We start from the raw sequence: 72,089 nt of genomic DNA, 5'->3' as shown, positions 1-72,089 counted from the left end.
GAATTTTGACAGATTTGTTTTTTAATTTTTTTATGCCAGATTTGTTTTTTAAAATTTTTTAAGAGAAAGTTGGATTAAAAAAGCGTTCTTAGTTTTCTCCATCAGGGGAGAAAAAGAGAGAAAAATAGCTTTTGTTCTCCCCCAGAAAAGAAGTTGGCATAACATTGGTGGTGTTTCAAAAGTGACTCCAGGGGCCAGCTTGTTCAGTGTTAGAAAATGGGCTGCCACCTCCCCCTCCAGTACTGTGGAGTGGTAGAGAGCTTACAGAAATGTGGGAGAGTTGCAGTAAAATGGGGTCTGAGATCTGAGTCTTTGCTGAGGGTTGAGGGAGGAGGACTTCTGGCTTCTGTCCTGGAGGAAGTGGGAGTTAGAATTGAGGAACATGCTGGGGGACACTGGTACAGTTACACAGAAACTGAGCTCCTGCTGTTTCTACTCATTCTATAACAAGGACATCAAAAAGCTTGATCCACTGTCCCATGAAGATTTTTTATCCTCGCCTAACTATATTTTTCACTGTTTCTAGAGAGAGAGGAAGGGAGAAAGAAAAGGAGAGAAAAAGGGAGAGAAAGAAACATTGGTATAAGTCAGAAGCATCAGTTGGTTGACTCCCATATGTACCAGGACCTGTGATCGAACCTGAAACCTAGGTATGTGCCCTGACTGGGAATCAAACCCACAATGCTTTGGTTGTGACATGATGCTGCATCCAAACCACTCTAGCCAGAGTGATTTTTTTTTTAACTTTAACATAGAAGACTTTTCTGAATTGTAGAGGAGGAGACTAGAATGGACACCAGGTAAGAGCTGGGCAGATTGGGTCAGAAGGGAGTGCTGTACTTTCTCACCCAATCTGTCCAACTTGGGTTCCAGTTGTAGCTCAAGATTATAAAAAGTAGCCACAATTCTTCACTCTCCCCTGAGTCCCCATCCCTTGCAATTTGACATTGCAGCTCTTCTCATTAAGAAGTGGAGTCTATTTCTGCCCTTCTTGAATGTGAGCTCTCCTATGACTTGCTTAGGCCAGTAGAATGTGGCAGAAGTGATGATGTGTCAGTTCCAAGCCTAGTCTTCAAGATGCTTGCCTGCTCTCTGTTCATGGTCTTGGCACTCCACTGCCACCCAGACCAGCTGGATGAGAGGGTAAGAGTCACATGCCCAGTTGTCTCCACTGCCCAGTTGACAGTCGAGCCCCAGAAGCAGAGCCAACTAGGTGATCTGCCAGTGGCCCCAGATTGCATGAGGGATCCCAGGTGAATCCAGCCTAACTTTTCAGAATTAAGAGCTAAATAAATGGCTGTTGCTTTTAGGTATTGGTTTTGGGGGTGTTTTGTTAAGCAGCAATAACTGATACAATCATTAATCAGTTGTGTGTCATTGAAAAATTTCTCTTCATGTTTGTATTAACCTCCTAAAACTGTAAAGCCAGTTGGGATTGAAGGATCCCTAAATTTCCTTGTAGCTTTATAAACTCTCAGATATCCTATTGCTGCATCTAAGACAACCTAACATTTCACCAGAAGGGACTCCAGTAAAGGTATTCTAGTCTATTATCTAGCACTAGCACATGAGGGGAAATTAGTTTATTGGCACCTTTCCAGATGAGAAGAGGATGTAATACATGTAAAGAGGAAAAAGAGCATTGTCTATCTTGGGACAAAGAACAGGGAACACTGTTGGGGCTCTGGAATGTGACATGGTGACAAGGTAGAGTGTATATGTATGCGAAGTTTTTGAAGATGAAGTTACTGAACCCCCAGAGGTCAGCATGGTTTTAATAACTACCAGTTATGCAGCCTGTTCTGGGCTTGGAAACTCATCAAGACAGAGCACCCAGCCATCGACTCCAGAGGACCATGGCCAAGGGGCAATGTGGGTTGGTGCAGAAAGTACCAGCTACCCTATAGAACTGGGTTTCTCAGCTTTGTTTCACTATCACACATGCAGATGCCTGGTGTACACAGGACCCTTTTGTGGCATGCCCGAGTTGTGCACAGTTTCTGTGGTGTTCTCCATCGTTTCTTTGACCATTCTAGAACACACTTAGTCGTGCAATAATTAAAAATGGGAGGTTCAGTGTTTAGCTTATATAATCAAGGCCTAGTATTTGTGAAATGAATGAATGGCCAATGAATAAACAAATAAATATTCTGTAAGTAAACTTGACTCCACTCAAGTTAAGTCATATAATTTATTTACAATTTTTAATTTTTTATTATTTGGAATGTACTACTTCTGAAATATCTCTCAACTCTCTCAACTGATGGAGATCTGTGGGCTGCGATTCTTCTTTAGAACAATCCCCATTACAGGTAATTCCACCTACTGAGCTGGGCCCCCAGATGTCAGTGCAGGCTCCAGATAGCCCTGAGTTTTCCCCGGTCTCTTCCTTTACTGAGATCCAACCAACCCCATGAGTTTCCATTATCCTGGTCACACATGTGCTCAGGCTCTTCTCCTTTCCCACCAACCTTTACTGTCAAACTCCCAGCATTCATTGTGTTCAGTCAAGCAAGACTGACTGATGGCAGAATCTGATACCTTCTCTCTGAGTTTCCCTGATGCCAAGGCAGAGAGGACACTCGACTGAGCACAGCCAATATGGTCAAATTCTTGAGCTGGCAGGGTAAGGCACTGAGTCTTGATACCAGAAGCCGAGGCATGTTCAAGTAGGGAGTAACTAGAACAGGGTCTTGGGTGGTAGAAAGTGAGGATGCAGGGGAGAAAGTCAAATTTTGTTTTAGTGCCTCTCACCTTTCCTTTCAGCACTGCTCACTTACTGTATGGTCCTTTCCCCTCTCCTCACTCCCTAAGGCTGCCATCATTCTATGGCATCTTTGTGCCTATACCACTGGCTTATGACATAATTATTGTGTCTGTTTCCTCTAAGTGACTACATTAATAGAGGGGAAGGGCCATGCTTACTCATCTTTGTATCCACCCAGTACCAAACAGACTGCCTTGTACATAGAATTTAACATATTTAAAAAGCGAGTGAGCCATTTTTGAACAGAGAGGGCTTAACATCACAGAGGTTGTCCCTTCTCTGTGCAAATGCACAGCTGTCCTTAGAGGGTAGAGACTTCATGTAAGGGGCAAATTCTGGAACCAGGCAAGGAGCATACATGTGTGAACAGATCAGTGCAACACAGCAGGGTTAGAAATGATGTGGGCAACTGGAACACATGCTCTCTGCTCAAGACATCCAGACCCACTTCTTCCAAAACTCTTCCAGCTGAAAAAGCATCTTGGAGGTCTCCCATGTGTGTGACTGAAGCTGCAAGGTCAAACCTTAACTCATCAGCTCCTGGGGAACAGTGATGTTGGCTGCAGTTTTTCTAGCAGTTGCAAGGTGGTACACCTTGGACTTGGCGTCAGAAGATAAGAGGATTAGTCTTGACTCTATCATTATTAGCTGTATGATACCTGGGCCAGGCATTTCAAGTCACTGTGCCTCAGTTTCCACAGGTACAAAAATGGGCATGGGAATGATAAAATAATGTATGTGGATGCACTTTATAAGATGTAAAAATTGCTATACAAAGGCAAAGTAACACTATTGGGGTTCTTAGTAGCACTCTGCAGCTTCTCCTCTCAGGAACTGCCTGTGCCCTGATCTTGTAATCAGTCCAGGACCAGTCAGGGTTGGATATGTTGCCTCCCAGGCCATGGGCTCCGCCCCTTGTCCCCTCGATGATCCAGCAACAAAGTAGAAAATGGCATTTCTGAATGAGGCTGACAGTTCACCAGGCACAAACCCCACCCAGTTGTGACTCAGAGTTTTGGAGGCACAGATAGAATTAAGGAAATGTTAATGTATTCACATTGCTTTGCCTCCTGCCTACACAGGCATAAGCAGTAAAGAGGAGGATGGGATGGGAGGGGGTACAGGGAGATGAGTTGTGCTGATGGGCTCTGGGGGTGGGGGCTGGTGGGGACTGCAGGGTCCCCAGACTGCCTGGCTGCTGCAGCTGGGCCTGAGATCCCAGAGGGACAGGGAGGGATGTGCTGGCATCTGGTCTCTGCCAAGCGAGTCTGCCTCCCAGAATGCAGTATCAGCTTGGGCACAAGGCTAGAGCAGAGGCGCCCTGGAGTGCATCTGCATGCCTACATAGGAGATGGGGGCCACTTGAGGCAAGCTGGATAACCCAGTGCTCTCTGCCTTGGAGCTGTGGCTTGTCCATGGCAAACAGCCATTTAGAATCAATAGCTTTTCCAAATGAGGCCCATGAATGTTGTATGCTTAATAAGATCTATCTGTCTATCTGTGCATTTATGCAGGGAGCTGATTTCCCTAGGGTATAGCAGCCAGTATGCCACCTCAGCGTGGAACAATCCCCTGGGAAACTGCCACTTTTTCTTCCCCTCCTGTGGCGGTCTCCAGGACCAAGCCCTGAGGGGATGGGGTGTGTGGCTGCCAGACTGATGGGTGTATGTAGAGGAACCTTGTATCACTGGCTCTGTCACTTCACTTTTCATTCCCAAATGCAAGTGTCTGTTGCAGCATTTGCCAAAGCATCAACTGGGTGCCAGTGAGGGTGCCAGAAAGGTAAAAGGCATACAGTCCCATCTCCTAGGCTTACAGGCTACCTTTCATCCAGGCTGGGGACCCCACAAAATCTTTCTCCTTCACTGCCAAGCCCTGGCTGTGAGAAGTGCCCAGTAAATGTTATTGTCAGAAAAGATGCTCACCTCAGTCCTGACTGGTGTGGAGCAGTTGGTTGGTCATTATTCTGCAAAACAAAAGGTGGTCAGTTTGATTCTAGTCAGGGCACTAAACCAGGGTTGGGTTGTGGGTTTGGTCCCTGGGTTGTGGGTTTGGTCCCTGGTTGGGGTATATGTGAGAGGCAACAGATCAATGTTTCTCCATCACATCGAAGTTTTCCCTCTTCCTCTCTCCCTTCCCCTCTCTCTATAAATAATAAGTAAATAAATAAATAAATAAATAAATATCTTAAAAAAGAAAGAAAGAGAGAAAAGGAAAGATCCTCATCTTAATAATCCAGCTAGACTCAGGCAAGTGTGCTCTCTGTTCAGTTCAATTGTGGGACCGCCAGGGGGACCCCTAAGCACTGCTGGGAGTCTGCTGGACCTTTGGGGTCCTAAGAATGAAGGATGCTTTGCAATTGGTACAGGGTTGGCCCCCTCATAGAGAAGAATGGACCAGGAAATTATGTAACACATTTGTCCCAGGTAGATTTTATCTTGTTCTTCCTTCTGTCTGACAATCTCAGTATCATCTAAGTGAACCCTCACAGGAAGGACCCAGTACAGGGACAATGGCCCAAGGAAAGAAAGACCCTGAGAAGATGAGAAGCTGAGGAAGAGGAGTCCTGGCCAGAAGCATCAGCCATAAGCTTTGTGCAATCCCATGTGGGACTCCTCCCTACTTGGGGTGGCTGGCACACCTTGCAGGCATCACTGGCCAGGAAAAAGCACTGATTTTCCCTTGCTTTCTCTGCCCTCTCCTCCCCTTCTCAGGCCTTGCATGTTTTAAATGCCGGTTTTCATGGTTTGATGGAGAATTTTACACTAATGCAGAGTATTACCTAGTTAATTTGACTAGAATAGACAGTGATTTTACACGGTGAGGCTGTTGCCTCCTGAGCTAATAGTTCCATTACCATGGGCTGGGCAGCCTGTTCTCCCGGAAACTGATGAGCTAAGGGGAAGCAAATGAGCTTCCTGGGAGCTCCCTGGGAGGCTGGAGAACAGGATAGGTAGGCAGTAAAGTGCTGGGTTTGTTCATTCAGTCTTCCACTCACTTGCCAGTTTCTTCCTTTAGTAAATAATGGACTCATTCATGACTTTTAGTTAAGTGAATTAATTTTATTACCTTCTTCAACAGACTTTTACTGTGGGCCTGTGAATTGCCTGACCCAGTGGTAGGTCTGAGGGTACAGAGATACCTAAGTCCATTCTCTGTCTCTTGTGCACTCACAGCAAGCCAACAAAATGTTGCAAACTGCTAAGAACAATGGGCCAAAACTTAATCTAAAGCACTGTGGGAGCCCAGAGCAGAGACTAGCTGCTTAGGGGTTAGGGCAGACTCCAAAGAGGGATGAACCCCAACTGACCCTCACGGTCTTCCACTGGGCAAGTATATCAGGAGATTGAATTGGCAATGGGATCAATAGTTGGGTACAAAGAAGTGGTAAAAGAATCACATTCTAAAGAGAAACACCAACAACTGGGCTTCTTCAGGGCTTATCGAGAGGCCACCTGACCCTTTCATAGTGCTCTCATCACATCTAGTTTCCATTGTCCAAGTCTTTGGAAAAAGAAAGAGGGGGAGCTACTGGTTTGGTGGCAATCACTGTGACATGCTCTCTCCGTCCCCAAAGCTGGTAAGGGAGGTGCTGAGAGACGTTGAGAGTGCTTGTAGAAAGAGAGATTGCCATCTCACTCCCAGGCCAAAAGAGACTCTCCAGTGAGGGGGTTCTTGGAAAGGTTTGACTGGTGTCCTCTGCTTGCTTTTTTCCTAGATGTTTCTGAAATGGGGGTAGGCAAGAAGGAAAATGAGGAGCAGAGTGGCTATTGGAACAGCTGGAGCCCAGGTCAGAAAGCTCCGTGGTACTGAAAATCTGGGAAAGAGATGGGGGAGTCTACCTCTACAATAATTCTCTTCAGCTCGCTCACAGATGTGAAAGAGTAAGGTATAAAGGGGGGCAGTTGCTGTGGAGCTGTCTATCACAAGAAGAGATAGCCCTCCCAAGGAGGGGTTAGAGGGTATAGCAACTGCAGGGTCACAGGTAGCCTTGGCTGTCTCTTCCTGACATGATCCTCTAACCAAGGGGGCATTGGTAGCCAACATTAATCTAAGACAACCGTGTGTACTTGCATATGGGCAGAGCTACCACTGAGCTGTTGGAGACAGGCGCCTTCCCCTGCAGTGAGGCTGCCAGTTCCCAGGAATGACTCCAGCAGGTTCTCTTAACCCATGTTCCTGTTCCCAGAGCCAGAGGATCCAGACCCAATGGAAAATCACCAGAAAATTAGGGTGACTGGCAATGAGAAATTCCAGGAAACATGTTGGAAGGTGTAGCTAGAAAAAATATGTTGTACATATACCCTTCTGAGTACAAATGTTAATAACCCAGTTAAAGAAAGATATGAGGAGAAAGATGTTCTGAGCAGAGCAAAGTTATAGAGGGGTGCAAGCACATGCCAGGGAAGTGTGAGCATCTGGTAGGTGGCGGGTAAAGTGATGGGACAGGAGCCCAGGAGGCTATCACACACTTTCAGAAACAATCTGGAAATGATTTGAGAGCTTCTTGCCCCTAGACAGGATCAGATGGCCTGACAGCCTCATCCATTCATCTCACAGTTTTCAGTAACACTCTCCTCTGGGCAAGGGGAGGACTTCACTTGGTCCTGCACTTTAGAAGGCTCCAGCTGTGCTGTTAAACCACCCACACTAACAAATGTATTAAAGAACACATGAAAGACTCTGTTACTGGGCTCCAGGGCTCAGTGCTCACCTGGGTGATCCGTAACTCTAAACACCCATTCTCATGACTGACCCACCCTGCCCTCCAGGAAATGCTTTTCCTCTCTTGCCCTGTGCTCTTGAGACAAAAGGCCACTGAGTGAGAATGCCATGAAGGGTATGGATTGTGCAGTTACCCAGGTCAACCTCCGTGCTTTGGAGTGGGGGGGGGGGAACTGAGATTTAACCAGTGGAAGTGCTTAGGTATAAAACCAATTAATTAACTTGTCAAATCCTTCTTCTCAGCACAGTGCAATAGATTGTTTCATAATGAAGTATCCATGGTGCTGAGCATCCATTTTCTTGTTTTTTTTTGTGTTCAAATTCAAATTTTGGAGGTATTAACTAATTTGTGTGGTATTTGAAATAGTTGCATGTAAAAACTTGGCAATATTTTGCAATATTAAGCTTCTTTCTCTCTCAAAATTACATATATAATATATATAGATATATAGATATATATATCTATGCTTAGATATAACATGCATAAAGTGTGATATAGATTCTCTACATTACTGTATGGATCTAGAGATTGCCACAAGAAACACTGCTGAAAATAAACTATTTTATAATGCTTTCTGAAATAATAATTTGTCATATATGACCATATTATAATCTTTGAAGAGATATAAAATTTAATGCTCATTTCTGAATACATAGATGTGTGGCTTTAAGAATTTTATTGTCATTTTCAATATCTCCTATCTCAACAGAGAATTTTCCCCAAATTGAAATTAATGAAAAAAACATCTAAGAACTAAAATGACTCAAGGAATGTCTCCACTGGCATTGATTGCAACAGAACACAAATTATGTAAACATCTCGACTATAACAACATAATTAGAGATTCTGTTTAAATAATGACAAGAAAAACTATTTTAGAATAAATGTACAATAGTTTTTGAGCTATTTTATCTTGTTTTGTTACTCATCCAAACATTGTCAGCACCCAAACATGTGCAATAATAACTAAACTCATCTTTAACATTTGCCAACTTCCAGTCATATTAAAAAAATTATGAAAACACTAACTGGAAAATATACCTGCACTCCATGTTCATCACAGCATTATTTATAATAGCCAAGATATGGAAACAGCCTAAGTGTCTACCAATGGATGAACAGATAAAAAAATGTGCTAAATATTTGGCCATAAAAAGAAAACCCTGCCATTTATGACAACATGGATGGATCTTGAGGGTATTATGCTAAATGAAACAAGTCAGATAGAGAAAGACCAATACTGTATGATGTCACTTATGTGTGAAATTAAAAAAAAATCACCAAACACACAGATACAGAGAACATATTGTTGGTTTCCAGAAGCTAGGTGAGGTGGGGTGGGGTGGGGTAGGCTGAGTAGGTCAACAGAGGAGTCAAAATGTATATATTTCCAGTTATAAAATAAATGTGTCATGGATGTAATATATGGCATTGTGACTATAGTTAATAATACTATAATGCATACCTGAAAGTTGCCAAGAGAGTAAATCTTAAAAAGTTCTCATCATAAGAAAAAAAGGTATTAACTATGTATGGTAATGGATGTTAACTAGACTTATAGTGATCATTTCACAATATATACGGATAAAAATTATTATGTTGTAAATCTGAAACTGCTATAATGTTATAATTTAATTTATATTTCAGTTTTTTAAAGTCTGTGGTCTTACACTTATATTTTGGCTTTGTCATCATGAAGATGTCATCATCAAGGTAAGAGGGTAAACATATTTTATCAGTCTGTTATTTTAATTTGTTCCTTTTAAATATTTAGATCTATGGTTTATGGGCTTTTGTTGCCCTGGAGCCCTTCTCCTCAATTCAGGAGGGGGTCAGCTCACCCCTTGTGGCAATTTTGGTGGACTTATCCCAACTTCAGCCTTTGTACTGACATTGTAGCCTTTGAAGGCACCAGAGAGAATGTTTGGGAAATAGTCTAGCACCTCGATATTTTTAAAAACATTTTCTTCCCCTACTCCATCATTTTACACATGAGGAAATTGAGTTACAGAGAGGCAAAGTGTCTTGGCAGGGTCACATAGCTAATGAAACCCTTGGAGACCCTGGAATAAGGGCTGTCTACTGCACCACAGCAGCCTCCCTGCTTTCCCACAAAGGCTCTAGCACCTCCTACTTGGTAGCACTCTGCAGAGCTGGTGCAGAGGGAGGGAGGGAGAAGGTGTGCCTGCCACCTACACGATTTCTCTGACTTGGTGGTGGTAGAGGGGAATTTGGGATGTGGTCCTTGCCCTTCTACTCACCTACTCTGTCCAGGTCTCAGTCTCCCTCATTTCAGATGAATCTGGATGGAATGATCTCTCAGATACCTTTCAACCCCAACATCCTATGTCTGAGTAATTCCCCAAGGACTGCAGATTTGTAGAACCCTAAGGACTGGATTTGGCCTCAATCCACGTTTCTCCTTCATTTCTAAAACCACAAGCACTTGCTGGAACACTAACTCCATCTGGGCTTAATTTGCTTCCACCTGATTTCACTCCCTGCTGGAAAGTGCTGCCTCCCGCCAGAAGCACCTTGGGGAGCTGCTCTCACCAACTCCCTGGTTTTTCTCTCCTGAGGCTTAGCAACTCAAGTGTTGCCAAGATCGCTCTTCCTTTTGCCCCAGCAGGGAGGAGCAGCCACTGTCTGGTGAACAAGCTTCTACCTTCTCGCTTCAGGAAGGCTGACAAGCCAGGATCACCAGACTCCCTCCCAACACTACCTCCTTGGCCTATGCCCTCTCTCCAGAAAGTCCACCTTTGGAAGCTTTGCTCTCTCTTTGCAATTGCATATCCTGCTTGCCCACTCCCATCTCATGCTTTTATTCAGTTCTGTCCTTTTGCTCTTCTTCTATTTCTTTCAGGAAGGAGATGTTGTAGTGATTTAGAAGGTGGCTGAATTTGAATCCAATTCCATTACAGAACTGTTTCTGGGTTAGGAGACTTTCTCTCAGGTGATGTTCTTATCTGTCAATTTGGCACTACATTTCCTACCCAGCTGGGGCTGTTGTGCAGCCTAGTACCTAGTAGGGAGTGATAAATTCTAGGTTTTGATCTACTGAATATTTGTAAAGCTCTTTGTGATATGTCCTTCATTAGTTGTCCTGGGTTCCCTCCAGATTTTATTAACAGCCCTTACCTTTTTCTTAATTTCTAAACAAAATAATCAAAGCCTCCATTCTGCATACCTCTCCAAAGTCACTCTCCCCAGTAGTTTTGAGGGCTTTCTGTGTGGCCTGTCTTCTGCTGGTTATTTATGGTTCTGAATTCCTGTCCCTGACTCAACTCTAACATCCCCTCTTGATTGCTACCTTCTCAGATCTGTTCACAAGTAATCAAAGGCCTACTCCCTTCCTAAGATGCCACTCATCCAAGTTGTGTCACTAATGGCAATTTTTATAGGGCTTATGAGAGCAGAGGGGAATCATATCTGCAAGAAGAGAAAAATATTAAAATTAAGTATTGTATGCCATTGGTCAGAAAGTCATACAGACTTTGCTGCATAGAAAAAAGGAAAAGTGGGCCAGGTGAGGGCCATGCAGAGGGAACATGGTAGGCAAAGATTCTCAGTAGCCCACAATGACAGTTTGTTAGCTCTTCACCAAATCCATGGCCTCCTGGGTGCTTCACTCTTCCCTTGGAATTTGGTGTGGCATGTGACTGAGGTCCAGTCATTAGAAGGTGGGCAGAAGTGATGGTGGATATTCCCAAGCCTGGCCCATGAAAAACTTCCAGCATACCTCCTACTTGCTCTTTACCCACTGGCTGTGATGGTGACCCCCAGGGGGAACTCTGAGGATGCATGTTGAAGATGGCAGAGCTGCTATTAGCCTGTCTCTGAAGGAAGTGAAGAGGAGAGCTGCTTGCACAAACCAGGAACATTATTTTCGTCCTGTCACGTGAGTGAGGAATAAACTTCTTGAGTTTGAGCCAAACTTTTTGAGTTCGGGGTCTATTTGTTTTAGCAGTAAGCATTACCCTGACTATTAGACACCCCTAACTTTTCTGTTTTGAACTCATTGTACTTGCAATTATTTCCTTGGGTAATATCAGCCTTCCTTGGTAGACTGTGAGCTACACAAGGGCAGGGACCATGCTTTTTTTTTATCACCATTATCCCATCCCTGGCACATTGCAGGTGCCTCATAAAGATGTCTCATTGGGAGGAGAAGAATGAACGTTTTGGTGAAACACTGCGTTGTGCCATCCAGAAAATGAATGGAGTAGCAGTGCCGTGCATCGAGGCTTCATTGTCTTTGCCATAGTGCTCCCATTCCTACTCGCAGACTGCTGCTTTGTTCTGACTTTTAAATTTAGCATATGCTCTTAGTCCTGCTGCTTACATGAGTGGAGCCCAAACCTTTGTCTTAGTCTCCAATTTCCTATGATGCTGGATGGTGCATGAACCTGCTTCCTTCTGCTCTCTTCTGAGCACAGCCAGTTCTGGGTAGCTGTCTCATATGCGTATCACAATAACTGATAACTCTTGTATAGCTGACAGAATTAAAACTCCAGGGTTTGAGTTCTGGATTCATCCACTTACTAGTTAGTGCAACTTTTTGAAATTTAAGTAATATCTCTGTAGCTTCATGTCCTCATCTGAATAATGAGGCTATTAATAGGGCCTGTATCATAAAATTCTTGTGAGTACTGAATGTGATAATGCATGTAAATAACTTAGAATAGTGCTAGGTATGTAATAAATATTCAATAAATGTTGTATTGTTAATACTATTATTGTGCTTTCCAGTTCACAAAGCAGTTTCACAGATTTCAATTAATACCTTTCTCACAGTCCTAGAAGAAATTCATTATAAGTAAAATGGACACTCAACACATCCTAATTCAAATGTTATTACTGATCAGTTCAGAACATCTACGCCACTTTTTCGTAGGCTGAACCAGATGGAGAAACTAGATCCAGAAGGTCACAAGAGTTGCTCGTGAGTAGTAGGATGGGACTCAAAGCAGGGCCCTGGGTACTAAATCTCAAGCTGTGATTAGCTTGCTTGATATTCTTCTGCTCAAGATGGCAGTGCCAAAGGCCTAGCATTGAAGGACTTTTATGTCCTAGGCAGAGAGTCCTCAGCATGCACCCGTGCATGCATACGCACACAAGACAGTGGTCTCAGGGGTCCTTCTGAACCTGACCAGTCAGTGTCCAGCTCACCTCATTTTAGTACTCTGCCAGTCTGTGGGTTGTTTTTCTTCCGCACAGTGCCTGTTCCATTATTTCAGTTTTTTTGCCCTATACCCAGCACCATCTACTGCTCTCTGCTGGTATGTTTTTCCCAGTTAAAGCCCCCACCTCTGTACTTTCCTGTCTTGGAAGAGGTCCCAGTTCCTTCTCCTATAGATCCTGCTAGGTGACAGCTATACTGACACATGGGTTTCTGAAATTTGCCAGGACAGATTTAAGGAGGCAGAAGTGAATTATCCTACTCATTGTATTGGTATGTAGTGCAGGTAGGGGTTTCAGGCATAGTTCCGAGTAGCAGGACTAAGCAAGACGACTTTAGCAGAGAAGGCTTTCAAAGAGCCTGCCTCAGCACATGCAACCACAGACTGGCCTAGCCCCGCCCACCACTCACCTCTAAACTCATGTCTCACCTCTCTCACTGGGGTGCCGAGAGCAGACATCTCTTGGCTAAAGATTCAGATCTTTCAATAGCCTCTCACCTGTGCCCTTGCCAGATTCTTGCTGGCTCCCTAGTTTAGCCCGTGGGGCTGGCTCACAGTCTCCTTGAAAAGACTTCTGGGGAGATTGTGTTCCAGTAGCAAACAGCTGCCGACACTAATTCATTTTCTTCTGTGCATTTGCAAGACACATAATTAAGAGTTCTGCTGAGGGAGGAAATAAAGCACACCATTATATTTGCTTAGCATATTGTGCCAGATCTAGTGCATGCCTGGGTCCCCAAGCCACATAAGAAATTAAGGTAAGATGCTAGAAACAGCCCCATGTTTGCCTGATAGAAACTGCTCTGTGTTAATGCCAAGTAAATATTTGCCATTGAAACTTTTTTATGCTCCAGCACTGGCAGGAATTATGAAAGGTGTGCTCCCTCACCAAACACTTTTCATTTAACTATCAGACCACTTAAACACAGAATTCTTAAAGTTCTCCCCATTCACACTTCTACTTTGCCTTGCATTTTGCTTCCATCCTTTTTCTCTCCTGATCTGGCCTTCCTTCTCGTTGCCCTCTCCTGCCCTTGTTTGTGTCCTCAGTGTGCAGAGCAAGAAGGTAATTCTCTGGTGGGATGGAATGAGCAAGATGTGGACACCAAGAATCCTGGATTAAGGGAGAGGCAGAACTTGGACATTCTCCTTTGAATCCTAGCTAGAAGGGATCAGGAATGACCCTGCTGACTCCACCTGAGGACCTGGAGAGGAGAGAGGAAACCTTAAAGGAGGAATGGAAAGTGTGGCACTTGGGAGGAGAGAGAGGTGGAAGGAGACTGAGGTCCAATGTGAAAGGGGGAGGAAGAGGTTCTCACAGGGTCTCCCTAGAAGCCATCTCATAAGGAAACTTACTTTCAGGGCAAATAGGACTTAATGTATGAACTTATAATGACCAGAGGACTGGTGGACACTCTCATAGCACACTGTGAAAGAAGTTGTTCATGGCCCACCCACAGGCCAGGTCAGGTGAGGTTGTCCCTTATATCTACCACAGGGGAGCAGAGGATACTGGGAAGGAGGGAGGGAACATTGGCAAAACTTAGCTGGCTCCATCTTAAGAAGCTATGGTGAACCTCACTCTTGGACTCAGAAGTCATGTAAGCCAATCCCAAGCACCAAGCCCTTCTATCCATCCTTAATACTAATGTTCCTTCCTTAATAATATGGAGTACACAAAATCTTATGACACAGAGTCCATTGTAGAGCAGGGTTGAGGGTTAAAATCTCCTCTTCTCATTGAGAAAGACTCTTCCTGCAAATTCTGAGCTGTCCTGGTTGAGGACCCACCTGAGGGTATCCAGAGAGATTGTTTAACCCTCTACCATGCCATTTTCTCACATGTTTGCATTCACATGTCAAAGTACTTCTGTCTTTTTCTGGCTTCAACAATCCTCATTATATTCTTTCTCAATATTTATCACACTTTTCACTATGGAGTCCTTGTATAAATTGTGATATAATGTCCCCCAGTAGGCTGTGTTCTTCAGAAGGGCAAAAGCTATGTTCCATCACTGCTATAACACATCACCCAGCTGAGTGCTGGCAAATAGGAAGCTCTCAATACATATCTGTTGGATGAATTTAAAACATTGTTTGGATTTCTCTTCTTTTCTTTCCTTTTCTTTTCTTATCTCTTGTCTTGTCTCCTTCTCCTGAGCACCCTACAATTTCTCCACTTACCTGTTAAAGTGTTTGTATCCTGTTGATCTGACCAGAGAATACCAGTCAGAGTAGGACTACCACCTCCATGTTTTATGCCAGATTAGCAAACTTTTCTATAAAAGACCATATAGTAAATATTTTAGATTTAACAAGCCATATAATCTTAGTTGGAACTATTGAGCTCTGCCATTAGAGCATGAAACATCCATAGAAAATACTTAAACAGATTGGTGTAACTATGTTCCAACAAAACTTTATTTACAGAAGCAGGTGGTAGGCCAGATTTGGCTTATAAGGCATAGTTGCTGACCTCTCTTCTAAACACTAAAATTCTAAGAATTTAGACTGGAATTGAATTAGGTTTTTAAAATAATCCCATCAGAGAACTACTAGTGTCAGCCACCCAAGCAAGGAGCAATGAGCAGAAAAGAACCCTGGGTCCTTCAGGGCAACAGCAGCCTCTGTTAGAGGTAAAGAGGAACAGGTTAATTGCAGGGCCTGTGGCTTGTCTGAGGTCAGGCTGAGAATGAGCTGGACAACTGTTGGGGGACTATGCCCTGTAACTGAGGCCTTGCTCTTCTTTCTGGACTAGGACTCAGTGAGCAGCTCAAGAGAGGAGACCAGTCTGAGCACTGACAGTGCTCTGGGATAGCATCCTGGCCTGCAGCAGCTCTAGCATGAGGGAGGCACCTGAAGGGGACACTTGGAGCCACCATCACCGTTGAAACTGTGGGTTTGGGGCACAGTGTGGGGATAGGTGAGAATGTGAGTTAAACTCTGTGAGATACACATTCATGCATCTGAGATGTGCATGTAGAATATTCCCATAATTTGGACCTAGTGAGAATGTGTGCTTGTGTGTGCACATATTTCTGTACTAACCACCCTTTGTCATGACTATGTTCTGTCTATTGCTCTCCCTAAACAGGGAGCTTCCTGAGGGTAAAGGCTGCTCTTCTTTACCATTTGCATATTTTCAGAAATTAGCACCGAGCCTGAAATGGGCTCAATAGTTCCATGTAGTTTCAATGAAATGGAATTGATGGTGGGCATTTGCTATAGCCGCGGGATATTAATGGGAATTGTACATGGTTGCCTTTGCATGTGGAGGTGGCAGGCTTAGGTGCATGTCTGTTAGAGTGTGTATGAACAGACATGGAATTATTTCATGACAGATATGCATGCCCATGGGGAAGGGGACGTTTGGGTGTATACATTTGAAATGTGCATGCAGACAGGAAGATATTGTAGTTAAATATGGATAGAATTGGAGTCTTATATGGGCATATATTTGTGAACATACAGACAATAAAATATTATGGAATGTTTATGTGGAACATACATAAAAATGGAGTTAAGAGTACATGTATAAATATAAGTGTGTATAATGGGATATAGTGTGCATGCGTATATGAGGTATGTACAAATATATCTGAAATATACATGAAAGACCTGCTTGCAGATAATCTGGTGGGAGTGTTGGTTCATATGAGTATTCAGCTGACATGGGGATTTGGGGATCTACCCAGGGAGTAGATACATGCAGATATGAGCTCTGTAAAATGTCTGTATACAGGCATGTACATTGCAGATATGGGTTGTGATTGAGTGTATCTGGGATTTGTGCAAGCAGTTATGGCGTGTTACAGTTGCATGTACATTGAAAGTGTGTGAGTGGCCTTCAGCTATTGGTAATGTATGTAAATGATGGGGAGTGTGTGGAAATTGGTGGGAGGGGACTTGTAGGATGGTAATGATTAACACCAGTACTGAAGATGCACATACATGGGGATGTACAGGAGCACAGTGGTCCCCCCCTTATTCATAGGAAATATGTTTCAAGACCCCCAGTGGATGTCTGAAACTATATATATTGTTTTTTCCTCTATAAACCTACCTATAATAAAGTTTAATTTATAAATTAGGCACAATATGAGATTACCAATGACTAATAATAAAATTGAACAATTGTAACAATACGCTGTAATAAAAGTTATGTGAATGTGTTCTCTCTCCTTCTCTCTCTTCCTCCTCCCCAAAATATCTGATAACTGACCTGATGGACAGATGGCTACTAAGTGACTAATGGATGGGTAGCATCCACAGTGTGGATATGCAGGACAAAGAGATAATTCACATCCCTAGTGGGACAGAGCAGGATAGCATGAAATGTCATTGTGCTACTCAGAATGGCATGCAATTTAAAGAGATTGCTTGTTTTTGGAGTTTTGCATTTCATGTTTTCAGACCATAGTTGACCATAGGAGACTGAAAAGAAACCATGCAAGGTGAAACCACAGATAAGGTGGGACTACGGTAATGGTCTTTCGATGATGTGGTATCTGAAGGAAGTGAATACAGAATGGACTGCTCAGGGTATGTAGTCTTGTGGGTGGCACAAAGAGCTGTTCTGTTGGGAGTGTGTGTGTGCATGAGGAGTGTGTGTAAGCTTGATAATGCTCCTTGGGGAGAATCAGAGAATGAGGTACATTGCAGGGTACACATGAAGCTATGGGCTCTTTCTAGTGCAAATATTGAAGTATCCATCTAGACTGTGGGTTTTTTGAGGTTGTTTGTAGATTGGGGTCTGTACATGCAGATGTGGACCGCTGAGTGTGTGCATGTGGGCATGGGGTTTTGGGGGTGTGGACAGGTGGAGGTATGTGTAATCACGGGTGGCTGGGGGTGGCACTGTCAGTGTGCCTGCCAACAAGGGCAGTTGAGCACCTGTGTACAGCTGATGAGGTGCCCATGCAGTCATTGGGGTCAGGCATCTTGCAAGTGCTCACAAGTGCTGTGCCTCCTCCTTTGTGCCAAAGCTCTCTGGGGGATGCCATTCACTCTGAACCTCAGTTTCCTGGGAAAGTACAGAGGACACAGCATTAACTTGGCAAAGCATTTGAAACTCTACGGCTAAGTCTTCTTTGGAATTAGCTTCCCAGGAAGATGATTAAAAATAAATAAATAAAAATGTTTCCGGGACCTTTTTAGCTCAGTGGTCCCCAGCCTTTTTGGCACCAGGGACTAGTTTCATGGAAGACAACGTTTCCATAGGCTGGGATTGGGGGGATGGTTTCAAGATGATTCAAGCATGTTACATTCACATCCTGCTGCGTGGCTCAGTTCCTAACAGACCATGGACTGTCCAGGTCCACAGCCCAGATGTTGGAGATCCCTGCTTTTAACTATTCAGGGCAGGAGGGAGGTATGGATTGAGGAGAGAGACTCAGAGGAAAAAAAGAAAAAAAAACACGGGGAGGGAGAGGGAGGAAGAGAGCAAGCCGTTGAGCAATTTAGTTGAGCCTGAGGCAGGAGAGCTCCATGGTGATGGCGGCAGCTAACGGACTGACAAGTTGTGTATACTTTACATGCCCATTAACTCACTTACTGAATGAAAAATGCACAGTTAGCACTACCTGGACGTGACACTGCTGTAGGAGGCCTGCCTAAGCTGCCTGCCTCCCATCTGTGGTCCAAGGACAGCCGCTGTCAGGGAGAAATCAGGCAGGGCCCGGAGGAAATCCGGCATCAGCATTGCAAAACGCTCAATCAGCTCTGCCTCCCTTGATTCTTTTGTACAATATTAGTTTCTTAAGGGACACTCTCTTGAGTTGGAAATGTGCTGTCTTCCTCATTGCGGGTAGTGGGGAGGAAAAGAGAGGGTGGGCTTGACAGGGTCCAGGGGTTGTGACTGGCTAGTGGAAACTTGGCTTTCCAGAATTAGGGTGTTAGGCCAGGCTCTTCTTTATAATCATGCTTCCACTCATGCATGAGTGACCCAAAACAAGTTATCAACTAAGATTGGATCTGCATTTCAGTAAGGGCTGCTATCTTACAAAAAGTTAAAACCAATTTGCTATCAGGGATTGAGTTAGCACCTGCTGTATGTCCAGGGCTGTGTTGGGTACTGTGCAGGGATTACCAGGGAAATGTCAGACTTGGCCTCTAGAAGGAGACAGAAGATGAGCAGGATTTATTAGAAAAACATGAGATTCAGAGTCTGGGGTTCTGGTTCTATCTCCATGACTTTCTAGCCGTGTCGTCTATATTTTCAGTTTCTCTTTCTCATTTGTCTTTTTTTTTCTTTTTAATGTTGCAGGTATGAGATGCACCCAGCTTACATGAACAAAACAAACACTCTCATCAGCAGCATTCAAGTTAACACGGGAATCAGGTTTCCCTGGGAAGCATAGCTGTAGAAAACTCCAAGGTCCATAGTGCTGCTTTTGTAGAGTGGAAGGCAGTCTCTCTGTAGTTAAATTTCAGCTACCTGGTGACAGATGTAACAGGACATCAATCCTGGGCAGATGATTCACTCTCTTTGAGCCACAGCTGCATCTGTAAAATGGAGATCATGCTAATTCCTAGCTCATAGTCTTGTTGTGAGTTTAAATCAGACAATTTATGTAAAGCATTTAGCAAGGAGCTTCATGCATAATAAGTGCTGAATAAATAGTATCTGTGGTGATGACTTATTAGAGGATCTCTAGTGTTTTTCTCTGTGTGTGAACTTCTGATATTCTGATAGTCTAAGACAGAAAGTGTGAAGACTGTATGAGGGATAAGAGGGCTGTCAAATCGGCACCCTTCAGTCAGCCTGCCCTGTCCTATTCGAGTGCTAGAAACACTGGACTGCAGCGCTAGAAACAATCCACTGGGCTGGGCTTGGTGGGAACGAGTGAGGTGTCGGGAGAGTGACCTGGATGGGCCAAAAAGAACGAGGAGTAGCTGCTTGCCCCTTCAGTACCAGCACGGAACTACATAGGCGATAAGAACTCAATTGAGGGGTGGCAGCCACCTCCCTTCCCTTTCCACTTGTGCAGACAGAGCCTTTTCTTTATGACATTGAGCTTTCTGTCCTCCCAGAGTGACATCCACTCTCTGGGGCCCCTCCCTGCTCACTTGTTTCCCAACTGAATGCTTGAACTTCCCCCGGGGGAAGAAGCCACAGCTGCTGAGGGTGGAGTGTGAGAGTCAGGAAATGGACAGGCCTGATCCCTACTCCTCACTCCTACAGGAAAGGTAGTGATAATAATGATAATGATAATGATAATAATAATGCTATCAATGATACCACCACATTTATTTTAGGCTTACTATACATTAGACCCTATTCTAAGTACTTTGCATGTATAAAAACATTTAATCCTTACGACTATCCTATGAGGTCAGGACTGCTAGTGTCTCCTTTTATAACTGAGACGTGGAGGCACAGACTTAGTAAATCATGACCTAGAGGCTGTTCCTCTCCCACACAAGGGGTTTCTTGCAGGTGAAGGACCATGTACAGGTCTCTGGTACCAGTCAGAGGGCTAACACTAATTCAGCACTTTTAAGGAAATAAAAGTGTTGGAAGGTGATGTTTTTGGATGTTACCAGTGGTTGATATAGGTTAGGGGCTTCCCCTTCTATTTTTTTTATGTTGTTCCTATTTTAAGTTTAGTAAAATATGTTTGTTTATAAAGTGAAAAAATTAAACCAAGTTCTACTGAAACAGTGAAGGCCTCTCTGTGTTTCCCAAGCTTCATATCTCTCTCTAGGGCCTCAGAGCTACGGAAGGCCCATCAGGGAGTTTTGGGGGCCCTGCTGAGCAATGAGTTGGCTGCATTAAGCATCTCAGGCCAGTTTGGATTGTTTTCTGACGTCAGAGTCCAAACTCCAGGCTCTGGATCACTGTCATCTGAGGGCATTTGCTGGGAGGTCCAGGCCAAGGCTATTAGGCAGCTTACACTGATGCTTCCTAAACAGGTTGGCATGTGAGACAGGAGCCCTCCGAACTGTTCTGAGCCAGTGCCAGGCCCCTACTTAGCTTAGATAAACACTGTGCAGCCTTAAACACTCAGAGGTAGATATAGAAGCAGGAGGACTAAGATTTTTGTGGAGTAAGACCTCCTCATCCATTCACACATATCCTCACCCTAGAACCCAGACTCCAGTTCCTATGCCACATTTCCGCCCCTCTCCTCACCCCCTCCTTTTATTCCCCTGCCCCTTAACTCTGGTCTCAGGCCCACCCCCTATCTGGGGCCTCTAGGGGCTTGGAGATTTCAGGGAAGGGTCCAGGGATGGGATGTGGAAACAAGAAAGGGATATCGAAGAGTGGGAGGGTGCAGATCTAGGCAGACTGGGTTTGGGGTTACTGGGAGGGCTGGGCATGGAGGCCAAGCCCCAGGCTCCTCTGCTTCTTTTGCAGGCTGTCAGGGCCCTTCATCCAGGTCCAACTTTCCTCTGAGAAAAAGGAGCACAGAGGAGGCCAGAGAAGAAGGAGGTAGAGGCAGAATAGCAGAGGCAGGGCTGCTGGGAACAATCAGTATCAGGGGCTGCAGGGGTGTCTTTTGGATGGGCCTGCACCCCTCTCTCCACCAGCCTGAGCTGGCTGACTGTCCCTCTGGGATTGCTCTCCTCCACAGCAGGAGGAGAGGCGGTGCCTCCAAGAGACTGTTGTGAGGGGTGGGGGCTCCCAGAGCATGGGCATTCTATTTGGATGTGTAGTGTTTATTATGCCTGGTTAAAGATCATTAGAGCCTTTGTTGTGGGAGCTGACTGACAAGGAGAGTGGATTAATATTAGAACACCCTGTCACAACTGGTGAAAAGGCGGGATTGATTTTATAGGGAGTTTAGTCAGAGCTGCGTGGAAAACCCCTGGGGGTTGCTCTGGAGTATATCCATCTCCTCCATTAGGAGGTCCCCATGGGAATATTCAGCTGCAGTGTTTATTACAACCAAAGCTGCATATCATAGATACAGTATTAGCTGCTTTTATTCAGCTCACTTGCTCCTGACGGCCCTGTCTCCTAATGATTCAGCTCTGTGTGCCCAGGCAGATGCCAACAGGACCAGGACTGTGCATATAGCAGTGTGCGTGTGTTCATGCACACATGCAGGCTGGGGTGGTTGCCAGGGGTGCAGCTCCAGAGATCCCCCTTCTGAGGGGTGTGGTGAGAGACTTGTGTTGAACCTGCTGTAGTACTACTGTCCAGCAGGACTCATAGATCTCCTTACACCCCAGCCTAGTGGCTGAGGATTGAACCAGAAAAGTAGGTCTGTCCTCTTTGGAAAAAACGTAACTTAGAAAACTAGCGTTCCCAAGAGGCTGTTTGCCTAGGAATTCACTGAGTGCTCCTTTGAGAGATGGAGAAAAATGGTTCAGACTGAGTGCCAGGTCAGGAGCCAGTTTTGCAATCACTAGCTGTGTGACCTGGGGCAAGTCAGATAAGTCCCTGGGGTTGGTTTCTTCATTAGTTATATGGAAATAAGGGAACTGGTTCCCACCTTACAGAGGTGTTTTAATAATTAAATAGATATTACCAACAATATAACTGCCACACAGTAAGCATTCAATGCTGGGTAATGCTGTTGTATTTTTAGCTGATTTTTCTAATATATTCTAAATGGGCTCACTCTACAAACATTTAGCTTAAACAAAGCTTTTCTAGAACATCTTTATTGCAGAAAATATGACCATGGAGGACTATTCATAGTCCTTCCCCAACTGGAAGTCTCATGGGGCTTTGGGTAGAAGCCCAGAAGCAAGTATGAGTTCTGGGACCAGCCATCTCTGTGCACTTGGCCTACTGGCTCTGGCATGATGTGGAGCAGGGTGTGGTCTTGCAAACCCAGCTCAGGTGGACATAGGGCTGGAGGCCAGCCCAGCAGGTGTTGGTCACTCAGGATGAATGCTGAGTCTAAGTTACGGATGAGATATCACAGAGTAGGTGTCACACCAGGGCAGAGATCAAAGCAGAAAGTTGGTTAGGTGAACAGCAAAGGAAGCTGGTTACCTCCCTGGAGCTCATGCAAGCCATGAGTCTGGGAGCCAAAAGAACTCATGGCTGATGCTCACTGAACTCCCAAAGTTCTTCCTGTAGATGTCTATCACAATGTTCAGTAGGTGGCCTCCATGTTTTCCCTAGAGCATGGTGTTTAAGACGGGTGTCTCTGGAGCCAGATCATCCAGGTTTAAATCCTAATCTGCCACTCAATTATCTGTGACGTTGGGAAGGATACAGTCTATGCCTCAGTTTCTTCCTCTTTAAACTGAATATAATGATAGTACTTACTTCATAGGGTTATTGTGAGAGTTAAATGGGATAATACACGCAAAGCATGTAGAACAAAGCATGTAGAACAGTGCCTGGCAGTGTCAGTTACCATTGTGGCATTGCTGAAGCTATTCTTCAGCTGCACTGACATACTAGGTACCCCACAGGACCCACCGTGTCCACAAGAACTGGCCCAGGGGCCGAGCATATAATAGACATTTATTTTTAACTGTTTAATCAAGCGAGATAGAGTATTGTGATACCTAGTGTGATACAGGTGACTTGAAACTGTTAGGGAGTAGCAAAGTCAAAGATGAGAGACAGAAGAGGTCAGATGCCAGGTTGAATACCATCAGAATAAAAAGAGCTGACATTAGGAGCAGAGTTGGTGGGATTTCTGCATCTGATGAGAGCCCAGTGGTTGAACTGGAGTCCAAGGGACAAATCAGAGAAAATAGTGGAGGAGGAAGATGAGGGGACAAAGATCAAGATTTAGAAGTGCCCCTGGCCAGCTGGTACAGAAGTGCTTGACCATCATCCTTCTGATGATAGTGAGGAGATGGGCTTAGAGAGTGCAATGTAGGTAGGCTCTGAGCACACCCACAGATATGCATCTGCCAAGGTCTCCTGAACCCAGTGAGAGATGACTGAGGTTCTCAGAGGAAGGGAACAGCAAGGTGGGGGGTGGTAGTTAATCCCACTGTAGTCTTTGACAGGCAGGACACAGACACCCAGGCTCTAAATACTGCAAAACAAAGAAATAAACTGGCACCTGTGGGGCTTTAGTAATAGCAAATATTACACAATATTTTTGTAAAATATTTAAATAATGCTAAAGATTCAAAGAAGAACTTAAAACATCCAAAATTCCACCTCCAAGAGATAATCACTATTTGTTGTAGACTGCTCTGCCTGGTTTCAGGAATTGTAACTCTCAGCACCTTGTGGCTAAGGATGAGTCAGTGACCTCTGGAATGCCAGCCGCAGGAGACAAAGCTCATCTCTGGTAGCAAATGCTGCCCCAGTTTCCTCCCTGCCCCCAAAGCATGGTGGGAAGTCCATGGCAAGTAAGACCCGTGAGAGGAGGGTCAACCTAGGCCAGACACGATCACTTGGGAGGCCTTCATGGAAGGACTTGGGGGGCTGCGACAAAGAGGGAGTGATGGACTCTCACCCCCCAGCTTTGACACAGCCAGAGTCCCCATGTCCTCTGGGAGAAGTGCTTCCTGGTTCTAATCCCCTTAAGCCTGAATACCTGATGGGGAGTGCAGCTCCTTGCCTTGCTAGAGCATGTCCTGGGGAAAAATCTGGCATCACAAAGACTTCCTGGTAAACCTGTGGAATCTGCTCTGCTAAGAGTGCTTTCATTCATATGTTAAGGGTTTGAGCAGGAAACCCTAAAACTCTGTTCCTGACAGACTCTGACTCATAACTAACCCTCAGATTTCTTTGAAATGTTATCTATTGTTTGATCCTTGCTGCCCTGTACTCCTGTGTATTACAACCCAATAAAAGCCCTTAGAGAAAGGGACTCAATGCCTTTTTCTCCTGGGAAACTGGCCATCTCTCCTCCCCAAGCAGATCACACCATGTCTCAGTCATGTTTACTCTCAATTGTGGCACACGGGGGGACTTGCGAGGAAAGTTTCCTCCACAACTATTAATATTTGGGTCAATGCCTGTTGGCAGATGGAGGTGTTTATAATCTTTCTCTGTGTTCCTCCCTGCCATTCCACATGAACATACAATCTAAGAAATGCACACATACACACAGGATGGTTGGTTAGCAAATGCAGTTTCAAAATGAGTCCCCAGTCTCCTTTCCACCCCCATCCCCTGTGCCAACCAGACTGCAACCTTTCAGCCCCTCTTATATGAACTAACAGTGCTTCTGGCATAGAGAAGACACACCTGCAGATTTGTGCATATAACTTACATAAATGGGCTCAGACTTTGCATGCTGTTCGCTGTTTGACTTTTTTCATTCTGTGAAACTTCAAAAACATCTTTCCAAGTTATTTTTAATGATTGCCTATTGTTTTGCTGTTTTGTATGTCATGTTTATCTTAACCATTCCCATATTGATTGACATTTAGGTAGTCACTAACATTTTGCTGTTATAAATAACGCTTCAACAAAAGTCCTTGTATAGATAATTTTTTATATTTAGGTACTTTCATAGGATAAATTCCTAGAAATAGAACTAGTAAATGAACCACCATACACATTTTTATATCTTAATACATAAAACTGTCTTTCAGGTAGATAGATTCTCACCCTTCCAGGCATGTAAAAAATGGTCCATTTTTTTCATCCAGGTAACAAGCTAGGTTTTGTCAGATTTTAAAAAAATGTATGCTAATCTGATACATAGAAAATATCTCATTCCTTTTCTTTGACTAATGTTGAGGCAAAATTTTTTTCATATATATGTGGGACATTTGTGTGTCTCCATTTGTAATTTGCTTGTATATTAAAACCACGAGAAAAAAGTATAAATATAATAAAATGCCATGTTGTAGAAGAATATCAATATAAGAAAATATTTATTATGCATTCCAAAATGATTGAAGTGCACACTGTAGAACATTATTATAGTATAATATTTTTATTTAATACTGTATGAAAATGCAAATAGTAAAGGATAAAATAACACATCCCAAAGGTTGATAGAGATTATAACTGGTTTGTACTTGGGAAACAAGTGTTCTTCAAAAATGCACACTTTTGGTTTTCAAGTTTTCTGTAATTAGAGTAATTACTTTTATCATTTGAAAAAATTCCAGTGAGCATTAATAAAGTCACTAAATACCCTTTATATAATCATTACTATCCCACTATTCCATATGTGTAAATAGCCATAAAATAGCCAAAAGATTTTTGAACTAAAAGGAAACTTAAGTAGCATATACTTCCTGCTCTCCTGTGTTAGAAATGAGAAAACTGTAGTCTAGAAAAGGTAAATGACCCAGCCAAGACCCGCGAGGAGGTGGAGACAGGGGAGAAGTAAGGGCATTCTATGAGACACCAACCCAGAAGGTGAAGGACACCCCATCGCCACTACTACCCCCTCTCTGTGGGGGTCTTGCCTCAGTGGAGGACCAGGGCTATGTTTAAATGCAGCAGGAAGTTTGAGTTAGACTTTAGATGTGGCCCTGGAATTGGTGCTAGAATGGGTCACAGAAATCTAAAATCTTGATACCTTAAAGATGAGGAGGGCAAGGATCTGTCCAGGCTAGGAGGAAATTTTGCCTAAGGCAAGAGGCACGACAAGTGAATTCTGTAGTCCAGGGATCTCAGGTGAGAGCTAGTAGGGAGATCTCAGCGCACACCAAACAACCTTACACATTCCTCCATTCAGGCTGTGCACACCTTCCTCAGAAAGCCTGGCCTGGGGCCACAGAACGAAATCCTGGAGGGTGACCCAGAACTAGGTTCAAGAAGCCCCAACTCAGCATCCTTCTCAGGGACTCCAGACCTTCTTCAACCCCCTTCCCCACCCTCCTTCAGAGACCTCAGAATCAGAGTTTTGTTTTGCCATTTGCTACAGGGATTTTCCTTCCCCTTTCTTTTCTTTCAGAAGGCTGTCTGGGGTTTTGCTCCACGTGGAGGTTGGAAAGAGGAATGCAGCTGCCTCTGGAAATCGTGTTCCCCTGCCACATGACATCAGTGGGTCACATTGCAACTTTCCACATGGCTGCCCAGACACAGACAGTTGTGTTTATAAAAACCCTCCTGATACCAGCTTGGGGCCACCCTGGCACTCAAGGTCCCTTCTCAGGCTGCAGTGTGTTCTGCTTAGACGAGCAGCTGACAAAGGGCATTTGGAAGGCCAGCTTCTCTGCCAGGTGCTTGGTGGTAGTGGGTTGGGAACAGTTCTGAGCAGAAGCATGTTTGTTTGTAAGGTGCTCAGCTCCAAGAGGCTTCAGATGCATACGATCAGGGCTTTCCTGACACCGGAGCCCAGTTGGAGTTGTAGGGGGAGGGAAGTAGCTAATCTTTTGGGGATAAGCCTTTCTTGGGGTTGGAGTCCCTGGTTTAGCTAGTTCGGTTGCGGACCTGTCCTGTGGCTTTGGATAAACCATTTCATCAATCTGGGTCTCCACTCTTCCTATCAGTTCCTTAGAACTGGAAGAATGACTTCTGTTCTTTCCTACCAACGGTGGGGATAGGGAATCAGTGACAGTAATAAAGGAACATATTTGGGAGAGAAGCTCAGTAGACTTGGGAAAGTCATTTCTGCTCCTCAGGCTTTAGTTTTTCCTTGCATAAGGTAATGTGGTAAACCTAGTTAATTAGGCTTTTCCTAAAGCCCTTTGATTAATGTTTAGGGAACCAAAGTCACCTAGGAACTCTTAACTATGAGTCTGAACTTGGGAGTCTTAATTTAGGGTAAATTCAGTGAACTGTGGTACCTTACTGCTTCTCATAGCAAACTCTTAGACATCAGGCCCATCAGTGTTCCCAACAGTGCTGTGACATTTGGGGGTGTCTGGGCTCTCTCTCTCTGTTACTCCCTCTCAGGACTCCTAGGGCTGATTGCCACCTGGGATCCAGGGTCTAAGTTCCTGCTGCCCAACAAATAAATTGCAAACACTGTGGTGTAAAGATCATGCTTTGGAGTCCTTGCATTGCCTACACTCTTATGCTCAGTGATATTCATTCATTCATTCATTCATTCATTCATTCATTCATTCATTCCTAGGCTTTGGACACATACAAAAGACAAGGTCCAGTGGAAAGTGAAAATTCAGCACACTTACTGAGCCCCTCTGGGGAATACTAACAAACAACAAGGAGACCAACTAAGTTTTGAACCAGGTTCTACACTGAGACTGTGTATGAATAATTCTCACAGTGATCCTAAGAGGTATGCAATCTCATTCTCTTACACTTTTTGTTAAAGAAACAAAGGCACCGGGAAGCTAGGTCCACGGTCACAGAATAAGTGGCAGAATCTGGGTTCAGATCTCTAACTTCTGAGCTCAGGCCCTCAGCCACTGCACTAAACTGTCATCTGATCCAAATTCTAAGAGAAAAGAGAGGAGAAGGGAATCAGTTTTCCCAAGGAAGACTGGAAAAAGTTTCCTAGAGAAAGGGATATTATACAAAGAAAAAGAGTTCCTGGACTAGGACAACACTCTGCACTCTGAAAATAGATGTGACCTGGACCCTCACCTCCGGCAACAGTGCTACAGCCCAATCTTCTGGGAGAGAGACCTGGCAGTAGTTCTACTTTTCCATCTTTCTTCAGTGACCCCTTCAGAGAAAAAGGTGCAGTTACAGAGGAGCATTCACATGACACTTACTTTCTCCTTTAAAGACTTTTTACCTTCACAACCATGGGGTTTTCATCCCCCACAACATATTGCCTTTTGGGAACCAATTTCTTGAAGGCCTACAGAGGGAGGGAAGAACTGTTGGACCAGGCTGAGAAAGATAGTGTCCAAGGCACAGCAGCCACTAGCAGGCCCAAGAAGAATGCTGAAGGCCCTGTGTGTGACGGCGACCTAGGCCAGACTGAGGGCTTCCCCACACTTCTGCCCTCCCCGCCACTCTCTCTGCCTGATAGCTGGAGGCCTTCTCTGGACTCTGCAGGCATAATTGAGAAAGGGGTATGCTGAGCAGTTATCCCTTCCTAAGGCACTGGGGTCATACTTCTCAGCACCCATCCTCCTCTCCCTGACTTCCATCGTTCCCTGTGGCTATTGATCTGAAGCACCTGGGGACAGATTTAAGATCAAAATCAAATCGGATTCATCAAACAAGGTGTCAGGTCAGGCAGAAGGGGTTGGGGTCCTGGAGTTATAGCCTGGAAGGCCTGGCAGTTCTTTGGAGACTATTAAGTGAGTGTATGTTCTGGCCAGAAAAAATGCTGAGAATACCATCCATAAACCAATCACAGGAAGCTTCCCTGCATGTCTTGAGGAATGCTTTAACATGGTTAGTGGCTGATGAGTGATGAAACATTTGTATCCATCAGGCATTTTTGAAGGTCCCACTTATTGGTGGCACACCGACTGGCCCCATCCTTAGGAGCCAGGTGCCATTGAGGGTAGAATTATTTCCATGAAAGGATCTGTAATTGTGCTCTTCATTTAGAAGCAGAGAATTTTCATGATGGGTGGGGCCCATCTTACCAGTGGAAAAATGGAAAGTCAGAGACAGGAAGAGTCCTCTTGCCCACTGAGACTTAGCTCCTCGGAACAAGAAAGAGGTCTCTGGACTCTAAGAATAGGGCTTTCCAAGTCAATCAGTGCTGCTATGGAAAGAAGAAGAAAGCAGACTCTCTCACAGGTACTACCTGTCACACAGATTTGGAGGTAATTTTGGGGACTCTTGCAGACCTCAGGGCCAGGTTAGGTCCAGTGTGCACTGGGGTGGAGATCACAGCTTTCACTTGGGCTTCCATTTCCTGAGCTATGCCCTCACCTGGAATCCCCTGCAAACCTTGTATGCAAGTCTTGGGCCATGGATCTGAAGATTGTTCCATCCTCCCTGATAGATAGCTTATCTATTCAAACTGTATTTATTCATCTTTATATCACTTAAAATGGCACCCATCACAAGAGATGTATTCAGTGCATATTTGCTAAATAAACAAGTGCACCTATACTATCACCATCACCATCACTTTCAGAGGAGGACATCGAAGTCTACAGACATACACTTTCTTGGCCAAGGTCAGCCACTGAGAGTGACAGAATGGGACTAGGACCAAGACCTTTATATGCCCTATGCTCTGCCTTCTACAACTTGATGCTTCCTCTCAGATTCTGCCACACAGGGCTTTGGGGGCTGATTTTATTGCTCTAAAGTGAATTCTCTGCTCCCTTCCCACTGGAAAAATTCAGTTGTACCACCCATTCTGGCTATTAAGGTCCACTCTACAGTGGGTGGTGTTTAGAAGAGGATCAAATTTCCTCCTGTGAAGCCCTGGGAAGGTGCAGTGGTCCCCTCCCTCCCTTGGAGCCTTCAGCCCTACATCAGAATCCCCTCCTTTCTCTCCAGGTCCACAGAAGCATCAGTGCTGAGCTCCTGCTGGACATCTCTGAGGACTAGAAGAAGCTCAGGGGAGGCAAAACCCAGGGGACCCAGCTGCTACCCTGTCAAGTCCAGCTGCACTGAGCACTGAGGGCTTGACAAGTGGCATTAGCATAAAAACCTCCTCAGTGGAAGCTGCAGGCTCTGTGCCAGAGCCCTGGGCTGCCTGCTTATGCCATTCATGGTCACCAGGGGCAGGTGCCTGTCAGAGAGGGATGCATGGGCTGTCTCTCATGTCAGACTCCCAGACTGGGTATCTCCTGCTCTCTGGGCTCCTGTGGAAGTTCTCTCAGTGCTTGTCAGCCCACCCAGGCACCTATGAGCCCCTTCCCCGGGGGAAAACAACTTCCTTGCTTATTCCCAGCCTTTCCTTGTCCCTGGGAGGGCTTCAAATGTCCCCAATCCCCTCCACTTTCCTGATCAGAATATTTTGCTCTTCCTGTGTGATTCGGTCTGATTTCTCCAATGTTTCCCCACACTTCTCTTTTCTAATGCCTTTTCCATCTGACTAGGATATCACATCTCCACCCTCAACTTTTTATCTGGGGTGAGAGAGGAAACCATTGAAGTTCTGCTGTGGATGAGGACCTGGGTCTTGTTTAAAAACATGGGGACACTTTCCTGGATTCTGTGCTTGATGCCCATGTGCAGAATGAGTCTTGGCAATGTGGGTGGAAATATTTGGGGCAACAGTAGCCCTTGTTAGCAACAAACTACAGGACCTTCAAGGTGAAACAAGGAGGAGACCTGAGGGCAGAAATGGGGGAGGCTGGGGCCAGATAAACTGACCTTCCCCTGGAAGCCCCCTCTCCCAAGTTCCATGACCAAGGAAGGTCTCATTGAGCCCTCTCTAATCTTTGTAACTCTGACTCACAGATATGGGTCTGAAAAGCTTCCCTGGGTTTCTAAGGCACAGGCATTATAAAAATAGAGCAAAATTAGTGGAAGAGATAAGAGCAGCAATTTGCATTAAGCAAATGGCTTCTGAGCTCTGTTCTGTCCCAGGTTCTGCTGGTAATTGGGAACTTTCTACCTGGAGTGTAGAAATGTGGAGGTGTACCATTTGCCTCTTCCTTCTTCTCCCTTCCTCCTCCCTTTCCCCACGTCATTACCCCTTCCCCTCCCTCCTGTTCTTCCTTCCTTTTCTTCCCCTTCCCTTCATCCTTGTCCCTACTTCCTTCTTTCCCTTGTTTCTTTCTCTTACCACTTTTAAAACAATTTTTTAAATCCTCACTTGAAGATATGTTTTGATTGATTTGAGAGAAAGAGGAGAGAGAGAGACAGAGAGAAACATTGATGGGAGAGAGAAACATCACTCTGCTGCCTTCCATATGTGTCCCAGTGGGGCATCGAACTGGTAACCTAGGTTTATGCCCTGACCCAAGATCAAACTACCACCTTTTGGTGTATGGGAGGGATGATGCTCCGATCAATTGAGCCAATGAGCCAGGGCTCTGACTCTATCATTCTTGCCCTTGCCTCTCCTTTACTTTACACAGGCCTTCCTTCAGGTCCTGCCCTGGGCCTTTGTGACCCACCTCCTCCATGCTCAGAGAGGCTTTTCCCAACTCATAGACCAGAGGAACACCCCATTCCTCTCTCATGGCCCTGGCATCTTGTTCTTGCTTTCACAACACCTACTAAGTTATGGAACTGTATATTATTGTGCAAATACTTTTCATGTTTTAAAATACTAATAAATATGTCCTCCTTTCATTTTTAAAGTATGTTTTAACCAAAGTAATATTACACAGAATTTAAAATCAAATACTGTGAAGAGGTGTTTCATGAGAGGCATCAGGCCCTAATCATATCTCTTTCTGCCCTTTGGAGATAAACACTTTCCACTCTCGGCTGTTTCTCTGTCTGTTTAGATCCTTTCACTGAATAACATACTTCTACATTTTCCCTAACATTTTACTATAAAAAATTTCAAGGGTACAGAGAAGATGGTGGCAAGATAGGTGGGAGTGGAGTCCATTTCTCCCATGCATGGGTGAAACATGTAGCTGATCTTCTGAGGAACAGAGCAAACAGCCAACAGTATCCCAGCATATATGAAGATTGGAGGCCAAAATTGTAGAGGACATTGAAAAATCCAGATGGTAAGGAGAGTGCTTAAGGACAGCAAGGTCCCTGGGACCAGTGCAGGGACCAAGGCAGCTGCAGCCCCAGGCCCAGCACCCACTGGGTCTGCTGCAGGATACTTGGGAGAGAGCCAGGCTGGGTTTTGTGAGAGGCCAGGTGCTTATTTGGACCAGCAGGCTTGAATAGGAGAAATTTTTCAAAAAAAAGAGGCACTCAGTGGCTGTTTGGGGAATTCTCCATAGCAGCCTCCTGCTTCCTGTGCCCCTACCCCTGCAGCCCCCAGAAGGTATGCACCAGATCCGTGGCCCGGCTGCCACAGGCATCAACACCCAAAGCACCGGGATGGAGCACCTCCCACCTGGCCCCTGTGCCCAAAGCCCTGCAGGGCCAACTGGCTCTCTAGGAGGAAGATTGAGACTCCATGCTGAGGGGAGCTACAGGGCTGGGGGAGTCAGCAGTCCTGGAAAGACTTGACTCAGTGCGGGGGGGGCTGCACTATCCTGAAGGGGCACTGAGAGTCCCTAGCATCTAGGACAGCAAAGAGCAAGAAGGTGGTGTGTGAGGTGCCCCAATTGGTACATGTCAAGGACAGCACAACTGGTGGACTAAAGGCCTAGGCTGGGCACAAAAGGGCACCAAGGAACTGGGCTGGAGTCTGGACTGCAGCGAAGAGCGCAGCTCAGAAAGGAAGAAAAGTGAAACCAAACCCTCCTTTGCCTGTTACTGCCGGGGAACCAGAAGAATCAGCTTGACTGGTTTAAAGCCAGCAGAAGACTTTCTTTCTCTCTTTTTAAAAATTCCTTCTTCCTTTTCTTTAATTTTAATTTTTAAAAATTCCTTCTTCCTTTCTTTCCTTCTCTCTCTTTTTTTATTTTTTAACTCCTTTTTCCTTCCTCCCTTCCTTTACTTTTTTATTCCTTCTTCCTTCCTTTTTCCCTTTTTTCTTCTTTTCCCACAGATGAGACAATAAAACCTGGAGTTGTGAAAAGACCAGAGTTAGACCCAAAGAGTGGTTATCCCAACAACTGAGACAGTGAGACAAACTTCACTTTGCTACTCCAGAGAACTTGCAAGATTGGAGTTGTGAACACCAATACATCTGCTGGGAGAGGAAACTCATGAACAAAGGAACCACTCATAGATAACAACGAAAGAAGTTGAAGGAGGGAGTGGAAGCCACACTAACCTCAATCCAGGACCTATGTGGAAATACAACTAAATGGTGGAAAAATTACCCACAACAAATAACTGAACAAGAGTGAGAGAGAAGCCTCAAAACCTTGTACACACAGAAGAATCAGCTTCAACACAACCTGTCCACACATGCACAACAGAATACAAGATGTAGTGGGTGGAGTGACCCTCAGTTAACCAGCTAGAAAGATGAACCCACCAAAGAAAGACCCAACAACAATCAAAACCCAAAGACATACAGAGAGCCAACATAAATGACAGCCCAAGACCAGCAAGGTCAGGAGATCAAGGAGAATCTCATAGGTTTTCTAACGTAGAAGTTCACACCATAAATCCAAGGAGTCAGAACAGATCAATTTAAGAAGCAGAGGCTAACAAGAATCTCACAAACAATGGGAAGACAAACAAACAATACCCAAATGAAACAAAAAGAGGAAGCCTCAGAAAGAATGCTAAATGAAATAGAGGCAAGTCAACTATCAGATGTTGAGTTCAAAGCAATGGTTATCAGGAAGCTCAATGAGCTCACAGAGAATTACCAGAAACTACAGGGAACCTACAGTAAATTCACTGTAAACTGTATCAACATGAAAAAGGAAACAGAAACTATCAACAAGGGCCAAGAGGAAATGAAGAATACCATTTCTGAACTGAGGAACACAGTAGGAGGAATCAAAAGCAGGCTCAGTGAAACAGAGGATTGGGTCAATGAGCATGAGGGCAAGGTAGAAACAAACACCAGGAAATTGAAAAGAGGCTCAGAATGAGCTCTTTTCCTTTTTCCAAAAGGAAAGAATGAAAAGGGATTAAGAGAAATGCAGGACAACATGAAACATAATAACATCCATGTAATAGGGATACCAGAAGGAGAAAAAGAAGAGCAAAGGATAGAAAACCTGTTTGAAAAAGTAATGATGGAAAACTTCCCTAATTTGATGAGAGAAAAAGTCACACAAATCCAGGAAACACAGAGAGTCCCAATCAAGAGGAACCCAAATAGGCCCACTTCAAGACACATCATAATTAAAATGAAAAAATTCCAAGACAAAGAGAGAATCTTAAAGGCAGCAAAAAAGAAACAGGAAGTAACATACAAGGGAGCCCCAATAAGGTTAGCTGCTGACTTGTCACTGGAAACACTCCAAGCAAGAAGAGAATGGCAAGAAATATTCCAAGTAATGAAAACCAGAGGCCTGCAAGCAAGGCTACTTTACCCAGCAAGGCTCTCAGTGAAGACAGATGGCCAAATAAGTAGCTTTCCTGACAAAAAAAGTTTAAAAGAATACACCTCTACTAAACCAGCTCTGCAAGAGGGCTAAAGAGACTGCTTTAAGAACAGGAAAAGAGAAATTTTTCAAAAAGAAAAAGGAAAAAAAAAGAGGCACTCGGTGGCTGTTTGGGGAATTCTCCATAGCAGCCTCCTGCTTCCTGTGCCCCTACCCCTGCAGCCCCCAGAAGGTATGCACCAGATCCGTGGCCCGGCTGCCACAGGCATCAACACCCGAAGCACCAGGATGGAGCACCTCCCACCTGGCCCCTGTGCCCAAAGCCCTGCAGGGCCAACTGGCTCTCTAGGAGGAAGATTGAGACTCCATGCTGAGGGGAGCTACAGGGCTGGGGGAGTCAGCAGTCCTGGAAAGACTTGACTCAGTGCAGGGGGGAACTCTCTCAGAGAGTTCTCTCAGAGAGAGAGAGAGAGAGAGAAGAACACATGTATGAAAAAAAGGCAATGAGTAAGCACCTGTCAATAATAACCCTAAATGGAAATGGATTAAATGTTCCAATCAAAAGACATAGAATAGCTGAATGGATAAGAAAGCATGACCCACACATATGCTGCCTACAAGAGACCCACCTCAGGACAAAAAACCTACACAACTCAAAGTGAAGGGCTGGAAACAAATTTCCCAAGCAAATGGCCAGGAAAAAAAAAGCTGGGGTAGCAATAGTCGTATCAGACAAAAGAGACTTCCAAAAAAAAGAGGGCCATAAAGAGAGACCCAGAAGGTCACTTCATAATACTCAAGGGAAGAATCCACCAAGAAGACATAAACATCGTAAATATATATGCACCCAACATAGGAACAACCAAATACATAAAAAAAATCATGAAGGGGTTCAAGAAAGATGTTGATAGCAACACAATTATAGTAGGGGATTTTAACACCCCACTATCAAATATGGACAGATCTTCCAAACTAAATATCAACAGAGATATTGTGGCATTGAACAATGCCCTAGATGAAATAGACTTAACTGATATCTAGAGAGCCTTTCATCCCATAGAAGCAAAATACACATTCTTTTCAAATGCACATGAAACATTTTTGTGATCATGGTATCTCCCCTGCCAGGTAAGTATATGAAACATTTTCAAAGATAGACCACATGATAGGACACAAAACAAGCCTCAACAAATCCAAGAAAAGTGAAATCATACCAAGCATTTTCTCCAACCACAAGGGACTGAAACTAGAAACCAACCCCAAAGGAAAAAAAACCCAAAACACTAAAAATCATGGAGATTAAATAGCATGCTATTAGACAATGAATGGGTCAAGAATGAGATTAGGGAAGAAATCAAAAAGTTTCTGGAAACGAATTGAAATGAACTAACAACAATCCAAAACTTATGGGGCACAGTGATGGTAATCCAGAGATGGAAGTTCAGTCCTGGCTGGTGTAGCTCAGTGGATTGAGTGCGGGCCTGTGAACCAGAGATGGAATTTCATAGCAAAACAGGCCTACCTAGGAAGGATAGAAGCACTTCAAAAAGACAACCTAAACCCACACCTACCAGAACTTGAGGAACAACAACAAAGACAGCCAAGAGCAAGTAGAAGGAAGGAAAGGATGAAGATCAGAGCAAAATTAAATGACATAGAGACTAAAAGCTCATTGATCCAATTCTAAGGATCAATGAATCCAGGAGCTGGTTCTTTGACAAGACTTTAAGCAGGCTTATCAAGAAAAAAAGAGAGAGGACCCAAATAAACACAATCAGAAATGAAAGAGGAGACTTTACAACTAATACCACAGAAATAAAAAGTATTGTAAGAAATTACTACAAAGAACTATATGCCAAAGAATTTGAAAACCCAGGTGAAATGGAAAAATTTCTAGAAAAATATAATTTTCCAAAACTCAATGAAGAAGAAGCAGAAAACCTGAACAGACCAATAACAGTAGATGAAATTGAAGCAGTAATAAAAAAAACTCCTGGCACACAAAAGCTCTGGACTGGATGGTTTCACAGAAGAATTCTACAAAGCATTTAAGGAAGAGCTAGCCTTTATCCTTCACAGACTATTAAAAAAATCTAAGAAGACAGTAGACTCCCAAACTCTTTTTATGAAGCCAGCATCATCTTAATCCCCCAAACAGATAAAGACACAATAAAGAAAGAAAACTATAGGCCAATAGCATTGATGAGCATAGACACTAAAATCCTCAACAAAAATTGGCAAACTACATTCAACAATACATTAAAAAGATCATACACCATTACCAAGTGAGATTCATTCCAGGGATGCAAGGATGGTTCAATATTCGCAAATTAGTAAATGTAATACATTACATAAACAAAAGCAAAGACAAAAATCACATGATCATATCAATAGATGTGGAAACAGCATTTGATAAGGTATGACACCCATTTATGATAAAAACACTCAGCAAAGTGGGAATAGAGGGAGCAGTTCTCAATATAATAAAGGCCATATATGAGAGACCTATGGCCAACATCATACTCAATGGCAAAAACTAAAATCTTTCCTACTAAGATCTGGAACAAGACAAGGTTGTCCACTTTCACCACTTTTATTTGCATAGTATTGGAAGTTTTAGCCACAGCAACCAGACAAGAAAATGAAATAAAGGACATCAAGACTGGAAAGGAGGAAAGAAAACTGTCACTGTTTGCAGATGACATGATAGTGTACATAGAAAATCCTATAGAATCCACCAAAAAACTACTAGACCTAATAAGTGAATTTGGCAAAACAGTAGAATACTAGTTCAATATTCAGAAATCAAAGGCATTTTTATATACCAACAATGAAACATCAGAAACAGAAATCAGGAAATAATTCCATTTGATATAGCAGCAAGAAAAATAAAATACCTAGGAATAAACCTAACCAAGGAGGTAAAAAACCTATACTCAGAAAACTACACAACAGTGAAGAAAGAAATCAAATAAGACACACAAACAAGAGGAAACATAAACCGTGTTCATAGATTGGAAGAATTAACATCATCAAAATGTCCATACTACCCAAAGTAACGTAAAGATTCAATGCATTAACCTGTTAAAGTACCAATGGCACATCTCATAGATATAGAACAAACACTTCAAAAATTTACATGGAACCATAAATGACTCTAAATAGCTGCAGCAATTTTGAGAAAGGAGAGCAAAGTAGGGGGGATCACAATACCTAATATCAAACTGTATTTCTAGGAGCCAGTGTAATCAAAACTGCCTAGTACTGGCATAAGAACAGACACATAGACCAATGGAACAGAACAGAGAGCCCAGAAATAAACCCAAGTCTCTACAGTCAATTAATATTTGACAAAGGGGGAAGAAGCATAAAATGGAGTAAAAATAGGCTTTTCAACAAATGGTGTTGGGAGAACTGGACAGCTACATGCTAAAAAATGAAACTCGATTACCAACTTACACTATACAGAAAAATAAATTCAAGGTGGATAAAAGATTTAAACGTAAGTTGTGACACCATTAAATTCCTAGAGGAGAATATTGGCAGGAAAATCTCAAATATTTCATGCAGTAGTATTTTCACTCATATGTCCCCTAAAGCAAGGGACATAAAGGAAAGAAAAAACAAATGGGATCTCATCAAAATAAAAAGCTTCTGCACAGCTAAAGAAAACAGTATTAAAATAAAGAGATAACCATCCATATGAGAAAACATATTTGCCGATGGTACCTCAGACAAGGGTTTAATCTCCAAAATACATAGAGAACTCACATGACTCCACTCCAAGAAGACAAGCAACCCAATCAAAAAATGGGCAAAAGACTTGAACAGATACTTCTCCAAGGAGGACATACAGAGGGTCTAGAGACACATGAAGAGATGCTCAGTATTGCTAGCTATCAGAGAGATGCAAATTAAAACTACAATGAGATACCACTTTATACCAGTCAGAATGCCCATCATAAACAAGGCAACAAAGAAGTGTTGGTGAGGTTGTGAAAAAAAGGGAACCCTAGTTAACTGTTGGTGGGATTGCTGACTGGTGCAACCACTATGGAAAACAGTATGGAATTTCCTCAGAAAACTAAAAATAAATCTGCCTTTGACCCAGCAATGCTATCTGCTAGGATTATACCCTAAAAACCCTGAAACACCAATCCAAAAGAACCTGTGCACCCCAATGTTCATAGCAGCACAATTTACAATAGCCAAGTGCTGGAAGCAACCTAAGTGCCCATCACTAAATGAATGGATCCAAAAACTATGGTACATTTACAGAATGGAATTCTATGCAGCAGAAAGAAAGAAGGAGCTTCTGCCCTTTGCAACAGCATGGATGGAACTGGAAAGCATTATGCTAAGTTAAATAAGCCATGCAGTGAAAGACAAATACCATATGATCTCACCGTTAACAGGAACCTAACTAACAAAACAAACAAATAAGGAAAATATAACCAAAGACACTGAAATTGAGAACAAGTTGACAGTGACCTGAGGGGTGAAGGGAGGAAATTTCAGGGGGGAAAGAGTGAAGTTTGCAGGAACAATTATAAAGGACACATGAACAATAATGTGGGTGGGTAGATACTGGAGGGAGGTGGCAAGGGCTGGGGTGGGGAGAAAAGGCAGAAAACTCTACTTGAACAACAAAAAATGTCAAGTATAAAACATGTTGGAAAAATTTGTAGTAAATACCTATAAGCCCATCATCTAAACTTTGCAATTGACATGTTTTTATATTTGTTTTATCACAAAGTTCCTAAATTTTCATTCTTCTATTCATCCATTATTTCATATTATCCTTTGGTGCATTTCAAAGAAAGTTGCAGATACAAGTGCACTTCATCCCTAAACACTTCCCCAAGTATATCATTAGAGTTCTGTGTTTGCTTGAGATTCTTTTTTTCCTTTTGAGATAAATTTTACATGCGGTAAAATGTATAGATCTTAAGTTTATCAGTCCATTAGTCCAGGCCTTGAATACAGCTATGTAATCAAACCTCCACTGAAAATCAGGATTTTATCATTTCCTGAGGGGTTCTCTTTCCTGCCTTCTCATTAAGTACTGACTGCTACCAACATAAGGTAGGCAGCTATTGTTCTTTTTTAAAAAACTCATTTATCGATGAAACCATTTTTGACCTTGTCTGTTGACTATCTATTGTGGCATGAGTCTTAGCTTACAGCTTTGCCTTCCCATAATGTACTTATATCAGACTTTTAAAAATTAAGACAATATTTGCTTCTTATACAACAAAGTAAAAACTGTTCACTCCTGCCCTGGTTGGTGTGGCTCAGTGGATTGAGTTCCATCCTGTGAACCAAAGTATCTCTGGTTTGATGTCCAGGCAGAGTACATGCCTGTGTTGTGGCCTAGGTTTCCAATAGGCAGTGCATGAGAAGCAACCACACATTGATGTTTCTCTCCCTCTCTTTCTCCCTCTTTTCTCCTCTCACTAAAAATAAATGAATAAAATCTTAAAAAACAAAACCAAAAATAGTTTGCTCCTGAGCTAGTACTATACAGTGATTATGTTTCCTCTCTTGTACAACTTTATATTTTTTCCTCATTTGGTTCACTTTCTATTCACACACACACACACACACACACACACACACCTCAACAGAACCAGAGAAACTCTATCATTATTATTTGTCTCATGAGCAAGTGTATCAACTAGTCTATAACTTCATTTTTTCAGGAAGCCTGCCCTCTAATTCTCTGAGGGTGGTTCACCTGCTGCTCCTTTTCTGAAGCTTCTAGGAGCCTCTCATCTCTGGTATCTGAAATGTCACAATCGAATGCTTTGTAACTTCAATGACCCTTCAATCTGGAAGCCAGTATCTCTCAGTTCTGGGAAATTTTCTTCTATTATTTTTTCATAATTATCTCCTTCATTTACTCTGAGCTCTTCTAGAAATTTAAATGTTCAAATGCTGGACCTCCTGAACTGATTATTAAATGTTCTCATCTTCTCTCCCATTTTTCTCTTATTCTCTCTCTGTTCCACTTTTGTGGAAATTCCTTCTATTTTATCTTTCAGACCTATTGAATTTTATTTTTTGTTATCATTTTTAACGGCTAAGAGTTCTTTCCTGTGCTCTGATTTTCCATACAGCATTCTATATTTATAGCTCTATCTATGTCCATAGCTATCTAGTATCTATCTTTCTACTACTCTTGTTTCACCTGAAATATCTGCTTTTGTCTCTCTGAAGATATTGATAATACATATTTTTGAAGTTTTTTTCTATTCTAACCTTTTCTTTGATCCTTTTAAGTCCCCCCCCCCAACCTATTTGCTTGTCTAGTCTTAATGGTGAAGGGTTTTCTAGATGTCTGATGATCCTTAGTTGTCCACCTAAGAGGGACAGTGGGTGGGTCTTGTTGGCTGGTGGGCTCCCCTGCCATGTGCATGGACAGGGAGCTGTTTTTCTTGTTGGAGGACAACTAAAATTCAGTATTGCCCCTACCCCTCAAATTATCTGGTTTTCCCAGAGAAGAATTCTTCTGCCTCTAGTCCAGAGTTGGGGTGAAAGATAAGAGTTGAGTGGTGTCCTGGCTGTCACCATCATGAAAGCTCAGCTGGGGAAGGAGGCTAATAATCTCCCTCTTTGGTATGAAGAATTTAACCTAATCTTCCTCTTCTCTGCCACCGCTTTCACCACATCTGTTGAAGCTAACTTGTCCCTGACACCAGCACTTTCTTCAGGGGATGGCTTCCTCCTCAATTGCTCTCTCCTTTTGCCATTTTGGGAGAAGAGCACTTGGCTGACTATAGGCTAGGTCAGGGACTTTGATGGTCTAACTATGCCCCTGTTTTAGCCCCATGCCTTATCCTACCTTCTGTTGTGCTGGACACCCCTGATTTCTCAGGTCTTCTGGGAGCTCCCAGGGAACCATGTCTCCTTTTTCAGGCATAATTACCTCTACAGGCTGAGCCATTTAAGTTTCCTCCGTTCTGTTGAGTCACTCTTCCATTTGCCTCTCACCTTCCAGAAATTTAACAAAATTTATCCTGTGCTGCTGTCATCTCTTCCACTTTCTTTTTCCTGGTTGGATTTTAGTCTCACTTTAGTGTGATTTCAGGAGGAAGAAGTGATAAACAATTATGATCAATCTATCATGTTTAGCCTGAAATTTATTTATTTAATATCTGCCCCATGCTAGATTGTAAGAGCCCCACATTAGGGATTCACCTGTTTGATCAAAACTGTTTTCCCAGCGCCTAGCAGAGTGCCTAACTCATACTAGGTTCTCAGAAAATAGATAGTGACTCAAATAAAAGTATGGAGGGTGTAACATTTTCCTCTTACTTAGTATGTCTTCTACCCTTAGTGTCTTCTACACTGAGGGGGCTGGTCCTCAGTCTTCTCTGGGAAAGAAACAGGCTGGATTGGATAAGGGGGTAATCAGTAATGGTTGGGAGAAGAGCATGCCTGTGATGGCAGAAAAAAACAGTTGCAGGAGGATAAACTCTTGATCCACAACTCAAACGTTCTAGCATTGTAATGACGGGCTGGATACCCTCTAGAGTAATGTGGGCTGGGGGTCCTGAGGTGCCTGTCCCACTTGCCCCCATCATGGTCACCTCCCAGAGCAGGATTTTTCTCACAGCTGGAGGGAAGGGAAGCCAATGAGGACTGGAAATGTCTTTCTTGCCTTAGAAGGCCAGGAAGGGGGTGTAGAAAAGGGAAAGGCCAGGAGAGCTGCAGACCTCAGGATTGAGTTCAGATACTGGCTGATGAGCTAAAAATACAGCCAGAGGTACCCCCCTCCCTTCACTGTCTTAAGGTGGTTTTTAAAATAAGTCAGCCTCTTTCTAGTTCTCCCTTTCCACTGTCATTTATTTCCGTTTTTATCTCCACAACAAAAATTCCTTCCAACATTTTTTCTCCTCTCTCCCTCTAATGCTCTTCACTTTCAAATGCTAATAATCTCCAGCTGTAAAAGGCTTAGAAGTGGCTCTAGATTGTTTGATCTTTGGCCTGTGATCTGCTTTCATCTCTCTGCTTTCAAATGTTACTTCAGATTTACTTTAACCTATTAACATGCTTGGTATTCATAGACATGTACTCTCCAAATCAGCTTTCCAACCACCCCCCCTCACCCCACCCCCGCCAATAACTAGACAAGGAAAGTGTAACTCTGCATACAGACATTAACTTTGGCAGCATTAGAGGAGGAGGCCCGGGAAAAGGAGAGCAGGACAGAGAAGGAAGGACAGTCTCCATCCCAGAGCACACTGCCTCCTGGCTGTTTAGACACTATCTAAATCTGCTGTCCTGGGAGCTGGAGCTGGAGTGGGGAGTGGAGAGATTGAATTAGTGCTCAAGATTTCTTGCACCCTCTGTTGTGCTGGAATGTCTGGTGTGTTCGTTTCCACATGAAATGTAAAGCATGAATATGGATGAAACTCCTCACTGAGACCACAAGGGTATGGCTCAATTATTTGCCATATAAAGTAGCACATGAGGATTCTTTGTGCTTGATCATTTCCTCTGTGAATGTCTATGTGTGTATGAGTGCACGCATTTTGGGGTGCATGTGCGGGCAGCTCAGGGCAGGGTCCCTAAGCCCCATCAGGAGGTACTTTTGAAAGGTATCTTTCAGAATGTTGCTGGAGCTCTGGTTGCAGCTGAGTGCCTAGAGGTGGTTTTGGAAGAAGAGCCCTCCACTTCCCCACCTCCCCATCCCCCAGACTCAGCACACACACAGAGCTGCGACTCCATAGCCTCTAAATTAGGCAAAGCACAGAGATCAGAGGAGCATTGTGATATCAGAACTTCTAGGAAATGTGACAGCACAAACTATCCCAAGACCGACTGAGGCTGCTCCCTTGCCTGAGAAGAAAGCAGATGTCCTTGTTTCCCTAGGGAAAGCCTGACTCAACCACCTGGATGGTGGGCTCCATCAGAAGGTGGGAAAAAGAGGATGTCTTAGGTTGGGCTGAGAGGGAAAATGGGAGCTGCCAGAGTCCTAGTGGACAGTTGTCCCTATAAAGGAAAAGCTGTCAAAGCCACTGGGGACAGAAGAGTGCAAGGAAAACTGACTTGGCATCAGAAACTCTAGAGTTCAAGTCTTGGGACAATGACTGAGCTCCTCTGACTTCAGTTTCCTCATTCATGGAGCAGACTAATATCCATATTTTAAAGGGTAGTTGTAATAGCACAATAATCCTAGAAAGAATTGTAATTCATTGAGCACTAATCATATAGCAGGTACTATTCTAAGTATGTTATTATATTAACTCACTTAATTTATGGTGGATACTATTATTAGACTCATCTGCAGAAAAGGAAACTGAGATACAGAGCATTTAATTAATTTGCACAAGGTCACACAGTGAGAGTTATTATGTTCATTTCAGGCTAATTAGGCTTCTGGGTTACATGAACTCTGTTACTTCATTTAATCCCACACCATACCTTTGGGTTGATATCAATGAACCTACTTTACACAGAACCTAGCAGAACTAGCCAGGTTCTTGGCCACCAAGGTCACACCCCTTATCATCATGGTATACTGCAAAAATTATTTTCAACAGCAAAGGGCTTTAAAATGTCATTTATTATTACCCACAAATGCTGAGGATTTTTGGCAAAGGAAAAACTCATGTTTGGTGAGGTAGAGGCCCAGAATGCTCAGGAAAAGGAGGTGTTCCTAGGCTGTTTTTCCTCTAATATGTTCTCTAGGGCAAACCAGACTCTACTGTAGCCAATCAATTGTTTCTGGTCCTGAACAAAGAGACGAGGGAGAGCAGAAGGTACCCTGCTGTACACCCCAATGGAATCAGTGCTGGGAGGGAGGGAAACAGGAACCTGCCATAGATTAGGGGACCACCTGGAATGAGTAGGCTGCCACACCTCAGCTTCCAGTGATGTAGGGTCACAGGGGCTGAGCAGGGAGGTGACCATAAGCTGAGTCCTATTTGAGGCCTCCTGGCCCATTGAAACAGAAGAGAAACAGACCTGATCTGAACCATGCCACGTGCCAGGCACATGCGAAGTATTTCCACAACTATCCACATATTCAAACTCACACAGACCCTGTGAGTTAGGCATCCATCCACATAATCATTTTGCAGATGCTGAGAGTTCCGGTGACTTGAACATGGTCATTCAAAATCTTCTCTTTATATCCCACTGTTACCCTTAGCTCTCAGCATATACAGATTGATGACAGTGATCCAGTCTTAAACTGGAAAGCAGTTTTGCAGGCCCTCCTGAGGCCTGCATGCCAGTGACCCCACAGTTTCACTGCAGGTCCTGTTGTTTCACCATTGGTTTTCCCTGAAGTGGGCCCTGGTTAGCTTGTCATTTGCTAGAATCAGCCTAAAGGCAGTTCTTTTTACTCTCTTTGGGATTTTTCTCTTCCCATCTTGCCTGGTCCAGCAGCAAGCCCTACACATTACTTCCTGTGTGATGAGACAGAAGTTGGGTCTTCTGCAAATATCATATGATCTCACCGTTAACAGGAATCTGAACAAACCAAACAAGCAAGCAAAATATGACCAATGACACTCAAATACGGAACAGGCTGACAGGGTCCAGAGGGGAGAGGGGAGAGAATCATAAGGGAAAAGGGAATAGACTCACATGAACAAGTATAAAGGACACATGGACAATAACTAAGGGTGGGGGGCGGAAATGGGAGGGAGGTGGGGAGCATGGGGCGGGGGGCGGGCAGGGTTGGNGAGGGAGGTGGGGAGCATGGGGTGGGGGGTGGGCAGGGTTGGGAATACAAGACAGAAACCTGTACTTGAACAAGAATTAAATAAAAAAATTATATTAAAAAAAAGAAGTTGGGTCTTCTGTTTACTGGTTGTGTGCTCTTGGATAAGTAACAGCCTCTCTGAGCCAAAGCCTCCTCATCTGCCCAAGCAGTAAAATACTGGGTGGTCCTAATGATCCATGGTCCCAGGGGTAGTTAGGGCTGAGGGTGCCATGCCTTATGCACAGCCTACTGGGCTCTTCATGGGGAGGCACCCTGTCCGCACCTGTGGGGCTTGCTGAAGGTTTGTGCTGATGATAAATGAGGAAAACACACTTACATCCTCCAATGTTCTGGCCCCAGCAGAGCTCAGTAACTCTGCCACCTGTCCAATAGAGAGTGCAGTCTTGAACAGCAGCACATGTTTCCCGATGTCCCGACCTAGGGGCACGACGAATGCTGGAGCACCAGCTTTTGCTGTGTGGTCTCCCACCTGAAACCCAGTAGATGACTCTTCAGGCTGGGGTGAATCTTTCTATGTTACCCTAGGGGTGGAGTAGAAGTTGGAGTCTGGCTCGGGCTCTTGTTCTTGCTACTCTGTTGCTTCCTTTGGTGTCGGTCTCACCAGGATCTCAGGAAGCTGGAACGGATGGCAGGCACCAAGGCAGAGTCCCTGCATTTTTCACACCCGCCCACTAGTCTTTAGTTATAGGAAAGAGCAAATGCAAATGGATCTAGTCTATAATATCCAGCATACACTGCCACATTTCCTAGGGGCTCCCTCCCAGTTAAAGTGTGCTCTTCCTGGGGACAGACATGTGCCCTGGTTCAAACAACTTTTGTGCCTCACTGAGCTTGGCAAAAGGTGAAGGAGCCAGTCACTGTCAACTTAGATTCAAGTGAAACAGAAAAACCCAGCTTCACAAGTCTCTCCCACCTGGAGTGGGTGCTGGACCCACACATGCACTCACACACATATACACACATGCATTCACATGAGTACGCTTTCACAAACTCTCAGGTCCACTCAAACACACACACATGTACACACACGTATCTGCCTCTGAACAACACACAGATGCTTGTGAACTAGAAGACAGGGTCTGCTGTCACCCCGTCCCCTCCCCACCCCCTTCTCAGAGAGGGCAGAATTAGAAAGGGCTACTGAGGATTTGAAATAAATGCATTTTTAGGAAAAGGACTATCTTTCCCTCAGGCCCCAGGCCAAATCTCCAAACGATATCAGGCCTGGGAGAAATGAACAACTGAGATGCACAAAACGATGTGAAGAAGAAACTCTGAAGTAAAGAATAATAATATATAAAAAAGGTGAGGGTTATTTTTCAGCTCACTGGCTTTCTGAAAAGTAATATAAAGTTTGACAGCATCTTCTTGGAATCGACCTTTCTGAGCCGAGACTCAGGCCACATACACATCTCTTTCTTCTCTTTTTATTACTCCAAATTTGTATGGTTTCAAAAACCATAATCAGAAATCTGCTCTGATTTCTTTCATTTGTGCGTCTGTGCAAACCCCTTGTGTCAGAGGCTTGTTCCTAATCCGGCAGCCCCACCATGCTGGGAACTGTTCTTCTCAGGCTCCCCACAGGGCTGACAATTGAGAGCCTCCCCTGCTGCTCTCCCCAATCTGGGCCTTGCCACCTCCATCTCTGTCCCCCTCCCTGCCCAGAAGGGGCTGCGGACCTCCTCCCTTTCCTACTCTCCACCAAACTGGTCTTCCAGCTGCCTTTGTTCTGAGGAGAAATTCTCTCACATGCTGTTCTCTGAAGCAGCACTAGAAAGGGGAGACCAGAGCAGCAGAGAGATCCAGGGTCCTGGAGCCCAGAGCCCAGCCCATGGCTAGGTACAGGAAGGAACAGAACAGACATTTAGTGACTACATGAAAGGGCAAATGAATCAACAGATTCTTCAGGGTGTGGAGGGAAAAATTTTTCCATTCTAACATGTCCAGGAAAATGGTTAGGAGGGGGATACCCAGAATATTCAAAGCAGTAGTGACATTCTCTGTAGTTCCAGTTAATTCTCTCCTAGACCTGAGGCTGGGAGGACTAACAATGGCCTCTCTTCTTTGACCTATTATCACTTGACACACATGTGTGTGCACATACAAAGATATACATACAAATGTATATGCATGAGAACCTCAAACACATCCTTGCTACACATGCACACAGCCCTGAAACAAACACACACATATGCATGCACCTCAAACACATCCACAGGGACACACACACGTGCAGTTCTCAAACACACACATGCATACCCTGAAAACATACAAACACATGTGTGCACACCCCTCAAACAGACCCCACACACACATGCATACAGGTGCACACGCTCTTTCTTCTGCATGGTTGCCTTTTCCAGTGAGCTGTGTTTACTCTCAACTTCCACTTCTTGCCCTGAGAATGTGTTGGGGGTAGGTATTTGATGGTCTGTATCCCTAATGACTTTTACAATGAACCCACCAAAAAGGGGCAACAATACCTTGTGGCTTCTTTGCTGCAAAGGCAGATGATAAATGTCTGGCTTACTTTAGTCTGGAAGTGCAACAGTCATAGTAGGACCAGTCAGGCACCTGCCATGGATCTACCCAGCAGAGATAAGAACACTCTGTATGAATGTGTTTTGGGAGGGGAAATAGGGGCATGGGGTTGAAGGTAAAATAATTGAATCTTCCCTCTGACAAAGACAAGGAGATCTAGTCTAGAGACAGGCAATTCTGATGTCCATTACCTGGTGCATCCTGTGTCCTCACTCAATCAGCGGTCAAAATATAGAATGTGCTATATAAGGGACTCATCACATGATATCATATGACATGACATGACATGACATGAACTACTGAGTGCCAATAATACCAATAACTTATATTAGTGCCTCATTGACTGCAAAAGTGCTTCCTTCTTCATTACGTCATCTCTATCATCACATTCACCTTATAATATAAGTGAGACATATATTAGTGGGCCTACCTTTAGATGAGGAATATGGGGCTTGGATAAGTAAGCAGCTTGGATAAGTTAGCAACTTGAAAAGTGTATTAGTCAGGCTAGGCTAATTGCCATAACAAATGGACCCCGAATCTCAGTGGGCTAACTCAACAAGAGTTTCTCAAACATTTCCATATTCAGTGAGAGTTGGCAGGGAGGCTCTGCTTGACATAGTATTTCAGGGAATCAGTCTCCGCTCTTGTGGCTGTACTTGAGGTAGCTGGAGCATCTTCATTTGGCAGGTCAAGGGAGAAAACAAGTGAGGATAATATGTGAAATGCATTTTATCAGCCAGGACTGGAGGTGGCACGCATCACCTCTGCTCACATTCCATAGGCTAGAACACAGACACATGGCTATGGCTAATGACGAGGAGGGTTGAAAATGTAGTCGAGCAAGAAAAAGAGAATGTAGATATGGTGAGCCCTGCCAGTCACCACCATGTCCAGAATCACACAGCTAGCAGTAGTGGAATCAGTTCTTAGACTAAATCAATCCAGTCTTGTGCTTTCCTCTTCCAACATTTTACTTTGAAGCATTAAGCTTTACCAACAGAGCTTTGTTGCTGGTCTTTGTATCAGGTCTGGAAGTCCTTACATTTGTAAGGATATAATGATAAAGGCAATAATATCTCCCTATCTGTTCTATTACACACACTATACATTACTTTAGTCTGGAAGTGCAACAGTCATAGTAGGACCAGTCAGGCTGTACCACCCCATCTCACTACCACCCCATAAGGCATATAGTATAACCCTACCTTCTGACTGAGGACACTGCAGCTCAGAGATTAAGTAACTTCTCTGAGGTTGTGGGAGAGTGAGAATGTCAGTGTATGGTTTTCTGCTTCTGGTTTCCTTTCTTACTCTCATGCTGCTACAGCTTCCACTGGACATGGGATTGGAGGCTGGGTGAATGGAGAGTCAGCTCTCTTTATCCTGAAGGGCAGACTTCTCTGATGAAGATGAAGGAGTAAGCAGTGGTATTAGTCATGAGCAGTCTTTGCCGCCTTTCTGCTCTGGGAAGCATCTGGAAAATTGTGAGGGTCTAGATCTTTCTTTGTAGCTTAGTTAAGTTGTTAACTGTATACCTGGAGACACTGGCAGCATTGGGAACTGAGTTCTGGTTATACAATCTTGGGCAAAGCATCCTGGATTAGGAGGCAAGAGATATTTATATAGAAACCCAGCCATAGTTGACTGTATAACTTTGGGCATCTCACTTAAAGTCTCTGGGGTCCAGTACCACATATTCCCTCCCCTGCAAATTGGAGATTGTAGCCTCTATCCTCATTCCAATATGTACTAGGCTGCCTAGCCTCCTAGGTGGCTTCCCCAACACCACATAGTTTTTTTTTAAATCCTTCCCTCACTTACCAGACAGAGTCACCTTTCTAACCATACACACACATTTCATCAAGTGTTTCTCCTGCTCAACCACTTTCATGGCTGCCATAAAGTCCGAACTCCTTAATTAGCCCTCATATTCCTTTATACTCTGCCTCTGGATACAAGTTCAGATGGAATCACCCTTGATTCTCCTAAGTATAGTGAGTGCCCTTGCCACACTGCCCTTTTCCTTCCCTGAAGACTTTTGCTGTGCTGCCCTCATTGCCAGCCTACCTGTTGCCACTTAATCCCCCAACATGAGTCTCACCATCGACATCATCAACATCATCACATTTGCACCCTCATGCACTGCTTCTCTCAGAGGTGCCCTTGGTGCTGTAGTCTTCTGAGATTCTGGGAATGTTTCTTATTTTCTTCTCCCAATTCTTCCTGTACAATTCACACCCTTGAATTAACAGCCCTCAGACAATTGTTTACATGTGAAAAAAATAATTGAAAGATAGCAAGGATTTTCAGTGATACGCAAATGAAAGACTAGGCTTAGGAGTCATTAAGATTGCTTTAATTGTTTTCTGTCAGTCAAGGATCATGCGGCATCTTCCACTTCTTGGTGGGCCGGTAACTTCCCTGGGTTTATCTGTAAGGCTATATAGATGGGACCTCAAATCAGAGACTTCTGGCTCTTTGGGTTTTGTTTTTGTTACCCCTTGGGGGATCCAAGGGCAGGCCTCCAACAGACTCACCAGTGAGGGAGAAGCAAGCTGCGCATGTGCTCTGTTGGCTTTCTGCCCACTCTCAGCCCCTCCGCATCAGGACAAACTGCAGGCAGAAGCCAGCGAAGAAAGTAATAGATTGGAACCAGGATGCTCAGGTTAAGTGGGCCGCTTTGTGGAGCTCATCCATAATCCTGCTGGAGCCCAGAGAACAATACGTTAATTAGAGCCTGCGGCGCAGCTCCCACCAGCCATCCATCCTGCCTGTGTCTGTAGGGCCTTCCCCACAGACATGCCAGCCCACTTTCTTCTCTGAAAGAGATTTATTCATTATCAATGTTGGTCTGTGAGAGGGGCCCAGTGGGGAGGGAATGAGTCTCTGAGAGGGATGGGATATGAAAGAGGCACAGCTGAACCTGCTGGCAGTTGAAGAATGGGTGTTTTGGGGTTGTTCCCAATTAGGAGGATGAGGCAAATCCACCTGGTTGGACGGGGGAACAGGCAAGCCCAAAAAATGATAAGAAATTCAGTAAATGTGTCTCCCAAAGTGGGCACATTTACTAAAAATCCTTTGGGGATTTTCAGCTTTGGGTCTAGCTCACTTTAAGCCATAAATGGTGGGGGGAAGAAGATAACAGATGAAACCCATTGACTATCTATTGTCTATCTCAAGTGCTGGCACTTCAAAAGCACTCAAAATGTGTTTGTTGTCTGAATACATAAGTGACTTTTGTGGCAGTCAGAGGGTTTAGGTCAGATATCAGGAGGAACTCACTGTCAATGAGCAAAGAGAAATAGAAACCGGAAAGACTAAAAAAAATTGTCCCTAGAACTTTTTTACCCAGGAGTCCTTTGAAATAAAGAGAGGTATATTTCATCTTTCTTGGACCCCACTATCTGTACATCATGTGGAAATTTGGAGAAAATGGGAGAAGGTCTGCTGTCCTTAGTATAGGGTGAGAGTACAGGGAGGTGAGAAGTTGACAGGTCAGAGATGGCGGCCCACTGATCAAAGCTCCAAAGGGCACGCAGAGGGGTGAACAGTGGGTTGTAAAGTCACCACTGCACAGACTCAACTCACAAAAGTGGTAGGAAACACCTGCTCTGTGGCTCGTGTTGCCCAGATCAGCGCTTGTGGAGGCCAGATTCTTGTTGGAAGAGTAACCCTGTTCCTGCAGCATCTCATCACCTAGGACCTGGTTAGAAATGCAGAATCTTGGGCTGTACCCCAGAACCACTGAGTCCAGATCTACATTTTAATAAGTTCCCATGTGATTTCTACGCACATCAAAGTTTGAGAAGAAAGTCAACTAGATCATGTGCTTAGTTCTTGGGGAAAACATGGGGTTTTAGCTAGGGAACTACTGTGGTGGACTGAGGTTCTAGAGTCAACTCTCCATTGATGGACAGGGTGACCAGTGGCAAACCACTTACTCCCTTTGGACCTTAGTTTATTCATTTTTAAGATGAAAGGATTTAACCAGATCAGTTATTCTTAAACTGTAGTCATCATCGGAATCACCTGAAACAAAAGTCAGAGTCCTGAGAACTATTCCCAGAGTCTCTTTGCAGGGCCTGAGAATTTGCATTTGTAATAGGGTCCCAGACCGTGCTGGTACTGCTGGTCTGGGGAGCATACTTTGAGGACTGCTTCACCAGATGATTTCTAAGTTCCTTCTGATTCAGATGGTCCATGGGATTTTCATTTCCAGTTTACTACTCTCTGCCAAATGACATCGACCAGTCCTCACATATCCGGCTGCCGCTCCTGCACCACACAGTTAATTCATTTCCCAGAATACCCAGGACTGATGAGCTAAGTCTTATAAAATGCATGAAAAGCAATAGAGGCAAAGTGTTATCCACAAGATTTAAGAAGAGTCCTGTGAAACACAGCAATAAAACCTGGAAATAACTATCAATTTCCTGCAACAAAATGTCTCATTTCCAAGTCCATAAATGCTCCCCCTCTAGATCCCCAGACCCATCTGTTTTGCAAGCATGTATAATTACTAGCACCATAAAGTCACTTTCTATACCTAATGTAATTATTGGGAGCCAAAATAATATCAGGTAAAGGTGGAGGAGGGAGGAGGAGGCTTTTTTTACTGCAAGTGCAGACTATTTCTTTAAGAAACAGAAGTAGTCACATGAGGAGATAATGATTTTTTATGATAATATTATACTTTCTGTGGAGGCCTTAGGGACGAATTTGTAGATAGGACTGATCTGAGTCATGTCAAAGAGCAGTTTCCTGCCCCATAAGTGGGGTATAGTCCCTATTAGAGGAATTAGGATCACCTTGCTTCCTCTCCCACCAACCTTTAGGCTTCCTGGTGGCCCAAGGGCCTGGTGCTCACTCCATCCAGAGACACTCCCAAAGCCAATTCATGTCTTTTCTTCCTTTTGCACTTTATCCAGAAGGAAAAAAAAAAGGTTACAAAACTACTCTAAGATATTAGCCAGCTGGAGATTCATTTCCCACTGCAGTGCCTTGGGGGAGCTCTTTAGTTACCTTTTAAATGAACGAATAAGTGGATGAAAGTATGGATGAATGAATAAGGTACAGATTATGACAATCATTGTTAGTAAAGGTGATATAATTAATACTTCTCTGCATATATATTATTTGTGATGGTGTGTGAGGCAAAAGAAAGACCACTGAGGCATCACAGATAGGCTGATTTTAGTTTACCCTTATAATGAACAAAACAGCACTGTGATCCTGAGAATTGTACAAATGGAATAGCCCTCTTTGTGTGGTGGTGAGATTGCCATCACTGAAGATTTTCAAGCACAACCTGGGCAACCTTTCCTCATGAATCGCTATGTGGGAAGGAGGGTTTAGGGTGAATAATGAGAATATTTATTGAGCATTTACTATGTACCCAACTTCTTACTTATATGACCTTATTTAATCCATTCATCAAGCCCATGAAATAGAAGCTCTTATCCCTATGTAACAAATAAAGAAAGCAAGCTCAGAGATTTACTGAACAAGTCCATGCCTCTCAGCTAATAAAAGGAAGTGCTAGGATCCAAATCATGTATGTTTATTCCAAAGTTCATCTGCCTTTTACAGTGACTTGAAAATTCCATGCCCAGCTTTAAATTCTTCAGTGCATTTGTTGGAACTGAGTTTGACATGTTTGACTCATGAAAACACAGGCTGCTGCTACTGCTGGCTGAGATGTTGGTCTATTTTGTGGACCCATCATTATGCATTCAAAGCTCTCTTAAGAGGGCCTGCTCTGGGAAGCAACTGTTTTTGAAGGCAGCTCTCTTTTGGTTCACATTTGTTTGTTAAGTTGCCCTGACATCTACTCCTCTGAAGATTTACTTGTCTACTAGAATCCAAAATCGACCTGATGGTTTAGGGATTTCATTCTGTGATCTGGAAATCCAAAAGTGCTATGGCTCCCTCATCCCCCTCCTCATTATAGGGAACACTGACCACATTCAAAGCTGATTGGAGGAGCAGTTCAGTGGGCCAGGGGCAGATTCTGGGATTACAGAGTGCCATGCTGTTGGTAATTTTTAGCAACAGAAAAATCCGGAGGTGCTGGTTATGCAGTCTGGAGAGAACTGGAAGTAAACTGATGTATTCTGTGTGTGTGTGTGTGTGTGTGTGTGTGTGTGTTTCACTCTCATCTTTGTCTCTTGTCTGCATGCCAACCTTCTCTGGACACTCACCAGATTAATGTCCACCTGTGTGTCTCCATGCCCTGCCTCTCATCATTTTTTGCAACTGTAAAAAGCAGGACTCCTTCCTTTTTGCAGGGACTCCTTCCCTATGTGCTGGGGGAGTGAGTGATGAAGGGGAATGGGAGACAACTTGTCTGATGGTACCAGGCCACTACTTTTCCACTCCTTCCTTTTGCCTTTGCTAACTTTTGCATACTGTTCCTTCCAACCCAGCTTTTACTATCATGCTGTGATAGGCCCCCACTAGATATGGGCAACAGCTGGGCTTCTGGGAGGGTAACTGTTTCTGTGATAAGTACCACCCATCTTTCTCCTGCCCTCCAGAAGGGCAGAGGTGCCCTCCCCTGGGAGCCATGGAATGAAAGCAGGGAACTGGGCTCTGGCAAGTAGACTTCTCACTGGCACCAGGCCTGCTCTGTCTCCATGGACTTTTCTCACAGAAAGTCACTGTGGCCTGATTAAAAATGATTCCTTCTTGCTGAGCAAAATGGGGTCTTGTGTGGAGTCCATCCCCTAAGTGAGATGGAAAGTTGGAACTTCAGAGGCCTAGAACTCAGTCTATAGCAAGGAAGGACTTTTGGCTGATAATTGATTCTGCTTCCAGTCTGGGGGAGGTTTCAGAGAAGAGGGCTACATGGAGAGCAAGCCTGTCCCCACCTGCCTCAGGCCAGTGGCTTAGGGCTACTTTGACAAAGTACCATACACTGGGCAGCTAAAACAAAAGAAATGTTTTGTCTCACAGTTCTGGAGGCTGAAAGTCTGAGATCAGGTGCCATCAGGATTGGTTCCTACAAAGACTGTGAAGGAAAGGCCTATTCCAAGCCTCTCCTTGGCTTGCAGATGACTGTCTTCTCCCTGTGCTTCTTTGTCTTCCCTCTCTGCATAACTATGTGTTCAAATTTCTCCTTTTTAAATAAGGACACTGTTTGTGTTAGTTCAGGCAGTCATAACAAAATGCCATAGATTACATAGATTAAACAACAAAAATTTATTTTCTCACAGTTCTGGAGGGTTAAAAATTCAAGATCAAGGTCTGGCAGGATTTGGTTTCTGGTGAGAGCCCTCTTCCTGGCTTGCAGATGGCTGCCTCCTTGCTGTGGCCTCATATGGTAGAGGGAGAGCTCTGGCGCCTGTCTATTCCTCTTCTTAAAAAGTCACTGATGCTAACAAATCAGGGTCTCCCCCTGATGAGCTCACTTTACCCTTATTATCTCCTCTAAGGCCCTATCTCCAACTATATATCGTCAAATTAGAGTTTAAAGCTTAAACACATTAATTTTGGGGGACACAATTCATTCCATTGCATGAATCATGTTGGGTTAGGGCCCACTGTAATGATATTACTTTAACTTGATTATCCCTATAAAGACCTTATCACCAAATGCATTGTGAAGTGTTGGGAGTTAGGACTTCAACTTATGAACTTCAAAGCACGCTATCCAACCCATAACACTCACACTCTATTGGCTCACTCTGCCACTCTGTAATCATTTAGTTACAAAAGACACTGGTGCCTCCTTAAGAATGTTCCCCCTTTGACACCATCTGCCTCATTTTCTGGGGTCAAGGGATTAGAGTAGTCTCCTCAGCAGCTCCTTGTTCTGAGGCTGGACACCTCAGGTTCTGCTCAGCTGCCCTCCACCCTGTGCGTTGCCAGATCCACCCCCACTACCATTTCCCAGACCATCAGATTGCTCACTAGGGCTGCTGCCACCAAGGATGACTTGTCTCTTAGTTACCAAGAGGAAGGAACCACAGCATTTATCTGGCCATTTCATGTCTCATTGGAGACCCCTGGGCAGAGCCAGCCAGAGAGTAAGGGGAGCATATTTGAAGATGACTTGGGGATGGGGAGTGTGGGGAGAGTCAGGGAAGTGGGGAAGATGGAGAAAAAGAGTGAGAAGAGAGATGAGTAGGAATGAGTCAGATACTCTTTCCTTCCAAACTTGTCACAGCCCTGAAGAAAACCTTTTACCCACACATTTTCCTCATAATAGGATTATTTAAAAAACATTTCAAGTAAGAAAAGTGTATTTTCTTTTAGATCTTTATTTAAAGTACACAAAGATCAGAATTTTCTTTTTTTTAAATTAAGTTGCCCTTATATCTTTATCATTCTCCCATGATTTCCTTCTGGAGACAGAGAAGGCAGGCTTCTACTATTATCACGAGGCCTGCAGGCCATGTTGTGGTTGTCAATCATAGACCTGGGGCGTGGTGTTGGGGCTCCTCTTCATTCCCTTCAGCTGTCTACAAACTCACACCTCAGCTGCTGCGTCAGATGACCCCTAGGTCTCTCCAGGGCTTCTTCTCTGCCTTTCCCTTCCCACATATCTTTCGGGATCATGGTACAAGGACAGCACAAGATTGGGAGTCAGAACTTACTTTACTTGCCATGTGATCTGTGTGAGGAGGGCACGGTGGTGACATTAAGGGAAGGAAGGCTCTGAAGGATGTGGATTTCACATGGCTCCTTTCACTTGGATTACACACATCCGGCCAACATCTGGGGAGGACAGCAGTAGGATGCCCTCCCTATCTCTGTCTTAAAAATTATAGACTAGGAGATGGAGAGTCTTTGGAAGGGATAGGACTCATCTCCCTACTGGGTGAGTGGACTCTGGCTGGTTAGGGCTCTGCTTTCATATGTCCAGGGTTGAGAGCATTCTCCCCCTCTCCCTCCCATCCTGTGGCTGGGCAGCAAAGGGTGTTAGAACATCCTTTCCAATGTTGAATAGGAAACTTCTTGTAGAAGTCAGAGTTCAGAGAAACAGAACCAATAGGATGTTTATATGCATATGTATGTGTGTGTGTGTGCATACATATAGACTCAAATACAGATATATATTTACCTTTCATTATATGTTTATAATCTTTCTATGTATACATATATTTATGTGCATATATATGAAAAGAGTTTTATTAAAAGGAATTGCCTGTTCTTTGGCTAATCTTGTCACAATTCCTTTTAGTAAAGCCTTTTTCATATATGTGTGCATAAGTGGTGTTAGCCAGAGGGAAGGGGGAGCTGGGGCTGGGAGGAGGGGCCCAAAGAAGTGGAAAATGGGGTCAAATGTAATAGTGTCAATAATAAAAGTAAAGAAAAAGTAGGAATTGGCTTATGCAATTATGGAGGCTGACAAGTTCTAAGATGTACAGGGTGAGTGGGCAAGTTGGAAAACAAATGGTTTAGTTCTAGCCTGAGTACAAAGGCCTGAGAACCAGAAGAGCCAATAATGTAGCTCCAGTATAAAGGCTGGTGGGCTCAAGGTCCAAGAAATATTGATGTTTTGGTTTGCATCTGAAGGCAGGTAAAAGCCCACATCCCATTGCCAAGGAAGTTAAACAGGAGAAATTCTCTCTGACTCCTGGGAGGACCAGCTTTTTTGTTTTATTCAAGCCTTTACCTGATTGGGTGTGGCCTACCCAATTGAGGAGGGCAATCTGTTTTATGCATCCAACCCATTCAAATGTTAATCTCATCCAGAAACACTCTTACATAAACACAGAATGATGTCTTGGTAGCCCATGGCCCAGTCAAGTTGACACATAAAATTAATTGTCATGCTTCCTTTTTCTCATTCTCCAATTAGCTTGGTCTTCCTTATCTGGGTTACAGGCAAAAAAGCACCTCCACAATGGAGCTCAGAGTGATCAGCTCATTTGACTGCTCCTGGGAAGAGGCCTGGGTGCTCCACCTGGTTGCCATCAGGTGGCTTGTCTCCACAGAGGAACGGCCAGCTCCCGTGCCTCAGCTGGACCAGAGAGAACATCTGCCATGTGTGTGCCCTCCCCTCCCCCTCCCCAGCGCATACAACTGTGGTACCTGGCCAGAAATGTCAGGCTTCTCTGGCCAGAGAGGGCAATGCTGGCTAGCAATGCTGGTTTGGATCTGTCTTAGAGATGACTGGCTTCCATTTCCCTGCTCCTCCCCTCTGGATCCCTATCTGTTTGGGGGTGAATTATAGAAACAATGGTGGGGCCAATAGGAGCTATATCTTGGGATCAATCTTTGGAGAAATAAAATAAGAAAGCTCATTTCCCTCTTTGTTTACCACTCCCAGTGGCCTCCAAGAGGGAAGAAAAGGGGCCTGTCTACTCAAATGCTAAAGGCTTTACATGTATCATAACCTCAAAACTTCATGAAAACTCACCATGTGTAAATTTCATCTCTATGTTAATCACAAGGAAGCTGATGCATGGAGAGAATTTGTGGCACCAACTCAGAGTCATACAGCTGCTAACTGCAAGGGTCAGGATTCAAATCCTGCTTTGGTGTACTTCAGAATCTCCTCTTCCTACTCCATTGTGGGATGTCACGTGCCAGTGCAGTCTCTGTAAACTGTACGGCCTCAGGGTTAAGGGGCAATACTCAGATTCTCCAGAATCCCAACAACAGCAGTAGTTCTTCCCAGGTGCCCAGGACGCTTCGTGCATGGTTGATGCTGCTGTGCTGTGTCCTCTTTAATAGGCAGTAAATAAGGAAGCTGGGGGAGAGGACTTCTAAGGGTCTCCTTCCCCAGTTCTAGGATCCTATGGATAAAAGCCCTTCAGGTGACATGGAGGATCCCAGAGCAGCAGGCTTGAGGCTCCTTTATTTTGGTGGCACTGAGAAGTGCCTTGGGATCTGCAGTCATGTCCCCCTGTCCTGTGAGAGCAGAGTGGGGGTGTCTTGCCAGGGAGGAGGTATGGACAGAGCTGTTGGAAAGGGCACAGCAGAAGTGCAGCCTGCCTTCCTGTTTGCCTGGGATGTTGCCAACCTGCGTTCACCAGTGAATCAGAAGAGTAAAGCAAATAAGGGGATTTTCAGATGGTCTTTGCATGTTTTTTCCTTTGTTTTCCCTTGTAGGGAGAGGCAGCCGCTAAATCTTGGCTGGGGGCGGGGCTGGGAGCCAGGCACAAGCAGTTGGAGGTGGGAGGCTTATGTGAGATGAGAAGCCCGAAGCCATGTTAAGCTGAACTGGGGAGCAGTTGATCTGTGTCCTGCTCAGGGAAGCCGGCTTCTCTGGAGAGAATGTAAAATGACCTTTCCTGATCTCCCAGCTTCCCTTACAATGGGCTCCTTAGCAGAAACTGTGATTGATCTAGAGAATCTTGGGGCTGGAGGGGCCCAAGTTATTCATCCAGATACTCCTTGAATACATTCGGAGATGGGGACCACACTATCCTCCTGGGGCAACCCATTTTGTCTTTGCACAGCTCCTACCTGGGAAACCTGTCTCCTAGTGGCTTCCAGCCATCTCTCCTGAGCCTAGGAGCTTTTGTCCTCTTTGCTCTGGAAAACTGCTGTGCACAACCTTGTTCTCTGACCTCACATGGGCATTTTACCTGGAGTACCATCACACACTTGTGGGAATGGGGCCGTGATCTGAAATTACTTGCTGGGATAGCCACTGCATCTCCTCAGCTGGACTGTAAGCTACTTTCAGCAGGGACCAGATCATCTCTATCTTTTATATCCAATAGATTCACTACTGGAGGGCTGAGCATATGGCAAGCATTTAATCACTGCATGGTAGAAAGAAGGAAGGAAGGAAGGCAGGGAGGGAGCAAAGGAAGATGGGAGGAAGGAAAGGTTTGCCTTCATCTTTTTTGTCTGGTAGACAATGGGTCCCCACCCTAATAGATAGGGTCTTCAATGACAATCAGTTGTTCTTGCCTAGGAGGTACCCTGGTATGGGGAACAGCTTCAGGTTCTTGCCTCAATATCTGGGCTCCTATCTAGCCTACAATATCAGCCTTTGTAGTACCTGGTCAAGCAACCTTAAGCAAGTTACTTCTGTGAGCTCCAGTTTCCTCTTTGTAAAAAGGGAATAAGAATCACTTGCCTCATGTAGGACTGTTGTATAGGTTAAATGCAACCAAGAAACCTACCACCCTTTGTAAATGGGTTTCCTGAGACATGGGGGGCAATTCTCAGGGTTAGCACACAGAGAACCAACATCGCTAACAATAGTGATGCTACTATTACTATTTGATTAATTTCTACTGTGTACTCATTACTGAGAAATCTTTATTCATTGTCTCAGTGTATAGTTTATGACATAAGCAGTTTACTAGAGGAAAGCTTAAGTGATTTGAAAAACTAGGATTTGAATCCAGATCTCTCATGGCCTTTGAGCCCAAATACATGCTATTACATCAAGCTGCTTCCCATTAAAGGGAAATTAGGGCCAATAGAAGAGAGTGCTTAATGAGTTGTTGGTGGGGGGTGTTGGACTCAAAGACTAGAGAGACTCTAAACTAACTCTTGTGATTTTCTCACTTTCCTATCTAATAGGGCAAAGCAAGTACTGAAGACTTATTTTTCTCCTGGTTTGGATTTTAAAGTCTCTTCTTCCCCTAAGTGTCTCATTTGCAGTCAGATTTGGATCTGCTAGCCAGGTACTACTTCTGTGCCAAGGAACCAAGGATGGCTGCATAAAAGATGTGTGTTTCTGGGAGCGCTCAGTTGGAGTGTGTGTGTGTGTGTGTGTGTGTGTAGGGAGGGAGGATCTCTAAATTAGGCAGAACAAGGCCAGGAAGATATGGCTTTGAGGCAGTAACCAATTGATCATTCAGCAAACTTTATTGAGCACTTACATGTGCCAGGAACCCTGCAGGGTTGAAGAAGTCACACGCTCTCATTTCCAGGAGCTTACAGATTGGTGAGGAAGACTGGATTCTAGGCAGATGGAAGCTCCTTCTGCTTATGGATAGGCAGGGGAGGGGAGAGGAGGATAGTGGGAGGGAGGCGCTTGTGTGCAGGGCAGAGAGGCTCTACCCAGGGGATGAGGGGAAGAGGGTGGTGTACCTGAGGCCTTCTCTGGAATTCTCTACCCCAGCAGTCCCTTCCGGCATGGTTCTCAGTTTAAGTCAGATAACTTTGGTCCCCAGTTGCCTCTTGCCTGCCACATTCCAACTCAATCATTCTTTGAAATGTGGAGCTGTAGCTAAAATGCCTTTGCCCTGTAACAGGATTTTCACAGTCTCCACAGCAGCAGCTAACGTGGCTCATCACCTGCTGTTGTAATCTGTACCGCTAAGTCCCTGGCTCCAGGCAGAAAGCTTAACTCGCCTTGCTGATTCCAGCTTGCTTTCCTGGCCAGCCTTATTTCGGGAAGGGGAGCTAATCTTCTCCCCTCAAGACAGCACAGAGAGACATTTCAAAGCAAATACAAATGGTAGGGGGAGCTGCAGCTCCTTCTGGGAGGGGTTGTGAGAGTCCAGTTCCCCGGACCTAACGGGCACTAGGAATCATGCCCCGGGAGCTCTGAGTAAAACCCTTCCTTTAACTTTTCCTAAAAAAAGTGGGCAAGGGAGTTGCAGTGGCTGATTTTCCTGAGGTCTTTGTTTCTAGGACAAAGAGGCAGCCTTTGTGTCTCTATTGGGAGAGTTGGCTCTGTTAAAGGGATGGTGATTTGTGAGCGAGAGTGAGTGTTTGCATTTGCCCATTGTACTTGATTAAACACCTAGAATCTTTATCTAAAATCATAATCACCAGTAATTTTTTGCCGTCTGCCTCCAACTTTATACTCTGAGGACCAGAGCCCAGGACAACTAGAAAGAACGTCTGACACATAGAAGTTCACTAACTGTTTGTTGGATAAGTAGGTACTAGCGTGTTAGCTCAGCTTTGTTTTAGGCACTGGGCTATGCATTTAAACACATAGGGAAATGAGGTAATAAGTGGAAAAGCAAACTACAAACAGGAAAAAGCTGGTATTCTCTACTCAAGCAGTCCCCCTGGGGCTTGTTCTCAGTTTAAGTCTGCTTGAAGGCAGGGGCCGTGTAAGCGTATAGGCATTCGTCCATTCAAGAAACATTTGCTGAACCAAACATGTGCCAGGTATATTTTTCTAATGCTGAGGACATAACAGTGAGACATATAAACAAACGTTCCTGACCTTACTCTGGTAAAAGTTACTGGACAAACACTGAACAATGAACAGAGTTTAGCTTCATCTAATAAATAACTTTCTGACAACTGGAACTGTCCCATGATACAACGTGTTGCCATGTTAGATAGTAAGTTTGAGCAGAGGCTACGTGGACATACACTGTGAATAAGGAAGAGGGGGGTGCAGTGGATCCTATTGACATCTGGCCATATCTCCCTTCCCTTATCTCTTCAGTGCATACTGGCCAACTGCCAACTGTCAGGACCTGCATTGATTTGCCTGATAGCTTTCTCTGCACCTCCTCAAGTATATTTCACTGCCCACTGAGCAAGCTAAGTGTGCCAAGGAATTAACACCTTCTTGGAACAGTCTTTTGTATGTCACCTGGCCAGAGAGAGACCAGGGCCTATGATTGAGTAGGCAGCTAGCAGGACTTATTGCCTGCTACCCATTATACTGGGGCACCATAGGCCACAGGTTATAGCATGATTAAACCATGTTTATTTGGTGAGGAGGGGAGACACACAGATTGTTCAGTAGGCATCATAGGCCAGTAATGTGTGTGTGCCCAGATCATCTTCAGTAAAGGACTTGTTTACTTAGCTGCTGGGAAAGTGATCATCAGACAGACTTCAGCTGCTGACCATGTCAGAGATGACTTCAGCTGCAGAAAACCCCCTGCCCAGGTTATCCCTGCTCTAGGTTAGCCCACATCCAGTGATAGACTGGTGCAAGAATAAGAAGGCCTGGACATTTCAGCTGGATTTGGGACAGTTCTGAAGGGCCAGCCTGGGTCCCAGAGCTCCTTGGGGATTAGCCCCAGGCTGCTGTTTGTCTGTGTGAAAGCTGGACCCCTCCCTCTGCCTGTGTTTCCTTCCCATCCTTCTCTACCACTCTTGTGGGTCTCATGGGTAATCCTTAATAAATGCCCTGGTCCCCAGGGAACTCACCCTACGACAGTGAGACATCATCCCTGGTGCTCAACAGAGCTCCAGAATCAGTCTGCTAAACTCGGTTTCTTCCCATATTGCCATTCTACAGCAAGCTCTACCTACCTTAAGGAGTGAATTTTGGTCCAGGCCCCACTTCTTCCCCACTGGTCTTCATCTTGGCTTTTCAAGGAAGAGATGTATGTGGACAGGCTGGTGGGAGTAGGGTAACTACCTCTCCAACAGCCATGCCCCTTTCCCCAAACAGACATACACCATTACTGTGTTGCATGTTGATGCCTCAGGCACTGTGCACCCACACAAGCTTAGTTAGTGGGTCCCCAAGAAGATGACACTGTCGTGGCCCCCAAAGCAGCATCTCTGGATCTGAGGCACATTCTAGCAGCTGGGACTGTGACAGGAGCTTGCTTTATTAGATCCCATTATAAATGGATGATTTGCCATCTCCGAAGATAAATGGGAAACTTAATGCAGAAGTATCCTGTCTGGGGAAACTTGAGAGTTATGGATGTTAGCTTTGTAGCTTTATGAAAGCACTTTCTTATAGATACTGAAATGACCAAGATTAGATTGAATTAGTATGTACTGTTATGAGCCTTTTCTCTCCCTATCCATCTTGATTTTTTTTTAAAGGGAAAAGATTTACCTCCTGCATGAACATTTCATAAAAATGCAAATCTCAAGTTTGGGTTTGGTAATTAGCAGGTTTGCCTCCTGGTGCTAACGAGGCAGCTGCCCAGCTGGAACTATCTGTGGCAGTGGGGAAGGAGGCGCCCTCTGCTGGCTTCCCTTTGGGGTGCTGTCTATTCCCTCTCACCCACCCCCTCCCCACCAAGGGAGGTGCTTCACCTGTGCAGATGGATTACTGAGACCTTCATCACAGCAGCTAGGTTCCTACTGCCAGGGTCCCCCACCCCCGCCGTGGAGTGGCGTGACCCTAGCTCACAGAGACCCCACTCCCATCACAGTGTTCCTCAGTGTGACCTTTAGACCCAGGACCCAGCTGGGTGCAAGGCTCCCTGCCAACAAACAAATCTATCTGCTAAACATCCAAGCACTTGTGGTACCAAACACAGTGCCAGGCGCTGGAGCAAGAAGATGAACATGCTGACGCTCTGCCCTTGAAGACAACGGTCTAATCAAGGGGAGAAATGCAAACATAGACAATTTCTAAACCAGCACTGTCTGGTAGAACTTTCTGTGATGATGAAAAGGCTCTATACTTATGCTCTCCAGTGTGGTAGCCTTTATTTAGCCTTATGTGGTCCCAAGGAAATAACTTAAAGACAGGGTTCTGGAGGGAAATTCCAGGCTTAGTTTTTTAGTCAATCCTTCTGGAATTTCAGGCAAATTGTTTGTGTTTTAAGCCCCAGTTTTATCTTCCGTAGAATGGACTTATTAAAGCCTGCTCTGCCTGTCTAAAATATGAGAGCAAATAGACACAGCATTCATCTGGCCCAACTTCCTCATTCTAGGGAGGTGGGGAGTAAGGCTGTAATCTGTCTGGTCTCCTGGTAGAGAGAGAATGAAATTAGGCCCGTAACCTCTAGTCCCTCCCTGGCTTTTCCACTCCAGCAGGCTGCTGTCAGGGGCATTGTATTGACTGAATATGAAAAAAGAAAGGAAGACCTTTGGAAATTCAAAACTGTATCTGAGGTCATAAGCTCTCTGGAACTTTGGTGGTGGGTGGAGCCACCCATACAGGCCAAAGTGGCTGTTCAACACCCACAACCAACGTCTGCCCCCAAACATCAGCATGATAAAGTGCCAAGAGTCAGGCTGCAGGAGGAGGGAAAATGGTGTGTGTGAGCCAGGAAATAAATGGAACCCCCAGGTTTTGGGGGCCTAGGATCCCTGTCAGTGAATGAGGTGTTTCAGCCTGGCTTCTGAAGCTGCTTTTGAGACAAGGAACTCTGCAGAGATGAAGAGAGGGAGCCCCCAAATGAAATAAAAACTGAGGAATCCTCTCAATGGCCTCCAGGGGAGTGTCAGCACAGAAACAGAATTTGAATGAGGTGTTGAGCATGCTGGATTGGGAGATGTGAGAGGCCAGGAGCAGTTAGTCTCAGGTGGAGTCATTTAAAATTTAAAAAACAGATTAAACAGCTTTCTTTTTATGATGATAAGTGTCTATCCCAAATCCCAGTCTGCTGTGAAGTGCTGAGCTCTGTCAAATAAAAGGATACAGGCTACCTCTACTCACCAGACAGCACTGGACTAAGGCCTAGGGGCTCCTGCATCAATCCCCATCTGACCCACAGGAGCCTCAAGGGCTCTGCCCAAGGCCCACCAGCCCCCAAGTTCTCTCTATTTTAGGCTTTGTCCAGTGTCCAGGATGGCTGCTTGTCTTAATAGGAGCTGCCCCTTCTATACCGAAAGTATTTTTTAAACCTCTTGCCTACTGGTTCCTCATTTTGGACCTGGGGAAGGTGAGGTCTTGCCTCTGATGAAATTCTGGCTTCTCGGGCTCTGGCTGAGGCAGGAGCAGAGCTGGAAGAATATTAGGAAAGCTTTTAACAGTCTTCCACTCCATTTAACAGAGTAAAAACTGAGGTCCCAAGGTAGTGCCTTGCCCGAGGTCACAGAGCTGCAAGGTTGAAACTGAAATTCAGGATGGCTAACTCATCCAATCATTCAGTCAAGAGATATTAAGTACCAAGTATATGCCAAGAATTGTGCCAGCCCAGGGGACAATGAAGAATGAGAAGACACGGTCTATATTCAAGTTTGCCTTGGAGTGGGGGAGAATGAATTCATAATCCTGGATGTTTATAAATGTTATGAAGGAAAATAACAGGGTGATAGGAGAGAGAAGTGTGGTGGAAGTTACACTCTAGACTAGGTGGCCCTATTTGAATAAGCTCATTCATGTGGGAGTATGGGCAGGTAAAGATGAGGAAGAGAATGTTCCAGGTGGTGGCAACAGGTGAGGAGAATGGGGTAGGGGACTTGGTTCAGGTTAAATGAAACAGGCTCTGCATCTCCTTTCCAGGGGGCTATCTCCTCTAGCTCTGACTGCAAAGTCCAGGGCCACAGAGTCCACCTGCATCTCCCTCTAGGTGAGTGTGATGGACCCAGCTCTCTGGAGACAGACCTCCCCAAGCTTTCGTGTAAGGCAGCACAACAAGTTGGCTCACATCATGCCCTCTCACAGGCCTTGGTGGCACCATCTGATGGTCATCAGCACCGGCTGGGATGAGGCATGCACACCACTTAGTGTGCACTGCTTTGCACCCACCGGAGATACTATGGACGCTCAGGCTAGCTGGTTATCCTCATTATTGACTGGGTCAGGTCTCCTCCATTAATGAGAGCTAACTTGTTTGTCCTGAAATAAGCTTCTGGATCTTTTCTCATGACCTTCTGACCTGCTGTACTCCCATCTTTCAAAAGCAGACAATATAGGGATGTTGTTAGCTTTCCCCTGGGTTCTGGCCCAAGTGTATGACCTCAGGGAAGTCACTGTTGCTCCCCATATCTGTTTTTATCTGTCAGTTGATGAGCTTGTTCTGAATCTGAATTTCCTAGCAGAACCTCAGACAGGTTGTCTGTATGTGGGGATAGAGTTCCTCTGTCCTGGAGATGCCTTAGTGAACGAGGCAGCCCAAACAGGATGTCCCCTAGCTGCGAGGTGAAGCTGTTTGCTCCAGTGTGCAGAACAAATGTTACCATGCCTCTGGGTGCTGCAAGGTAAAAAAAGTTGACAAGTTCAGGAAATCATTCCTGAGGTCTCCGTTGATATAATACTGCTAATATTCTGTGAGTCATCTTTTAGCTTCAAACTGCACCTCTTCCAAGAAGTCTGCCCCCAAACCATTGTTCACTGTCATTTTCCCATTATGGTCTTCTCAGCATTTATGAGCTGCTTTAGCCTGAAATTAATTAATTTGTGCCTCTTAATATGTGGCCTGTGGGTTGTTTCCTATAACAACTACTACCAGTACTGCTGCTGCCACCATTGATTGAGCACGCAGCTGCCAGAGACCTCATGAAGAGCTTTGCTGTTCGCTCTCACGACAGTGCTGTGGGGCATGCGGGCACTATTGTGTGTGCACAGAAGGGAAACTGGGGCTTAGATGGTTTGAAACAATAGCTGAGGCAGGATTTGGACATGAGTCTGCAGGTCTGATGGAGCCCATGCTCTTAGCTAATTAAATAGTATGTTTTGGTGTGTCCTCTCTCCTAGCTGGATTGTGGATGGTCTAGAGAAGAGGCACTGTGTTTACTGCTTTCGTTCCATCTCCCCATGGTTCAGAACTATGCTCAGTAATTATTGCCAGCACACCAGATGTTTCAGTATAAATAAATAGTGAAAGCCAGGACAACCTTCCCTGGGTCACAGGTAGAAGGCACTATTGGCCTCTAGATTACCTGGGTGTGGGGGGTGAGCATATGAAATCTCACTGGCACCATGGCACACAACAAAGCAAGCCCAGGTATTCTGACATCTGGTGTTTTGGGATAAGAGGATCCTTCCAGGGTCTAGGAGTCTACCCCTGAAACCAGGTACCCAGGCAATGGGTACTGGTCCTGAGGTGTCCCCACAGCTTGCTTGGTAGCATTCCTAGGTCTCTCCATTGGAGGGGGAAACAAGAGTCAGTTATTGACATCTGGGATTATTGGTCCTGGTAACCTGGAGTGGGGTTCAAAAAGCCAAACGGTGCTCACCTGTCAGCCTTGGCTTCCAGTCTGCAGCTTACCATGTCATCTAACAGAGCCCTGGATCTGAACTCTCAACACTTACTCCCTCCCCCGCTCCTGGGGCTCACTGTCTTCCTAGGTCGTGGATTGGTTCTTACCTGGTCTTCTCACTGCAGGAGCTGCCACTCATGTCCTCTGAAGGATTTACATTTGGACCCTTGTTGAGCTCTCCATGGTGGCCCTGAGCAGCTCCCATCCCAACACATCTTTCACCTGAACACCAAACCACACACACATATATATGCTGTGTGTTTAAGGGTCAGACAGACCTGAATTTGACTGTCTGCCCCAACCCTGGAGCATGTACCCTTGGACATTTTGCCAACATTCACTGAAGAAATATTTACTGAGCACCTACTGTGTGCCAAGTATTATTCTAGGCATGAGGTAGTATAGTAGACATATGGTAGTAAAGGACATGTGGTGGTTTAGTGTATAGAATAGGACAGACAGGTACTTGCCTAGAAGGTGGTTGGATAAGCCCTGCATGAGTTAAAACCTGAATAATGAGGAGGAGGTAATCTGGAGGTAGAACATTCTATTGAGACCACCGGAACAGCTAGTGCAAAGCCCCAGGACACAAAGAAGGCCAGCCTGTTTCCCAGGTTTATAACTTGTTGCTGTATGTATGTAAATCACAGGGATCAAGAGTGGCTGTAGGGAGGAGTCAGAAGGCTATTGCAGAGGTCCAAGGAAACAATGATGATGGCTCAGTTACATTAGCAATTTGAACCTGTTTCCCCACTACAAAATGAAGATGGCAACTGTTAACTACCTTACAGGACTTCTGTGAAGAGTAAATGAGTAAGTACACAGCATGCAATAAATGGTAACTATTACCATTAATAAAAAGAGTAATAATCATAAGCATGGGCAGGAGCTGAGGGCTCACATAGCTAGGCCCTCATGGGAGGACTGAGCCTTTAATTAAGCTGAGACTTTTCCAATCAGCAAGTCTGGGATGCTTCCATTGAGTCCAGGGTCAGATGCCTATAGCTCTCTGTGCAGCCTTCCTGTACTTGTTAGTGCACAGAGAAAGGCCTGTGACTTCTCTATGTTGTCAAAGCAAGCAGAGCCAGGAATGAGAAGGCACGAGCACCCCATGTTCCAGTTGTTCCTCAGAAAAGCCTGGGAGAAAGCCTTTTCTCATCTGGAAGGCCTTCTAAGCTGAGATAGGGGCTCAAGGCCCACTTTGGAGCTAGAAGGGGAAGCAAGCTTGGATAACAAGACAAGGAGGAAGGCTCTTCTTATTTCTGGCTCTCCATAACTCAAGGCAGGGATGTGGGGCAAATAGAGGAAAAGAGTGGGTGAATTGGATCATTCCCCGAGTTTATGTCGTCTTTGAAGTGAGAGAAGGACATAAAAGAGGCAGGAGATCCTACGAGAGATTTGTTTAGATGCTCACAACTGAGCAAATATAGCAGCTGGACCGTATGGCACATTTCTGCCAAGGGTTTTTTCACCTGTAGCAATCTACCTTTTCTATGTGATGTTGGGGCCAAACCCAGTGAGAGGTTGAAGGGCTCTGGTGACCTGCAGGAGCCCTACCTGTTCTCTTAGTTTGTGATAGTGGTACAAGGACATTTTATGAGCTCATCAGTCCTCAGGTCCCATGAGGCTTTTACCTTCTTCCAGACCATCTCTGGTGCACACACATATATCTTAAAAAGAAAAAGAAAGGGAGAGAAAAGCTATTTTATTTCATTGCCAAACTGTCCACTTTAAATACCCTTTTTATTATAGTATCTGCATAGTAATACTAATAATAGATCTTGTTGGCAGCTTTAATGAGGCTGGAGAATATAAGGTTTCCAATAAAGTTAATTGTTACCTTTAATATTCTCATACATTTTTGCACAGTAAATCTTTAAAGGAGAAAAAACACTCTATTTTATCCCTGTTAAGCAGCTGGTTCTAGACTGGGTGGAGACAGACTGCTGTAGTGGCATGGGCTGGGGGCTTGACTCTCAGAGAAGTTGGATTTTGATCTCCAAACTCCTTTTTTTTTGCAGTAAGGGCTTCGAGTCAGAAAGGTCTGGGTTTGAATGCTGGCGGTATAGCTGGCTGTGTACCCTGGCTTTGTACGTAGCTAGGGAGAATTTATTACCTTGCTCGGCCTCAGTTTCTTTGTCTATAAGATACAATTAATAATAGATGCATATAAAACTCAACATGGTGTTCAGCATCTTGTCAGAGAACCACACATATGAAGCGTTATTTTAAACTATCGAATACAATTATTTTGTCCACTTACTGTGCATATCATTAATTGTGAAGTAAATCAGAGTGTTACAATCATTGTATTTGAACTTCACAGCTAGCTAAATTTTCTGTTTGTCTATTTCTCCAGGTTACACAGTAGAAAGTGATAGACTGATTAAGAACCCTGCAACTTTTCAGAACCAGTAATTCATAGGCTGCCCTTGGTCTCCATAACTCCTCTCCACCTTAAGTTTAGCACATTTTTTACCAACTTTACTGTCTTTCCACCTCTTAACCAGACCTGTGTCTACTGCCTGGGCCCTGGACCAACCTTGATTAAAATGCTGACAGAAAGGGAGGGTAACTTTTCCCAATCTTGGGATAAATGTTCACTCCCATCCAACCTCTCTTATTAGTCATAGTCTGACTTTGTTTTTACTTTCTCTTGAAATACCATGATTTTTACAGTTACAGAACAAAGAAGAATGTATGTTTCACCATTTATTATACAGCTTATTTCGTGTATTTTTGACAGTTTCATCACATTTCTTACATTTACAATGTTTTTCCCCCGGGAGGGTGATTTGAAGATGTTTACTCCCACCCCCACCCCTGTGATCCAGGAAAGTTAGAGAGAAACTCAAGGTGCCTTACCTTAGGAACAGGCCTCTGTGACTTGTGTTCCAACAAATGGATCTTCAACAATGTACCCCTACCTCCCTGACCTTCCCTTCCCAGTCAGGGGTCTCGTCTCCTCTTCACATCAACACCTCTCCCTACCTCCTCTCTGGCTGACAAGTGATAGGAAATATTGTGACAGTATGTTTCCATGGCAACATTCATTTTCAGTTAAACAACCAGGCCCTGTTGAAAGGAATCTCCTTTGCTTTGGTTAAAGGGTAGGTTCAGAAGGATGTGGGGCTTGTTTCTTCCTCTCTGGTCCCCCTTTCTTACCCCTACCGCCTTATCTCCTTTTCAGGGATGATGTCCCTGAGGCGCTGAGGGACCAGGCTTTGCCTCGGCTCTAGAGAATGGGGAGTCTAGCTCCTGGCTGGTCCAAAGGAACCACACTGGGGTCTCAGGTCAACTCACAGCTATAGTTTCCTCCCAGCCCTACCTACCCCATGTTCCCAGGTCTCCTGTCCTCTCAGAGGGACCTGCTAAGGGAGGACATGGACTGGTGGAGAACCTTGTGTCCCAACAGGTGGTTGAGTAATTAAGTGAGCTTTATGCACACAACACTGTTTTGCCCAATGTAATTGCAGTTTCCATATAAATAATTCACAGGAAATTATTAGAGTGAGGACACTGCCCGCCTCCTCATAATTTGCTTAACTGAAATAGGCTCTTTCATCATCTGCGTTGATTTGCCTTAAAACCATGTACTCAGTATCCTTCATAGACCTGCTCTCTCACAAAGGAAAATGCAGAATTTAATTAAGTTATGCAAATCGGGTGTCCCCTGCCTGGGGAGAGGCAGAGTGTTTGCCCACTAGGCTGTGGGGTAGTGCAGGGAAAAAGAGGAAGGGCCATTCTGCACCCTAAGTGATGGGCAGCTACTTGGGAGCTACAAGGAAGCTCCCCCAAGAGAAAGCGCAGCACCCCATGGCGAGTTCTGGAGCTGGACCTCACCGAAGGGGACAGCAGAGTCAGAGCTGGAGCTCTTGGCTTTGCCTCCTGACTTTCTAGCTGTGTAATTTTAACCTCACTACACCTCAGCTTCCTTCTCTATAAATTAAGATAACAAAGGCACTGATCTCCTAGGATTGAGGCGGAAAATAGATGAGAGGATCTGTGTAAAGTATTTAATATGGTCCTGGCCATAGTGCTTAATATGCACCTGCTATTACTGCTTTATTACTATTAGTATTGTTATTATTGTTAGGTACTTCAGACTCTTGGCTTGTGGATTACACTGCTCTTAATGAAAATACCTGGCTGAGTCTATCCTGTCCTTATTCTTCAAGGAGTTAAATTAATGACTTATAAGGTATTTTATGATTTTTGGAAGATACTGTCAAGTTAAAACAGAAAACCTGACATTTTGGAGGCAGACTCTTCAAGATTCAAATCCCAGTTCTGACCCTCATGGACTGTATGGTCTCGGGCAAGTCACTTTACCTTCATGGAGTCATGGGTGCCTCCGGCTACAATGCGGGTTGTATACTTGCCTCTGTTGGGGTTTGTGAAGATTAGGGGGAATGTTTACAAAGCATCAGGCACAGGTCTGCCACACAGTTTATGTTCAACAATTGAGAAAGTGAANATACTGTCAAATTAAAACAGAAAACCTGACATTTTGGAGGCAGACTCTTCAAGATTCAAATCCCAGTTCTGACCCTCACGGACTGTATGGTCTCGGGCAAGTCACTTTACCTTCATGGAGTCATGGGTGCCTCCGGCTACAATGCGGGTTGTATACTTGCC

This window comes from Sturnira hondurensis, unplaced genomic scaffold (genome assembly GCF_014824575.4).
Source record: "Sturnira hondurensis isolate 20B ecotype Veracruz unplaced genomic scaffold, ASM1482457v3 Scaffold0015793, whole genome shotgun sequence".
In the NCBI taxonomy this organism is placed as follows: Eukaryota; Metazoa; Chordata; class Mammalia; order Chiroptera; family Phyllostomidae; genus Sturnira; species Sturnira hondurensis.
This window is presented reverse-complemented; position numbering follows the sequence as displayed.